The sequence below is a fragment of the Cyprinus carpio genome, chromosome A20 (genome assembly GCF_018340385.1).
Source record: "Cyprinus carpio isolate SPL01 chromosome A20, ASM1834038v1, whole genome shotgun sequence".
Taxonomy (NCBI): Eukaryota; Metazoa; Chordata; class Actinopteri; order Cypriniformes; family Cyprinidae; genus Cyprinus; species Cyprinus carpio.
The window spans coordinates 14,873,840-14,945,928 of NC_056591.1; the positions used below are offsets into that span (position 1 = coordinate 14,873,840).

General features: G+C 37.7%; 2 protein-coding genes across 4 annotated transcripts; one reads left to right on the forward strand and one right to left on the reverse strand.

Annotated features, from left to right (window-relative positions):
• The first annotated feature begins 25,783 nt into the window (after positions 1-25,783).
• Positions 25,784-44,455, forward strand: LOC109112657 (serine/threonine-protein phosphatase 4 regulatory subunit 4-like). Of its 3 annotated transcripts, XM_019125562.2 has the most exons (25): positions 25,784-26,690; positions 27,711-27,784; positions 34,571-34,673; positions 34,787-34,934; positions 35,629-35,702; positions 35,815-35,921; positions 36,095-36,202; positions 36,676-36,797; positions 37,713-37,835; positions 37,924-38,087; positions 39,330-39,449; positions 39,577-39,654; positions 40,580-40,663; positions 40,771-40,953; positions 41,040-41,145; positions 41,236-41,383; positions 41,496-41,637; positions 41,989-42,027; positions 42,360-42,431; positions 42,664-42,727; positions 42,844-42,924; positions 43,538-43,628; positions 43,780-43,841; positions 43,932-44,088; positions 44,242-44,455. In XM_019125562.2, the coding sequence occupies exons 1-25, from the start codon at positions 26,586-26,588 to the stop codon at positions 44,285-44,287; spliced, it is 2,601 nt and encodes an 866-aa protein (XP_018981107.2). In that variant the 5' UTR covers positions 25,784-26,585; the 3' UTR covers positions 44,288-44,455. The 3 variants fall into 3 exon arrangements, with proteins under 3 accessions (XP_018981107.2, XP_042633702.1, XP_042633703.1); XM_042777768.1 differs by lacking the exons at positions 25,784-26,690; positions 27,711-27,784 and adding an exon at positions 34,225-34,370; XM_042777769.1 differs by lacking the exons at positions 25,784-26,690; positions 27,711-27,784 and adding an exon at positions 34,384-34,406.
• A 6,970-nt stretch (positions 44,456-51,425) lies between these two features.
• LOC109112939 (photoreceptor outer segment membrane glycoprotein 2-like) lies at positions 51,426-52,959 on the reverse strand. Its single transcript, XM_042778424.1, has 2 exons — positions 52,713-52,959; positions 51,426-51,847 (listed from the first exon to the last, which is right to left on the reverse strand). The coding sequence occupies exons 1-2, from the start codon at positions 52,899-52,901 to the stop codon at positions 51,593-51,595; spliced, it is 444 nt and encodes a 147-aa protein (XP_042634358.1). The 5' UTR covers positions 52,902-52,959; the 3' UTR covers positions 51,426-51,592.
• Positions 52,960-72,089: the final 19,130 nt, after the last annotated feature.

A 72,089-nucleotide genomic window follows, 5' to 3' on the forward strand; every position in this document is an offset into this window, starting at 1 on the left:
TTTACTGCATTATGGGCAGAATGATGTATTATTTATTGATTCATTTATTTCAGTAATTAATTAATTAATTCAAAATAGTTTTTCACTTATACCATCAGTTTTTTTTTTTTTTTTTACTCAGGCTGAAAGAAATGTTACATTTTAAGCTTCAATACATGAAATGAATTGCACAGACTCCCACTTGTCCCTAATGCATACAGTCAGTACATTGGCACCACCATCTAGTTAAAATATGTCAGACACAAATCTTTCCCTGTAAAATATTTTGATTCACATCATCACTATTGTAATTGTTTCGATTGTCACCTTTGCGAAATTGTCGCGTATTTGTGATTTTTTGAAAAACCTACTTTTGCGAACTAGTCCTAGGTGTTTTGCCTGATCAGAACCAAACCAGTGCAAGAAGATTCTGTGAAAAGTGATTATCAATATTTATCAAAAAAGTTTAACTTTTGTCTCCCCTTCGCAAAGGGATGCCAAAACATTTGAAAGGGGCAAGGCCACTTTTACTAAAATATCTATAACTTTTGAACAGAATCAGATATCATCGCCAAACTCAGAACACTCATATAAGAGCTCAATCTGAGATCACATGAAAAAAAAATCATGTAGCTTGGCCACTTGGTAGCGCTATAAGAAGGAAAAACCATAAAAATGTCTATAACTGTGCAACCATTAGTTCAATCAACATAAAAATTGGTATGCAGTGTCTATGTTTGAATGCCACAAGTGTTTATAAGGACATTTGCGTATCTAAAAAACATGGTCGTTATGTGCCAATGAATTTTTAGCACCTGTTGAGTCCTCTACACATGCATGATTTTAGCAATCCTATAAGATCATTTCAAAACACTCTATGCGACATGGATCTAATAACCTTGGGTACGACATGTATGCAGACTGTACGATGATGACACATAATGACTCATAGGCTACAACGCACGTTACTATAGAAGAACAAAAACGTCATCAGCATGCGCTAGTGGTAAACAAAAAAAGCATTATAAATCACACTTTGGCAGTTGTAGTTTTTATGTGTGCTGAAAAAAGTGGAAGCGGCGAAAGATGAAGGGATAAGAGCTTGGGGTATGCTTTTTTATGTTTAAGCTTATAACGGGCCAAGCACCGAAGGTGCTTAAGCACCTATTGTATCCGTTAGCATTATTTTTTTCTTCCGCCGCAAGTCTATGGCAGCCCATAGAACCGCTTGCAGGAAAGTTGTGAAATTTGGCACACTGATAGAGGACAGTGTCAACATTAACCATAGCAAATTTGGAGTCTCTAACTCCAACTCTTTAGCGCCACCACTTGTCCAAAGTTTCAATATCTTTATGCTAATAACTTTTGAACCATAAGGCACAGAAGGAAAATTCTTTTTCCCTCTGAATCCTTGGCTCATGCCGAGTCGAATGGATCCCAAAATTAAAAAAATCGCAAGGTTTAGTTTTTCCGCTATTTTCAATTGTTCGAAAAACCTACTTGTTCGAAATTGTCCTAGACAGTTAGTCCGATTTTCACGAAAATTGGATCAGATCATCTTCAGACAATTCCGGCCAAAAGTTATGGAATTCAAGTTGATTCGTCCAACCTTTCTCGAATACCACGAGAACAAATTCTATGAAAAGCACGCAAAAATGCTTGTGAGACTATTTCTCCACAACGGTTTGGCCTATTGAGACCAAACTTGGTGTGTGTTATAACAAGCATGACCTGAGACTACCTGCAGTGTTTCAGCACAGTGCCACCTAGTGGTCAGGAGATATGAAAAATGCATATTTTTGCTTATAACTTCTGAATGCTTTGGCCAAAAATCACAAAACTGGTCTCGTTAGATTTGGTGCATCATGCCGAACTGAATGATACCCAATTTTCCAATGTCAGCCATTTTAGTTGTCGGCCATTTTGAATTATGTTCTAAAATGCTGTATTTTATGAACGCATTAGCGTATCGTTACGAAACTAATTAAAAAAATCTTAAGCTCCATACCCTCATGGTAGTCAAAAAGTTTGGGGGCAGCGCCACCGTGTGGTCAAAAGTTATGATTAAATTTAGAAAAATGCTAATAACTTTTGCTTACTTTAGCCTATTGTAATTGGACTGATGTTGATAGATTCCTTGGATCATGACGAGAACACCGATACCAATTTTATCAATAATGGCTAAACTTTGTGTCCACCATTTTGATTCATGTTGACAACCTACTTTTTCTGTCTACTATTTTGATTTTTGTTGGATTTTTACTTTTTTTGGGTGGGATCATCTTCAGACAAAGCTGGCGAAAAGTTTTGGATTTTGTGTTGCTACGGGTAGGGTTTTTTTCTGACAAAGTTGGCGAGTTTGCTGGAAAGATGCCAAACTGCATCTGAGAGCTGTATCTCTGTAAAGGTTTGACATATTTACACCAAACTTTGTATGTGCCATTGTCACCTCACACTGACCACGGCACATAAATTTGGTAACAGCGCCACCTATTGGCAAAGAGTAATAAACCATTCATTAAACTTTAATTATAAAATTTCCAAAACTGCTAATAACTTTTGATTGCTTTAGGCTATTGTAATGAAACTGGTCTCAAAATATTCCTTGGGTCATGCCGACAACAGACATATCACTTTTTTAGTAGGAAATCTGAACTCCCTGTTCGCCATTTTGATTTATGTTAAAATCCTACTTTTTCTAACTCCTCCTCAACTGTTGGTCCGATTTTCACCAAAATTGAGTCAGATCATCTTCAGACTGTGCTGATAAAAAGTTATGCATTTCATGTCGATTGACAAAACCAATTTCGTACAGCATCATTACAAATTTTAGGCATGGTGCCAAAATAGTTCTGAGGCTATATCTCTGCAAAGCTTTGACATATTTGCACCAAACTTTGTATGTGTCATTGTCACCTTACACAGACCATGCCACATCAATTTGTTAACAGCGCCACCTATTGGTCAAGAGTAATAATTACATTTATAAAAATGCTAATAACTTTTTATTGCATTAGCCTATTGCAATGAAACTGGTGTCAAAATATTCCGTGGCTTATGCCAACAACACAGATATCAAATATGCCAGAGTAAGCTGAACTTCCTTTCCGCCATTTTGATTTATGTTGAAAACATACTTTTTCTAACTCCTCATCAATGTTTGGTTCGATTTTCACCAAAATTGAGTCAGATGATCTTCAGACTGTGCTGACAAAAAGTTATGGATTTTGTGTCGATAGACAAAAACGTTTTCGCATACCACAGCAACGAATTTGAGGCATGATGCCAAAATGGCACTTGTAGCTGTATCTCTGCAGTGCTTTGGCATATTGACACTAAACTTTGTGTGTGTCATTGTCAAGTCACACAGAAGACACCACATCGATTTGATAACAGCTCCACCTATTAGTCTAACATGAGAAGCCAATAAATCACGCTACTAGAAGTTGTATTTATGATTTTTCGGCCATTACAATTACAGTCATCCTAAAATTGCTTTTATTGCTCATTGTTGCATTTGGTCTGATGCTCCATGCCATGCTTAGCTCTTCAACTTGCCGCTGGAGTGCTTGGCCCCGTAATTGCTGCTTGCAGCTATATTTTCACATTGATTTCATGTCACATTTTTATTGGCTGGTCAGTAGATGTAGGTCATAGCAGCAAACACACTGTGCGATGAACATGCTGAATTTCTGACACGGTCAGAATTTGATCGTAGGCTATCTTTGGTCGCAAAACCGTGACAGTGTCCATATTTGAACTTCTCTTACTGAACGACAGGGCCACTGTTAAGGAGCCACGATCACAGAAATCACCACGACTGTTTCACAATGTCTCTGGCTTGAGACAAGGTTAACGGAGGTCGATCGGAATTAAACTCAGTGGGCCTGTTTGACTCATGGCCCTAAAGGTCTGTGAGAAATTTGAAAGAAATCAGGCACTGGGGGGAGGCAATAATGCATTTTTCAATGGTGTAAATGATTGTTTATTGCATGGTTTTTCACACATACACACAATGGGCCTCATTCATGAAACACAAGCAGAACGAATTTTTGCGTAAATTGTTCGTAAAGCCATTCTGACATAAACTTTCAAATTCATGAAAATGTTCGTATTTTCAAAATGTTCGTTGAAACAAAATAAATGTACACCTGCTCCGTACCACGTGTAAATGGTGCGTAAAACGTTCTGTGTTCTTTTTGGCAAACTGATGACACTGAATTTTGATGCACTGCCATAATAACTACAAGTTAATTAACCCTTGCCCTCTGTTTATTTTTTTATTTTAATTTTTTAAATTTTTAATTAATTAATAAAAAATGTAGCTGAGTTGATTATTGTAAAACACAGCGCTCGTCACTGTCACTATTTACCCAGCCGTAAATAGAGGAGGGGTGGGACAAATACCTAAACATCCTACTTGTACAACGACTGCCTACAACGATGGAGAAGTCAATATTACTGGTTACTGCTTTATTATATTTAGTAAAATTCTTAAAAAATAGATACTAGTAGGCTAATACGTTGCTGCCATTAATATTCCATACCATAGCAACTAAAGTGTCTTAGCTGGAAAAACGCTGTGCCACCAAAGCGTTCTCAAGCTCCCACCAGCCGGTCGTTTTAAGAAGAGCGCCTGACATTTTTTCAGCTGGCTAAAAACACTTTGGTGGTCACACATTATTGAATATTTATTGATAGGCATATTTTTTTGCATATGCAATATACTGGAGCCAAATCTGAGAAAGTAGATGTGGATATTCCTGTGAGTTGATTGACACTCAATTTGTGTAGCTGTAATTCATAGGTGGGGATTATGCTAATTGTGAATGAGCGTGCATTAGTGCCCTATTTACGAATGATTAGAACTCAGTAACATACATGTTTAACTATCAAATCCATTGTTCATGAAGAGTTTGTGAATCCGGATGAGAGTTTTCGGGAAGGTCTGTTTTACGCGCAAGTTACTCAGAATGTACTCATATATTTACGCAAGTTTCATGAATGAGGCCCAATGTTCATATAATCTGATAGACCTTCTCATTCCGAACAACTTTGCCCCTAGAACTACTGCTGTGAATCAAATCGTTTGTTAAATAATTGAAAATATTGTAAAAAAAAATAATAACTTTTGCCAACTAGTCCTAGGTTTTTTGCTCAATCTCGAAAAAAACCCCCAAAAAACACTGCAGTACAATTCTCTGGAGTCTCTATGTCAATAATTATAAATAAAAAAATGTTGAACTTTACCCTTTGGGTAGAAATAACGGGGTCATTTAGAACAGGGTCCTTGTGTCCAAATATACACAAAACCCTTTAAAGCCTAAACGAAAACTCAAAACCTCACAAAACTTGGTCAGCATAAGCAACAGATGATTCTAAACAAGCATACAAAGTTTTATGGAGATCGGACCAGGGGTGGAGCTACAACAGTTATAACCGTTAAAAATCATCGTATTTCTATGGCAAGTTACCTGAATTTTTCAAAAATGCTTCTTTAAATCGATGATTTAGGTGGTTACAGGCTTGCTAAATAATATGTAATGTCTTTTGTCATATGTGCATAAATGCCTTAAAGTGCTTGAACCCCCGATAATCGCAGCTTGCAGCTATATTTTTTATTTATTATTCGGATCATTAAAAAGAATGAACAAAAATAATTACAGTGCTTCTAATATAATCTAAGAATAAACAAGTTTTCTCATACTTGGCATCACATTAACTGAAAAAAGTAACCTAAATAAATTGGTTTTATTAAATATGTTTAATAAAATATGTTTTAAGAGACTAAATCAGCCTGATAGAATCAACCAACTAAAATAATTCAGGTAGAGATGGCTCCTTAAGGTAACAACACTTTACAGTATAGAATATACAGTAACATAATGTTAGAAATTTTTTTTTTTTCTGTTACAGTAACATTTTATCAATGTTAGATAACTTTGAGCCTGATTATTAGTGAGGACCTACTTAGTTAGATGGAAGAGTAGTTCACACATGTGTGAAGTCATGACCGGACATTAAGTTTGATATATTTAGAGTTGCGTACAGATATTTTCAGATATATGAGACTGCACATGTTGAGATTTGGATATGTACAGTTGACCGTTGTCAGTCTAGCAGTGATATGATGAACTTAGATCAGGAGGCTAAGCTTGGATTCTATGAGATCCCAGTGGTAAGGAGACTAAAGTGTTCCAGCTGGCCTGATATGACCTGTTATCCAAGAGGGTTATAGACAAGGATAGTGAAGGTCTCTGGAGGCCACACTAGCATTTAGTTCCTTCACACAGGCTTGTAGCCACGTGTGCTTATAAATAGGTCTGTTTTATGTAGAAATAATTTAATGATTCCTGCATGACTTCTACAAATCAGAGTTAATGATAATTCAGTAGACAATTTACTGACTCAGTTTTGGCTTCTGAAGACTGAAACTTTTTACCACTTGGCCCTTGTGTCAATTTTTTCGTTTCATAAATTGGAAGAGCCCAACTAGGGGCTGTTTTACAGCAATAAATAAATGATATTGAGTCTAATGAGCCTTGCAACAAACTGTCCATCCTTTACAAAAATGAACTGCAGTATAATTGCAGTATTATTTTAATCTAAACAGGAAAACATGCAGTTTTGTGTAGTAATATGATGTTGTGCTGCACAAATTGTCAATACTTGAAGTTCACTGTAGTGTAACTGCAGTACACCTTTGACTTGCCTATAATTTAACTACATGCATTGCACATATAGTTTATTGTAGTGCAACTGCAGGTAAGGCACTACATTTTATAGTTCAGTGCAAAACAGGTTTAGATAAATATATTAAAACTATAGTACTGGTATAGTTTAGGTATAGTCATGGCTCAAATTGAGGGGGGATACGGGGGGATGGTATCCCCTTCGTTGAAAAAAATGACAAAAAGCATCCTCTTGGTAACACCACCATCCCCCCTTACCACCCCCTTTAGATTAATAATGTGTATTATGTAAAACTTATCATGCAAATGAAATGTTAAAATTCTCTACTTATGATAATTCACAAACTAAATAGCGGCAACTGGCCAATAAGAACTCGGTACGGTAACAAGCTGCTCACAAGCGGAAGCAAGTTTTCATAATTTTTTTGTGCAAAATGGTTCAAGCGCAACTTTTGAAGTTCTTTAAAATAGAAGACAACAGAAAGGTTTAGGTTTTAGGTTGACCTAAATTCACAGCAGTGTCCATTCATGAAGGATGTAGGGTGTCAAACATATACAACTGTTAACAAGGCTGAATCCAGCTTCTTATTCGCAGCTTAAATTCGCATCTGTTCCACCTTAAAAAATGCGATGCTTAGGTGTTTGTAGCTTTTTATTCATGCTCAATTTAGGGGCTGTGTGGTTTTTCTGTTTTTTTTAGTTTTTTTATGGCCTGTGTTGCTTTTGTGGCTGTTTTCAGAATAAAAGAATAATACATTATTTTAAAATGCAAATAACACTGATTGTCACAGCCACACCATCTACACTCCCTGAATCGGACACTTACGCCACGCCCACTCGTTCCCAATCACCAGAATTCTGAACACCTGTGCATCATCACCAGTGCCACATATAAAGCCCTCCGTCACCATCACCCATTGTCTGGTCTTGCACCGATCTCCTCACTTACCTGAACGCCTTTCGTCTAACCTACCTGATCTGCTGAACCCTCTTCATCCTCATCGGTATTCCTGTTCCCATCGTCTTCGTCTGAGTCGCCATCTGTATCACCATCACCCAAAGGAAAGTTGTGTTTTCACTGTGTCATCTGCGTGTCAAGATTCACCTGTGTCTGAAACCTCTGATTCACAATAAACACTATTGCACTGAATCCTCTGTGTCCTCGTCTGTGTCTGACAGAAGACCAGACCTAATGCAGAGCTCTTCAGATACAGGCGAGGACCGCACCGCAGATCCCTTCACTGAACTGGTTCACGCTGTACGGTCCTCACTCATGCAACTTTCCTCACCTGCTGTCAACAGTTCACCGCCATCAAACACCGCTACAACTCCGGTCACTTCTTCAGTTGCCCCTGCGAGTCCCATGGCCACACCAGCGACATACAGCGGCACGGCGGAGGATTGCAGCGGGTTTCTGCTACAGTGTTCACTCTACCTGGAGTCCAACGCTCACTTATTCACCACCAAACGCAGCCGAGTAGCATTTATCATCAATCTGCTCACAGGTAAAGCTCTCCAATGGGCTCAATCTCTCTGGGAGTCGAATTCATCTGCTACTGGATCTGTTACTGATTTCTGTTCTCAGTTAAAATCTGTCTTTGGTCAACAAGCTTCTGAATTATCTGTCCATGATCAGCTGTTTACAATTCGCCAACAGAGAAATGAGTCCGTGAGTTATGAGAATTATGCTGTTCGCTTCCGTACACTCGCTTACATCAGCGGTTGGAATGAAACTGCCTTAATTACAGCATATCGCCACGGTTTATGTGAAAAGATACAAAGTTTGATTGTTGTATATGAAGATTCACTGGGACTTGAGTGTCTTATTCAGAAATCCATCAGAGTCGCCCAGAGACTCACTGCATGTCATCGACTCACTCCCGCTGTACTTCCTCTGCCCGCTCTACCATCTGTCGCTCCTCCAGCACCTGAACCCATGCAAGTAGATTCACACCACCTATCTACATCGGAACGTCAGCGGAAGATTAACACCGGGCTGTGTCTCTACTGTGGGGGAGATGGACACCTCTTACCATCATGTCCAGTACGACCTCCACGCCCAGCGGTGAGTACCATCCATATACCACCTCAAACTGCTCATTTGAGTCAAACCTGGGTTACTCTAAGACATCTCCACTCTTCTGTTTCAGTACAAGCCCTCATCGACTCCGGTTCGGCGGGGAACTTCATCAACCAGCAAACATTAACTCGTCTAAGTGTCAAGCGTCATCGAAGCCCCGTCGAACTCAAAATAACAACTATACAAGGAAAGCCGCTGGGCAGAGGTCATGTCCGCTATTTCTCCCCCACAGTCATCCTCCGCGTGGGTTTCCTGCATGAGGAAGACATCACGTTCATGGTGCTGGAGGAATCCACCGCAGACATCATCCTGGGATGCCCATGGCTTAACCAACATCAACCACACATCCATTGGCCCACAGGTGAGATCCTGAAATGGGGAAAATCCTGTCTTTCTACCTGCATCACTCCACCAGTTAAAGTTTCCAAGGTCATTCCTTCCATCAAGAAGTCATCCCTACCGGTCCAGTCCACATCAGTGGAAAGCCCCGAAACTAAGGTGGAACATACCATCCCTCCAGAATATCGGGCGTTCCAGGATGTGTTCAGCAAGCGTCAAATTCAGTTATCCTCTTCCCCTGGTCCCATCTGCCTTAGAACAACTATGCGGAGCCAAAATCTTCACAAAACTGGACTTGAGGAGCGCCTATAACTTAATCCGCATCCGGAAGGGGGACGAGTGGAAGACTGCTTTCATCACTCCTTCCGGGGCACTATGAATACAGGGTCATGCCGTATGGGTTATCCAACAGTCCTTCCGTCTTTCAAAACTACATAAACGAAGTCTTCAGAGAATACCTTAACCAGTTCGTAATTGTCTACATCTACGATATCCTCATTTACTCCACATCCAAGGAGGAACACATCCAACACGTCATACTCGTACTCCAAAAACTCCGGGAACACCATCTGTACCTCAAGTTGGAAAAATGTGAGTTCCACACGCCCTCAGTCCAGTTCCTGGGATACGTCATTGACCCACGTGGTGTGAAGATGGACCAGGGGAAGGTGGAAGCCATCACACACTGGCCCCAACCTGGTTCCATTAAAGAACTCCAACGCTTCCTGGGCTTTGCCAACTTTTATAGGAGATTCATCAAGAACTACAGTTTACTCAGCTCACCTCTAACCTCACTCCTCCGGAACTGGCCCAAGTCTCTGTCCTGGAACCCCATGGCCACTGAAGCTTTCCACCAGCTAAAACAAGCCTTCAAGACCGCTCCGATCCTAGCTCACCCTGATCCCAACCGACAGTTCATCGTGGAAGTGGACGCCTCATCAACCGGGGTCGGAGCTGTACTCTCCCAGCGGCAGGGGGATCCTCCACGACTCCATCCATGTGCCTTCTTCTCGAAGAAGCTATCCCCGGCGGAGCAGAATTACAACATTGGTAACCGTGAACTACTGGCTATCAAGCTGGCTCTGGAAGAGTGGCGTCATTGGCTGGAGGGAGCCAAGGTCCCTTTCGAGGTAATAACTGACCACCGGAACCTGGAATACCTCCGTGAAGCTAAGAGACTGAATCATCGCCAAGCTAGATGGGCCTTATTCTTCACGAGATTCGACTTTAAAGTCACGTATCGCCCTGGCTCCCAGAACAATAGAGCTGATGCTCTCTCCCGCCTTCATCAGGCAGACCCAGAACCAGAATCTCCTGAACCAATCCTCCCTCCAGCCATGATTGTAAGTCCCATTCAATGGGATATTAATCGTCTGATTGAACAAGAAAACCTTCAACACCCTTCTTCCGCCGGGAGGTCCAGAAGGGAAACTCACCTGTGTCTGAAACCTCTGATTCACAATAAACACTATTGCACTGAATCCTCTGTGTCCTCGTCTGTGTCTGACACTGATATAATTACAGTATTATTTAATTACAGAACGTGCCATCAGCTTAACTTAGTGACCATGCGTTTTTCTCTTATTCATGCTTTTTTAGGCACCCTGTTACTATTGTGTCTGTTTTTAGAATGTTTTTATATGTACTTACATTTACATTTAGACATTTATTAGACACTTTTATCCAAAGCGAATTACAAATGAGGACAATGGAAGCAATCAAAATCAACAAAAGAGCAATGATATGCAAGTGCTACAACAAGTCTCAGTTATCTTAATGCAATACTCATAGCAAGGTATTTTTTAAATCATATACTAAAAAAAACAAAAAAAAAACTGATAGAATAGAAAGTTTAACTGGGCAAATTGCATTATTGGCCAAATTGGAGGTGCTATATCTCAGCTGCCTTTGAGGGTGCATTCAGAGTTCCACTGGGGTCTTATTCCCAAGGCATTTGACTGTCACCGTGAAAATTTTAAGACATTTTTACTCTAGCATTTTGAAGTTATGGACCCATATGTTTTTGCAGATATGAAAATACAATAACAGGAGAACACTGCATTATTAGCCCAATTTGAGGTGCTATAACTCAGTTTTCTTTGAGGGTGTGTCAACAGTTATAGTAGGACCTTATTTCAAAGGCACTTGACTGTCACCTTGCGAAATTTCAGCCATTTTTACTGGAGCATTTTGAAGTAATGGACACATTAATTTGACAGATATGACAATACAGTTACAGGAGAAATTGCGTTATTGGCCGATTGGAGGCGCTATATCTCAGCTGCCTTTGAGGGTGCGTTAAAAGTTATAGAAGGCCTTATTCCCAAGGTACTTATCTGTGAACTTGCAAAATTTCAGACATTTTTACTGTAGCATTTTGAAGTTATGGACGCATGAATTTGACATATGACAATAGTAATAGGAGTTACTGCGTTATTTGCATTATTGGCCCTATTGGAGGCACTATATCTCAGCTGCCTTCAAGGGTGCGTTACAAGTTAGAGTAGAGGCTTGTTCCCAAGGCATTTCACTGTCCCCATGCAAAATTTCAGATATTTTTACTGTAGCATTTTGAAGTTATGGACACATAAATTTTGGAGATATGACAATACCGTAACAGGAGAAATTGCATTATTGGCCCAATTGGAGGCGCTATATCTCAACTGCCTTTGAGGGAGTGTTAAATCTTTTAATGCGTCCTCAAAGTCAGCCAATTGGGCCAAAAATGGAATGTTCTTCTGTTGCTTTATTCGCATCTCTCAAATTTATGGGTCCATATATTAAAAATGCTACAGTAAAAATGTCTGAAAATGTGCATGGTAAGAGTCAAGTGCCCTGGAAATAAGGCTCCAGTGGGACTTTTAATGCACCTTCTAAGGCAACTGAGATATAGCGCCTCCTTGTGGACCAATAATGAAATTTCTCAGTACTGTATTGTCATATCTGTCAAATTTATGAGTCCATAACTTCAAAATGCTACAGTAAAAATGTTTGAAATTTTGCATTGTGACAGTCAAACGACTTGGCAACAAGGCTCTAGTATGATTTTTAATGCAACCTCAAAGGCAGCTGAGATATAGCGCCTCTAATAGGGCCAATAATGCAATTTCTCCTATTACTGTTGTAATATTTATCAAATTCATGGGTCCATAACTTCAAAATGCTACAGTAAAAATATCTGAAAATGTCCATGGTAACAGTGACGTGCCCTAGGGATAAGGCCCCAGAAGAACTTTTAACGCACCCTCAAAGTCAGCTGACATATAGTGCATCCAGTTGGGCAAATAATGCAATTTCTCATTACTGTTATCACATTTGTCAAATTCATGGGTCCATAACTTAATAATGCTTATGTAAAAATGTCTGAAATTTTGCATGGTGACAGCTACATGCCTCGGGAATAAGGTTCCAGTGGAACTTTTAATAATCCCTCAAAGACAGCTGAGATATAGTGCCTCCAATTGGGCCAGTAACGCAATTGTTCCTGTTACTGTATTGTCATATCTGTCAAATTCATGGGTCTATAACTTTAAAATGCTTCAGTAAAAATGTCTGACAGTTTGCACGGTGACAGCCAAATTTCTTGGGAATAAGAACCCAGTGGAACTTTTAATAATCCCTTGTAGATATCTTAGATATTGTGCATTAAATTGGTCTGATTGTTCAATTGTTCCTGTTACTGTATTGTCATATCTGGCAAATTCATGGGTCCATAACTTAAAAATGCTACAGTAAAAATGTCTGAAAATGTTCATGGTAACAATCAAGTGCCCTGGGAATAAGGTGTCAGTGGAACTTTTAACACACCCTTAAAGTTAGCTGAGAGATAGCACCTCCAATTGGGCCATTAGTGTGATTTCACCTGTTATTGTATTGCCATATAAGCCAAATTTATGGGTCCATAACATAAAAATGCTACAGTGAAAATGTCTATAATTTTACATGGTGACAGTCGAGTGCCTTGGGAATAAGGCCCCAGTATGATCTTGAACGCACCCTGAAAGTAGTGCCTCCAGCTGGGCCAATACTGCAATGGCTCTTGACAATGTCAGTTACACACTGACAAAACGGTACAGTAACCAACAATGCAATGGCTCTTTCAGTTCAGTTTAGTTCACATTTATTTATATATTTTTCACAGTACCTTGGTATTTCAAAGCACCTTTACAGAAAATTTATGTTTCTCTGTTACAAAACCACAATAGTCTTTTATGAGATGATATCAGAAAGTATAGCTGAAAGCAGAGATGGGCACTCAAGTTAGTGACTTGGACTCAAGTCGCATTTTTATAGACTTCAGACTTGACTTCAGACTCGACCTGAAATGACTCCAGACTTGACTCAACTCGAGGAAAAGGACTCGTGAATATTTTAAAAGCAACTCGAGTTTTAAAGGGGTCATATGATGCGATTTCAAATTTTCCTTTCTCTTTGGAGTGTTACAAGCTCTTAGTGAATAAATAAGTTCTGTAAAGTTGCAAAGACTAAAGTCTCAAATCCAAAGAGATATTCTTTATAAAAGTTGAGACTCGTCCACACCCCCCTGAAACGGCTCGTTGTAACACGCCCCCACATATCTTTGTCAGTATGTGGGAAGATTTGCATAACGCTGCCCAGGTGTTCCTCGCAAAGAAAGAAGGCGTACCTTTTATTCTTGTTGTAGTATTGTTGTTGCCGCCGCCATGTCGTATAGATGCTAAGTGTTTCACTGTGAAAGCAAAACTACTTTGTTTGGCCTTCCAAAAGAGGATGATATCTGAGGAAATACATCAACTTTGCACTGTGGATCGCAGAATGGGCTTTCACCGTGAATGAAGTGGAGTCCAGCCCGGGGACATCACATGTGGTTGCTGCAAGCACAAGTTACGCTGCTTCGTATAATCCGCCTCAAGCCGCCTGCGGCTCACTCTAGACCGTGGCTCACTCTAGACCTCGGCTCACTCTAGGCCTCCGGCCTCTGCTCACTCAAGGCTGCATTGTGTAACGCTGTTACGTTGAGAAAGTGAAACTACTTTGTTTTTGCCTTCCAAAAGAAGACACGACTAGAAATCATGTTTATATCATGTTTATAATGGGTTTTATGTTTATGTCTCGTCGCTCTTGCTGGACAAGGCATCACAATATGTTAAGAAGTGTAACATTTCCATCACACTTCAATCAGGACCACTTCCGTCAAGTATATTTATGACAATTATATTGCATACAGTTAGTGTTGGCTGTATGGTTATGTTCTGGGCAACACTCCACATGCCTGTCCATGCAGCCATGCTTGGACAGAGCAGGGAGAGCAGCAAGACAAACCCCCCTGGGGTACAGAACAGAACCATTATATGCATACATAATTACAATTCACAATTACATGAGTTGTAAACGAAATGTGATAGAGAATGCTTCTATGAAGTGACTGTAAAGAAAGAAACAAAAGTTAGATCGGATTACAGGTTCAGTTGGTGGAGTTGGGGTTGGAGGAGGGAGTTATTTGCAAGCAGCGATGCGATGGAAGAGACGCTGAAGAATGGGAATTTAAATAGACCGCATGTGATAGGTGTCAACACTGGATTGGTACACGTCAGGAACAGCTGACTGTCGGCTGATGCAAGCTTGACTAACGTGGCCTGACTGAACTAACGCGATGCTGATTGCTTGAGGCATTCGGCCAATCACAACACGCTGGATAGCTGGCCAATCACAGCACACCTCGCTTTTAAGAGCGATGAGCCTTGTAATTGTAATTCTCAAATAACTGCTATGATGGCTTTTGTTCTACCCGCTTAAATGTTAGAAGTACTTGTGCTGTCCAATCTATTAAGACTATTCTGTTCCCCGAATAGTGAGGTCAAAATACAGTATAAATTTAATGTAGGATCAAGAAAAAACTTATCATGATTAAACCAGAAAAACATAAAATAAATGAACAAAAACAATTTCTAAAGTTTGGGCTCATAAACATTAGATCACTCACACCCAAAGCAGTTATTGTAAATGAAATGATCACAGATAATAGTTTTGATGTACTCTGCTTGACTGAAACCTGGCTAAAACCAAATGATTATATTGGTCTAAATGAGTCTACTCCACCAAACTACTGCTATAAACATGAGCCCCGTCAGACTGGTCGTGGGGGAGGTGTTGCAACAATATATAGTGATATTCTCAATGTTACCCAGAAAACAGGATACAGGTTTAAATCATTCAAAATACTTCTGCTTAATTCTACACTGTCAGATATGCAAAAGAAATCTATGATATCTCTTGCTCTGGCTACTGTGTATAGACCACCAGGGCCGTATACAGAATTCCTAAAAGAATTTGGAGATTTCCTCAGACCTGTTGGTTACTGCTGATAAAGCGCTAATTTTTGAAGATTTTAACATTCACGTTGATAATACAAATGATGCATTAGGACTTGCGTTTACTGACTTATTAAACTGTTTCGGAGTAAAGCAAAATGTCACCGGTCTCACTCATTGTTTTAATCATACGCTAGATTTAATTATATTGCATGGAATCGGTCTTACTGATATAGATATCATACCTCAAAGTGATGATGTTACTGACCATTTCCTTGTGTCGTGCATTCTGCGTATTGATGATAATAACTATATGGCTTCGCGTTATCGTCCGGGCAGAACTATTGTTCCAGCCACCAAAGACAGATTTGCAAATAACCTGCCTGATTTATCTCAACTGCTCTGTGTACCCATAAATACACATGAACTAGACAAAATGACTGGCAACATGGGCACTAGATTCTCTAATACATTAGAAGCTGTTGCCCCCATCAAACTGAAAAAGGTTAGAGAAAACATACTGTGCCATGGTACAACAGTAGTACCCACTCTCTCAAGAAAGAAACTCATAGTCTTGACCGCAAATGGAGAAAAACTAACTTGGAAGTTTTTAGAATTGCGTGGAAAAACAGTATGTCCAGCTATTGACAGGCTCTAACTGCCAGGGCCGAGCATATCCACAAACTCATAGAAAACAACCAAAACAATCCAAGGTTTTTATTTAGCACAGTGGCTAGATTAACAAATAACCAGACGCCACCTGATCTAAATATTCCCTCACAGTTAAATAGTAATGACTTATGAATTTCTTCACTGATTAAATGGATAACGTCAGAAATGTTACCTGTTTCTGATGCAGAAAAGCTAGTTCATGCATTCATGACCTCTAGACTGGACTATTGTAATGCACTGCTAGGTGGTTGTCTTGCATCCTCAATTAACAAGCTACAGGTAGTCCAAAATGCAGCGGCTAGAGTCCTTACCAGGTCAAGAAAATATGATCATATTACCCCAATTTTACAGTCTCTGCACTGGCTACCTATTAAGTTCTGTATCAGTTACAAAATATTATTACTTACTTATAAGGCCCTTAATGGTTTAGCTCCTGCGTACCTTACTAGTCTTCTACCACGCTACAATCCATCATGCTCCCTAAGGTCACAAAACGCTGGACTTTTGATAGTACCTAGGATAGCAAAGTCCACTAAAGGAGGTAGAGCTTTTTCGCATTTGGCTCCCAAACTGTGGAATAGCCTTCCTGATAATGTTCAGTGTTCAGACACACTTTCTCTGTTTAAATCTAGATTAAAAACACACCTGTTTGGCCAAGCATTCAAATAATGCATCTCATAATTTTGGACTGCAGTTATATCTGATCAAATGCGCATCATTATTCTTTAGCTTGGGTTAAACTAATTAATTTTACTTGGCTGGAACAGCAGCTACGCCAATCATGTCTCTATTTGTTTCTCTGTTTTGCCACAAGCTCCAGTCTGGATCCAGAACACCTGAGAAGAGATGATGCAAGCCCCTCAGAGGACCTCAGATGATGCTAACCCAGAGACAAAATACAGAACTACCACATTTTGCTATAAGTTTGATTGTATAATTGCTTTTAATAGTGTTAATCGTCTGTTTGTTTACGTCTTTTATTGATTTTTCTGAACATTTCTGCCATATGCACATAAACTGACAGTCACCACTGATGAGCTATTCCTAAATATTGTAGAAACTTAATTTTCTGTTAAGTTGCTTTGCAATGATTTGTATTTATAAAAAGCGCTATACAAATAAACTTGAATTGAAATTAAATTGAATTGAATAGATTTCAGGAGGAAAAGCCTGAACATATTTTTTTTTATCACATGGCCTCGCATGTATCTAAATGTAAAAATACAATTCAGGTAAAAAAAATGTGTATTATTATTATTATTATTATTTTTTTTTTTTTTTGTCCGGTTGTATGATTGGATGGAGGCAGAGGCTTTTGGAGCTTTTTTTGAATTTTTTTGACTTGTATCAAAAATAAATATTTTTTTTGTATGGTTCTGTAATATCTATGTCTCATATTATCTTACGTGTCATGGTCGATAGGACTCTTATTATAGAATTTGATTACAGGTAAACTGTTTTGAACATGGTAATGTATTAAAACATATAATTAACAGAATGAATGTATATTAACCTTACATCTTAACACCTCTTAAAAAAAAAAAATCTATAGCCTATCAAACCGCTTTGTAGGAAGTTCCTCTTCAGGAACTCGAGCTGCGTTGGAGAATGCTTTGGGGAACGCCTTCAGCGAGACTGGCTCTGAATCATGTGTGTAATCAGACCAATGGATGGGCAAGACGTCATAGGTGGGTGACGTCAGACCAGGAAGCTTAAAAGCATGTGCGGTGAAACCGGCATTTAGCCTTCTGTCTTCGGCAAGCGCTCTGTGTGTGTGTCAGTCGCTATCTGTTTGTGAGTCTTATTTAGTGTTGTTTGTCCACTGATAAGCTCCATTTGTCAAAGCTTCAATCAAGAGTCTTGGGCGAGAGCAGGCAGCGTTCAGGCTGTGTGTTTTCCCTGCCTGCAAAAAAAAGAAAGAAAAAGGGGTAGGGACACACGCAGTTTGTGTGTTTTCTGCTTCCCAGACAGCAAGCAGTTTCGGCCCAGATCCGGCCCACATCTGGCCGGCGTGAAATCCATGCGGGCCATATGGGGTGGATCTGGGCCGAAACTGCTTGCTGTTTGGGTTGAAAGTGAAGCGTGCAGAATCAGCTCTCGGGGGAGTTTATGGCTGCGATGCAAGCAAATTGCTTCACTCTCAGAAGGCTTTCTTTGAGGAGGGAGCCTTCACTGGCATTTCTCGTGGTGCCAGCCCCACTTTTGCTAAGGCGGAGCGGTGGTTGCGCTCGCGGGTTTTGCTTTCGGATCCGCTGGAAGGAATGTAGACGGTCAAGTCCCTATCTTCTTCCTTAACCACCAGATCCGGTGCCCGCTCTCTGGGTTTCAGAAGCCCGCGTTTGCAGTACTTTCTCTCCGGTGAGAGGGCGCGACACTCTGCCTGTCTTTCTCTAAGGAGATTGATGTGGAAGGCGTCGATGAGCTCGCCAGTTACACAAGCATCAGTTACATAAGCATATTATGCCTGATATTATAATGAGCAGCTTTAATGAGGAGTGGAGCTCGCGCAGTCGGCTCTTGGGGGGCTGATTGTGCTTTTCTCGCTGTTAAGCGCTCCGCTCTCGCCGGGCACGCTCTGAGGAGTGTGTCTGTGCATGCGATCTCGCGGTTGCCTGCTGCTGCTGAGGCACGGTGGGGACCGAGATCATGGGGATCGCACATGATCTGGCGAATGGGTTGGAGACAGCTTGTCCTATCTCCACACGTGTTCACTAGATCTATAGCTCGTTCTCGAGGCTTGGAAGCCCGCGCTGCGGTTTCTTCCCCCTCTGAGGCGGAGCTCGCTGCAGCATTCATCTTTCTCTGAGGAGACTGATGTTGTTTGTGTGACTGAGTGCCAAAAAAAAAAAAAAAAAAAAAAAAAGCGCGCTGCCGAGGCAACGTGTATATTTCTTTGTTTCGTTTTGATGTGAATCTTTCTACACCAGACCATATTTACTTGTCTGGTTATTGACTACATTTAATCCTGAGAAATAAATTGAAATATTTATCTGACTATGACAGTTAGATGTACAGGGGCTCCTGGGTTGTAATTTCTTGAATGAGAACTCGTGTTTACCTCTCTTCCCATCTGAGGAGGTTGAGGCGGTCAGGGGCTGCTGGGCGGAGCAGTTCCAACCCTACCGTGTTCCAGCCCCTCGCGCCGGGGTGTCACTTCTTGTACTCCGCTGACGCTAGAGTCAGAGTGGCGCTCCCAGGCCGAAGGCTTCTAGTGGAAAGCGGTTCTGCTGACCGTCATTTTCGCTGGAGAGCCTTCGTCATAACGTCCTGACGCATAAGGCCTAGGACTTTTTGAGGGCCAGCTCCCTCTGGGGAAGAGCAGTGCCCTAAGGAGATCGATCTGCCAACCCTGCCGGTGTTCCAGGGCACAGCGGTCTCTGGCGAGTGCTTCTCTCAGTTACCGCCCGGAAACGTAGCGGTGCTAAGAGGCTCGCGACCTCTACGGAGGTCCCTAGAGCAGCTAGTACGGTCGTCCCCTGCTGGTCCGCCGCTTCAGGGCACTGAGCTAGTGGCTCTAGGCGCACCAGAGGCCAGTCTCGCGAGACTGGTTCCCCTACGAGGTCACATAGCGGTATGGGAGTCCCTGCCAAGTTTACTTTATGGGGTCCTGCCCCGAGCAGGATCTGGTCTAGTCTTCCTTGCAGATGACCTGAGTCTGAGGACCGTCGTTTTAGGAGACTTCAGCTATGAGAGTCCTGATGCTGTGGCTCAGGACCTCAGAGGGCAGGCCCCTCTGGGGAAGAGCGGTATACACCTCATTACACGGTGCCCGTCTCTACTCAGTGCCCTCAGGAGATCGATCTGCCAACCCTGCCGGTGTTCCAGGGCGCAGCAGTCTCCAGCGAGCACTTCTCTCAGTTACCGGCCGGAAACGTAGCGGTGCTAAGAGGCTCGTGACCTCCTGGGAGGTTTCCAGAGCAGCTAGTTTGGCCATCTCCTGCCGGTGCGCCGCTTCAGGGAATCGAGCTAACTGCTCTGATGACACAAGAGATTGGTCTCGAGAGGCTGATTCCCTTAGAAGACTATTTAGCGGCATGAAAACTACTGCCAAATGTGTCTCAGTGGGTCCTGCACACTGTAGTGAGAGGCCACAGAATCCAGTTCGGTTCTCTTCCGCCTCAATTCAGCGGGGACTTTTCCACCCTGGTGGGCCCCAAGCAGGCTCTGGTAATGGAACAGAAGTAGACACTCTGTGAGGACGGAGGCCATTGAGGTGGTCCCTTCTCCCGTTGCAGAGTCTGGGTCCTACAGCCGGTACTTCACTGTTCCGAGGAAGGATGAGGTGTTTTAGATCTGCATTTTTGAACCGCTCAGTCAGGGGACTGAATTTCAGCACGCTTGCATAGACCAAGTCCGAGGACTGGTGTGTCATGACCTATTATAAGATGCACTTATCTCCATCCTTTCTCATCGGAAGTTCCTGAGGTTTGCTTATGGGGGCAAAAGCCTACCAACACGGTTCTTCCTCTGGCCTTGCACTCTCACCCCACACTTTCACCACATCGAAGATTGGTTGATATTAGCTCGATCAGAGTGGTTGGCGGTTCGGCATTGAGATGTCATTCTCGCTCAAATGAAAGAGCTGGGGTTAAGACTTAACGCCAAGAAAAGTGTGCTTTCTCCAGTACAGAGAACCACTTATCTGGGCATGGTGTGGGATTCAACCATGATGCAGGCACATGTATGTCACCTGCTCAGATCGAGTCGATCCTCACTGCAGTAGCGAGAGTGAGAGAAGGCCGGTCACTCACAGTCTCGGAGATTGCTGGGTCTGATGGCAGCTGCGTCCAACGTGAATACTATTGGCCTGTTGTACATGAGATCCCTACAGTGGTGGCTCAAGACCAAGGGGTTCTCCCCGAGGGGAAACCTGCTTCGCATGCTAAAGGTCACGCGGCGATGCCTACGTGGTTTGGACATGTGGAGAAAGCCTTGGTTCTTGTCTCAGGGCCGGTGCTGGGAGCTCCTTGTTGCCGCGTGACGCTAGCGACAGACACATCCCTCACCGGCTGGGGTGCGGTCATGAGTGGCCACCCTGCCCGCGGTCTGTGGAGTGGTCGCCATCTGACATGGCATATAAACTGCCTGGAGATGCTGGCCGTGCTTCGAACACTATAATATATTCTCCCAGACCTAAGAGGTCACCATGTGTTGGTCTCTTACATCAACCACCAAGGAGGTCTGCGCTCACGCCGTTTGTACAAACTAGCGTACCAGATCCTTGTGTGGTCCCTGGACGCGCTGAGAGCATTCCGCATTCCTAGGCATCTAATATGGGAACAGACATCCTGTCGAGGCAGGGGCTGAGGCCCGGGGAATGGCGGCTTCACACCAAGGTGATGAAGCAGGGTTGGAGAGGTTGGCCAGATTCAGGTGGATCTGTTTGCGACTCGAGAGACATTGCACTGTCCCCTCTTGCTTCCTCTGACTCATCCAGCTCCACTGGGGCTGGACGCCACGGTACAGACATGGCCGAGGCTTCATCTGTACATTTTTCCCCCGATTGCTCTGCTCCCGGGAGTTCTGGAGAGAGTGCGCCGGGACGGAGTCTGGGTGCTGTTAGTAGCCGCTTTCTGGGCGGGCATGGTTCTTGGGCCTGATTTCTCTTTTTGACGACACTCCATAGGGAGGTTCCTGTCAGGAGAGATCTCCTCTCGCAGGCGGAGGTTGTACCCCCGCATGGAGCTTAGAGGCTGTAGGTGTGGTCTCTGAGGAGGCACAACTCTTAGCTTCCGGTCTCTCAACCGAGGTTGTTGAGACTGTTCTCCAACCCAGAGCTCCCTCAATGAGGAAACTGTATGCCTTGAAGTGGAAGCTTTTCACTTTTTGGTGCGGAGACCGCCAGCTCGTCCCAGTTAACTGCCCGGTTGGTACAGGGCTGGAGTTCCTGCAGGCCCTTCTCTCCACAGGGTTGACCCACTCCACCCTGAAGGTCTATGTGGCGGCCATTGCACCCCTCTCGGTGGCCATTCAGTGGGCAGACACCCTCTGGTTGAATGTTTCCTCCATGGTGTGCTGAGGCTGAGGCCTCTGGCCAGAAGAAGCTTATGCTAAGCGGTGATCAGGTTGCTATCCTAAGCCTCAAGTCCTCAAGACTCACGCCTCTGAAGTTTGGCCATTGGACGGGTTGTCCCCGATTGCTATCAGGCTCCTGTCTCCTTCTCTTGCTTTAGCTGTGCTCTTCCATGCTAGGCAGAGATTTGAAAGTCTGGAGGCGTGGGCATTCTCGTTCCCCAAAGTGTTCTCCGATGCAGCTCGAGTTCCTGAAGAGGAATGTGTCAGGTTACGTATGTGACCATGGTTCCTTGAGGGAACGAGACGCTGGGGCCATATATCCGGCATCCCTGCCGGCGCTTGCTTCATTCCTACAGGCTAAATGCCGGTTTCACCGCACGTGCTTTTAAGCTTCCTGGTCTCTGACGTCACCCGCCTATGACGTCTTGCCCATCCATTGGTCTGATGGTATTGTTTCAGAGCCGGTCTCGCTGAAGGCGTTCCCCAAAGCGTTCTCCGACGCAGCGTCTCGTTCCCTCGAGGAACCATGGTTACATACGTAACCTGAGACGATTTCAATACATGCGGATTCTGAATGGGATTTTTTTAGCGAGCCATTAAATGACTTGAGACTCGACTCAGAATCATGAGCAAAGACTCGAGACTTGACTTAGACTCCAGTGACAAAGACTTCAGACTTGACTTGGACTCCAGGTTAAAGGCTTCAGACTTGACTCCGACTCCAACTTAAAGACTTGTGAACATCTCTGGTTGGAAGATCCTTCAAATTACAGTATTTACAAATATCATATATGCATTTAAGCAAAATGAATGTGCATTTTAAAGCAATAACAAATTGATCATTTTGTATATTTATCCAGAGATGATGTTCTGGAGTCCTTGGAGGGGTAGGTGTCATCTTTTCAAAGGTATTGGGTGATGTGAAGTCTTCATAAGACAGTCCAAGCTGGAGCTGGTATAATCTTTAGTTACCTCGGGATATTGACTTTTGTAACAATTGTTTAAATTATTATTCTTATACCGGATTCAGTTGATTCATTAATGCTGTTGATTCATTACTCAAATGATGACATGCACTAATTAAAGAATGATGTAATTATATTTTATGTGCCTTCTTACCGTCATTTTCACTAATATTTTGGTGTTATTTACATTTCAAATTTTTTTATTATTCCTATCTAAAAATAGAGACAATAGTAACAGGGTGCCTAAAAAAGTAAGAGAGTAAGAGTAAGAGAAAAACGCATGGTCCCTAAGATGAACTGATGACACATTCTGTAATTAAATAATACTGTAATTATATTGTATGTGCCTTTACATCTTTAATGTGAAAAACTGGAAAAAAAAGAAAAGAAAAACCACACCTTCCCTAAGTTAAGCGTGAATAAGAAACTACAAACGCAGAAGCGTCTCATTTTTTAAAGTCACCATGAAATCAAAATTGAAAATTCTTATTTTTTTATGGAATACTGTAGTATTTATTGTAAATAATTTATCCATGCACTTCATTATTTTTTTTTTAATTTATGTGCCCTAGTAATCTTTAATCAAAAAGTTAACCTCCCCTACCCCTCAAAACGACTTATCTTCTCTTCCGGTCATGAGCTATGGCGCAAGGGTGGAGCTAGTGATGTGAGGGGTAAACACTGGGGAAACGACTGAAGCTGATGCTTCACTTTAGAGACCTGCACGTGCCTCGAATTTAGGCCCTAGCCCGGCCTGTGTCCGACAGCTTATCAGAATTACCGGCCCAAGACCAAGACCTATCTTTTTCCCTCTTCTTCCAAAACAGAATAGTTCAGTTTTGTATGTAATAGCAAAGTGATTATATTTTGTTTCATTTTTTTTTATTAGGTTAATTTAGAAAAACATTTGGAGCATTTTTTGTTCGTTAAATATAAGTTTTTATTTTTTAAAGTAATGACCAAGCAGCCAGCGGCAGACAGTAGTGAGCCTGTGTTTGATCAGTTTAGTCTTCTCAAATCATCACAACTTGCCTAAAATAAAATTTATAGATATAAAATGTTTCAATCATAACAATGTTTAAATGCTAAACCTAGATAAATGTGCACCATATCCAATAGCTTGCGTGGAGTGTGGAAGCTTAAGCGCGCTTTGCAGGACATGGAGGTGCCAGTGCGATCACTTGCAATTTTCAGTGGATATGCCGTAATTTTTGCTCATTAAGGTAAGAGTAATACATCATTCGTAACTGTAAAGGGTCTAGTTTTATTTGTGTGCACTCACAATATCAACAAAAGTTGTGCTTTTATAAAAAAAATGAAGAAAACAAACATGATGCGCTTTCTGCCATCTAGTCTTGAACAGGAGTGCTTCACAAAAATGAACTGAAACTCAGCTAATACATGCCTCACAGACATGATAAATATAGAAAGCTTTAAATTACTACTTAATGAAATAAAACAAATAAAAAACAAAATCTCTTTCATTATAATCACAATAATAATCCGTAAAGATGCACTTCTCTCTAAAGGCTCGTCTAATAAAGAGGTGGCGAGTCAGGATCGGCAACTTCATCCTTGCGACACCGACTCCGAAAATACTATTTATTATTAAATAATTCAAATATCTTCTTTCTCTTTCTCCCTGACACATTTACAGTAATGACTTTTGTTGATGCTTTGCGGAAACCTTAAGCCTATTGTGTGCATTTGAATGCAGATCTTCGGATGCGCTGATGGCACGCATGCTGTTGCTGGACACTAAACACAGACAAGCTGCTCTTGACGGTCACGGTAGCACTCGTGTTGTTTCCACCAGCATGTCAATTTCTTCATCACTAATTGATGGATGTCTAAAATATAAAAATAAGGAGAAGCCTAAAACAGGCCAGAGGCTCGGCCCTCGTCTGAACTATGACGTGAAAATTGGCCCGAAGCCTGGCCCGAGGGGGCGTAAAAAAGTCGGGCTGAAATGCAGGGCTCTACTTCACTTTATAGAAATCAATGCATTGACCAGTGATGACACAAGTAGGATTTATAGGATTTATATGACTAAAATTTTAAGGATATTAGGATATTACCACAACATTACTCTTAGGACTTAACCTGATGGAGTACGTGCTCAGTCATTCAGGCATGTGAGCGCTCAGTCTTTAGAACAAAACATAAAAGTATCATCAAGTTATGTTTACCACAAGTTTTTTTTTTTTACTCATTAACTGAAAACCCCCATTTTAAAACCCCATGGGAAAATCTGAAGGAACCCACGGCAAATTACAGTTCCGGATTCTGACATCTCTGTTAGCAAATCATGGCAGTGAGTCTTTACTTCCGAGTCAATCTGCCACCTTATTCAAACTGAGCTGCTGATGAGGTCAAAACAGGACAGAAAATAGCCTATTACTTCTAAATATTGTTTTTTTGATGTACAAATCTTGATGACATTATAAGTGGCCCTCAGAGAACAGTACAAAATAATAACCAAAAAAGGCAGTCCATGACCCCTTTAAGTTCCTTTTATCATTCTGAATTGTGTAAATGTGTTAGCCTGAATTACTGTAGGCATTGGTTTACAAGTTTGCACAACGAGCAAACTGTCGAATGTTTACCGCGGAATTATCCATATTTAGAATATTATGCCGTAAGTAAACGTAATCAATTACAACAGGACAGTCAGAATCATTCAATAGTTCTGTGTTCTGAGTCCATTTCGATGACGAACTTCGACTGAACGCTCTGACGTTCTAGCAGCTCAGAGCTGCCATGGCATGCTGTCTCCATGGAAACCAGTTTAGTTGGTGCAGTGCGTTTGCGTGGTTTGAATATTCCTGCTTGCTAGCACATCCACAATATAAAAGACGTAGCTTTTATTAAGCGATCCTTGTTGCCATTTGAGCTACATTTGCAGAGGATTACTTGAGGTGAGCATTAACTAGACAAAATGCACGGCGTTGTCGAGAGGAGTTTTTTCGACAGGCCATTTTTTTCAACTTTGTTGTCGTATTATTAGCGAGCTAACGTCAACTGAAGCAGGCGAATAGGTATGTGTGACCATGTTAAGCTGCGAATGTAGTTTACGCCAGAAGCGATCTGACATTCAGCACCCATCAGGAATATCACGGATCTTTTTTTCATATGTCAACAGCCATATCTGGATGGTTTTATCTTAAGCGGGGCAAGGATTAAATTTTTGATCACCAGCACGCGCTGACCACAAGCACTCGACATCTCGAGCTGCTCCATTGGGAAAACGCGCACCATATCCATCTTTTTCTCAGAAAGTAAGCAACACATTTTTCGCAGGAATCCCTCACTATGTGCCGTCAGCGCACGCACTTCAGCTGAAAGCGCGTGTAGAAACTGCACAAACAATTGAACACCACGCAAATAATTTAGTGAAAGATCTACCTTTGCAACCAGTGGGACGCGTTTGTCGTAGGAGGACCATCCTCTCTTCATCAAAGACATCCCATCAGTCATTCACTGTCAAGAAGCCACAATAATGACAGGACTTTGACACCCGCGTCTGACACATTGACTAACACACTTAGGACAGATGTTTGTCAGGAAAATGACGCCGAGCCAGTCCAGTTTGTTTGGAGAGATAGATGACCTGCAGGATCTTACTTTCATCGAGAGACCCATACGCAGGTGCCTGAAGGTATGTATAATATAACCCCCCATGCATGTAAAACTGTTTGTTTCGTATAGTATTCGTTAGCTGCTTACCAAACCGTACTGTTATATTGAGACATGTAATGATTCAACACTATATATTTTAAGAGTGGAGGAATATTTTGGACGCTGCAGGTGATTTCTTTAGGGAGAGACTAAAACCCAAACATTCACGCGTTTGGACGCTTCCGCCTATTTTGTTGCGCGCGCCACGACCGTTTATTCTAATACATTATCGCGTTGTTCACCTTAATATCTTTATTTGAAGTAGTAACTGTACTAGCATCCTTAGGGAAGGACGGGGGTTGCCCACTTCAGTCTGCTGAGTGACGCAGTTTCTGTCAGCTGTCCGCATCACCGCTTCGCCTCCTCGTTTTCGCGCCTCACCACTGCGGAATAGAGGATTTCCACTTCAAACCATTACGTTATTCCTATCACTACCACCAATTGCTTCACTTAAATCGGTTGTATTCACTTGTAGTTGTGTGAACGTCGTGTTGGGCGTCTCTATTATCATGTACCTGGCAGCGGTGAAGTTAGGCAGGGGTACTCTCTCATCTCTCAGCATCGCGTATGCGGGAATAATGCAACTCCTACAGAGGGGGCGGGTGTTTTCTGTCCCTTATCGTTTTGTTTTTAATGGGGAGGTTCCACAGAAAAGCATCGTGGCTCTCAGAGCCCTAAGGTAATAGTCTAGGCACCCACACATGGCTCACGTCCCCCACACTATCTCTTCCCACGCATTCCCTCTTGCCTCGCATCCTGCCTCCCTGCAGCCTCCTCACATATTTGGCTGAGTCATCTGTAATGGAATCTTGCCCAATTACTGGCCATTCTTGATTTAAGATGCTCTACTTTTGCAGATTGTCGTGTTTGCTATGGAGACGCTCAACATTTTATGATAATGACTTTTGCTTCCTTCTTTATTTAAGCACTGAGTGTTTTGTATAGTGCCGATACCAAGGCCAGGCTTCAGAGCTGTTCATCTTGTTTCCACCATTTGCAGACTGCAGAAGAGATTGACAAGCTCACTGTGGATGAAGATCTGAATGACATAGAGCGAGCAGTCTACCTTCTGAGGTAAAATTGGACCCATCTGTTGTGCTGCCACTATAACTGATCTTTTCTATAATGTTTTTAGGGCTAGGATTGTTAGTTTTGAAATTGTTAGGGCCAAGTTTGCTAGATTAAAGACCGGTCCACATCAAGAGACAAACTATTAAGATAACTAATAGTAACTATATTAGCATCCATATCAGCGAACAACTGTTTATTATAAGCGCACGCTGCTGCTTTGTCTTCTGTCTTTTTAAATGCTCGAGTTCTTTAAAGTTGAGTGCATTCTTATTGCCTGGCAATATTTTTATCGTACATCAGCTTGAAAAAAAAAAGATTCATATTGAGACATACATCAGAGTTAAAAGATCATCATCATTGCAAAAAAAAAAAAAAAATATATATATATATATATATATATATATATATATATATATATACATATGCATGGCAGGGCCTTGGTTCCATCTATCGTTTGTTGATTGGATGGAAACGGTATTTGTTGCATAGATGTAAAAAAAATATATATATAATTTAACTATTATTACAAATATACATTTAGGTGCCATTTTTATTTATATTAAAAAGGTTATAATTTGAGCAAGATTTGAACATAAACCTCTCAAGCCACATCATCTCATTCTCAGGTAGGAGGCTGAGGCCTTTAGGGTTGACAGTTTTGTTTCTATTTAAAACTATGCCATGTTTTGCATCATTCTATGGGTTCCAGATTGTTGAAATCAGTAATGCTCATTGCTCTTTCTTTCCACTTGACACTCTGGAAACTGTTTACCCATGCCAGCATTGTTGGCTGCAGCTGTTCAGCCAAATGTGTATCCGGAGTAAGCTGACCGCACAACAACTTCTCAATGCTTGCTAACTGGCACAGAACATCCAGCTCAGTGGGTCAGGGCAGGTGGTGTCATCGCTGCTGTACTAGTCTTATGAATAATGGATCTCTTGAATGGTCTCTCATTGATAGCTAGGTAGAGCTAGCTGACTGCATGCTCATCTCGAAGGACTTCAGGGAGTCACCACTCTTAAGTTTCAATGTTACTGTCACTCAGATGCAGGTTTAGTAGTGATATAGTGTTATCTGATCATTAAACTTGAATGGATAGGGTGCTGATTACTGAGGAGACAGAGTTAAAATTTGATCAAATTTCTCTAGAATCTGCACATCTGGCATTTGTCTAATCTTAAAATATCATGAATTTATAGTTAGCAAATGCACATATTCTTGGTTAAACTTTGTTTTAGTCATGTTTTAGACAAGATTAAGAACATTCCAAACTGTTTAGAAATGTTATATTAAAGGGGACATTTTAATGATTGAATTTGATTTATATAGTTTGTGTTGCTCTTACAGGGTTAAGAGAACATAAACCAATACAAAAGGGTACTTCAGGCACATCTTATCTTTAAAAAGTTAAATATCATGTTTAGAGATCCAATATTTTGGGTTAATTTAATATTTATGCATGATTACCATCCTTTTGTTTATGCTGTTTTAACATTAACAAACTAAAAAACTTAATGTGATGAATATTTGTCAGTCATATATAAATAAAACAGGTACAATTTTTGCATTTAAAAAAAAGCATACTATAGTTTGAAACAAGAGAAAGATTGAAACAAATTGGATTTATTTATGAAAAATATATTTACCTGGTTATTGTGCATTTAAAACACATTCAGTTTAATAGTACTATTACTTACCTGTTTCTTATGAATGACAAGTGTGCATCAGATTAAGTGTATTAGTTTGTTTATATTAAAACTGTGCAATCCAAATGAATGGAAATTTAAAATGCTGTTAAAATACATAAATTATACATTTATGCCTAAACTTTTTGAGTGTATATTTTAATCTTGATATTGATATTTTTTTTTTCAATTTTCAATTATGCATTTGCAGACATTTTTATCCAAAGGGACTGTTCTATCATTCCTTGCATTCTCTAAGAATCAAACCCACAACCTTGCCGTTGTTACCGTGATACTCCACATATTTTCCCCTTAACAGTCTAGTTGGAGCCCCATTTTTTTAAACGTAGATTTATGGAGTCAGCTGCCTATATTCAGTTCTTGTTCCCCAGTCCGTGATATATAGACACTGGTTTTTTGGTTCTAGAAAAACATAGCAGCGGTTGACCTGTTATCTGGTTACATGCTGTATGCTTCCATGCTATGCAGAGATGAAAATGCTTGGACCAAATATCCAAAACTATTTTTGACCCAAAACTCGTTTTTTTGAAGGTCTGATTTTGTCCATTTTTAACCTATGAAACACTATATATCCTTGCTTGTGCTAATTAAGTGCCAGAGTCGGTCCACAGCCCGACTCCCTCGGGTTGCAAACTAGTTCTGAGAACAATTTAATTGCCCCTGTTCACTGTCATTTGGCATGTAAAAGCAAGCTGCCAGAGCATCTGTAAAATGACAGGAAAGAGACTGCTTGTTAAGAAATGGATGAATGGTTAAAAAAGAGGAGGGGTTTCTGAAGTGCAGACAGCTCATAGATTATGGTTACGCAAAGGTGGTCCCATCTTACTGAGACATTTTTAGCATTTTGCACACCTATTCATTTTGTATTGTATAAACCAATAGCATATTTCAGTGTATCTAGTTGTTTGTCGTCTGTGACAACTTTGTAATTGTTCTCAATTATTAAGCTTGAATGAATAATCCACATTGATATCAAGTAACCCCTAAGAATGCCCAATTTTCAGACTTACATGAGGTTGCATGAGGCCTAATGTCATGATTTTGTTATCTCTGTCGTATATAATGATTTTTACATTTCAAATGCTTTGCATGTCTTGCATTTATGTGTGGCAACATTAGTGATATTGCAGCAAAACTCCTGAACATGCAGATTCCTATTGAAATGTTCAGATTTTTAATCATGTCTGCACATTTAGGCTGATTAATTCCAAAAAGGTAATTAAATATTGAGGTAATTTTCATTTACAAGAGACGTGTGCAAAAATGGTATTTTGGTCCCTTTATTAGTGATTACCCTGAGATTCTATGTAGTTGAAGCTTGCATGTATCATGGGCTTAATTCGTATGCTACACTATGCTTCATAAATATTAGAGACTATATAACTCTGGAACTGTACGTTTCAGTTACATTTTGAGTAGCAGGTAAACCCCAACTGCCTCTGATAAAGTAAGACTTGGCCAGAGAAGTTGCTGCTGACTAGCTTTTAGGTACTGCGAGTTTAGATGCGGCTCAGTGAGAGATTTCTCCATTCTGGTGTGCTGATGTCAGGAACAGCACTGAATGCATCACTGCTCTTGCTGAGAGTCATACTGATGAGGCTGCAGGATTTTAAGACATGCTTTTTGTTGTTTGTGTCAGGACTTGTTTGTTGGAATGACTGTTAGGGTATTGTACACTACAGGTGTTTGGTTAGCATGGCCTCAGTAGCCCTGCTGGTAGATGTCTGTAACTACATGATCTGGTTCTAAAAAAGCATTGTCTACATTAACTTCATTAAAACATAGCCATATATTATTTGGATGTTTTTTTTGGCAAACAACACTTTTCAGATACCATTTACATTAATCTTCAAAACACTGGTCTTCCTTTAAGAGCATTATGGAATGAAGGATGTGCACAATTTAGAAGAAAGTGTCATTTGTTGGGATGTGAAATGTAGGGTATGAAATGTTTGTTCACAGACAGACTGCAAACAGCCTGTGCACTTCACTTTCTTCCCAGCATCATCATTGGCCCTGCTGGGGTTGGAAGCATTAGAGACGCTGCCAAATGTAAACTAATTACTAAGTGGGCATTGTTTAGGTTTCATTACAGTTCTGCTGGCTCAACAATCAATTGCTGACTCATTTCTTTTGGAGGGGGAGAATTCAAACAGTGTGTCACTTTTTGCCACTGCATGTTGCCTTCTTCCACTCTTTCTCTTCTAATTTTGTGTTGAGATCTTGAGCTCAGCTAGGGTTTGATGTGAATTGTTTTACTGGTCCCTTTTCAAAGATTCTTTCAAAGATTCCAAACACAAGGTAAAATCCTTCCAAAATGGGCCTTTCTGAACATCTAAACATTTGTCATATAACCTTCCATAGGAAAGGAAGCTAATGTTTTTCCTACAGCAATGAGATAAATGGAGAGCAAATGGGAGACTTTTGCTTTCCATTTCATTTTCAGATTATTTCTGAGAAATAGACAAATGAAGTCTAACATTAGTTTGCTCTAGAGATTCAGATTTGACAAAGTCTGCAATCAGAAGTCAGAGATTTCAATAAGAATTCAAACATTCTTCATCAAATTCTTCCTAAATTAAATGATATAAGCCAGTGTAACCTACTTTCATATTTTTGCTCTATTCATTTAATTTTATAGCTCCATTTAGTATGTTAACTATTATCTCATTTGTTTCTTTTTTTTCTCTTCATTTTACAAGAAACATATCTGAGATGAAGAGATGATCTCCATGAAGTCTCTTGAGCTACTGTATGAAAAAGCAACTTCTAAATGGAATAAAATGTTCTTCTAGACTGAGGCCATTGTGTATCATTCACTCACCAGGGAAATCTAATTACAAATGCGAGTGTAGCTCTTTTTACTTTCTGACCGCTTTCCAACCAGGACCTGGCCGGAGCAAACAAGAGACTCAAGGCTCACGGCAGTGGGATTGTGTTTCCAAACCTTTCAGCACCTGGTCTTTAGCTGATTATGTCTTTCATCTTCGTATAGATGTCAGCTGCTCTTCTCTCTGCATGGTACCTCTGTCATTTAGTGTATAAACAAAGGCTTTGCTGAGGTGCTGCACATTATTGACCATATTCAAGAAGTGCACAAAGCATGACCGCATTACTCTCTTCTTAGACAAACTTGGCTGCAGGTCAGGCTGTTTCTTGGTTATTAAATAACTGTCTGCCAACAAAGGACTTTTTATGTTTGAAAGAACAACCTATCCCTGAAAAAGTAATGAATAACTGTTTATAGTTCATTATTTAGAACAACAGCACACATGAGAGAGGATGATAGGATTGAGATTGTTGTGTTAGGAGGGATAGACTAGGTTTGTTTGTATTTAGTTTGATAGGGTTCTGGTTGAATGGTAAAAACAACTACAGCACAATGGTTCTATAAATAATCTGAGCATGTAGGCGTTTCCTTCACTTTTATGGCTATTTGCACATTTCATCCAAAATAAAATGGCTAAAATGTTTAAAAAGAAAATTAAATGGAGTAATTAAAGGTCACAGTTGAGTTGTGCTCTCTTTTCTTTTTAGTCAACCAAATGTTCTTGGACTTGGACTTCAGACTGACATGTGTGGGCACAAAAGTTTTGTTTATTAGTGCAATTTGAATTTTTAAAATCTGCTGGTCATGTGGTCTCAAGTTGATCTCGAGGGTGTGATCTGCCTTTTGTAGAATAAAATTAGCTTGCATGCTTATTTATTTATTGTTTTTTTTTTTTTAAGGCTATTGATATAGTTAGAGTGTTCATCTCTTGTGACTGTACATCATTTTTGTCAAATGTTCTATTCATTTCTGTGTCTAAAACTTTTAAGTGGGCAAAAAAGACTTTTGCATTTTTAAAGTTCAAGGAGATTTTTGTCATCTCTGTTAAAGAACTTTCAGAGAAGCCCTTTGTAGTGGCTGGTTGTTTGTGAATGTAGACATATAGACATAGAGTTGTTCATATATAAGTTGAGGTGTTGAAACTGTCTGTCTCCTAGAGACAAGATAATGCATCTACGGTATAAACCAAAATTCAATGCTGGGCACAGCAGTAGTTCACTGTAATTTTAAACAATTTACATGGAAGACATTTATCTGATTCTCCTATGCAGAGAGCATCTTACAAAAAGTGCTTTGGCTTCACATAAGAGACCATTGTGATCAACAGATGGCTAGCATGCAACTTAGCAACTTGCTAGCAAGCATCATCTACTTCTGTAGGAAAGCAGTGCTTCCTGAACCATAGTTACCTGTTGTTCTAATGGGGAAATATATCTTATAGATTTGACTATTTTTTGTGTATAAGGAAATTTACATATCCAAATAATGCAAAAAATGTAATATGTATTTGTGACGAGTGGGGCGGGGCCGAGAGCCGTGGGAACGGAGCGAGGCCGGTGGAGTGATTGGGAAATGAGCGACACCTGCTCCACTCACCGGTCTCGAGTCCCACGGAGGAGATCGGTGAGTGGAGCAGGTGTCGCTCATTTCCCAATCACTCCACCGGCCTCGCTCCGTTCCCACGGCTCTCGGCCCCGCCCCACTCGTCACAGTATTAAAAAAAAAAAAGTTTAGGTATTCAAAATTATGCATGACTTGACTTTTTGCTGAGTTAGAAATTCAGTAACAGCTCCACAAAAGTCAAATGGGGACCCCATTTTGAAATTTTAAAATGACAATACTATTTTCAGCATCATTCAGCGTATATCCTTTTTTTTCTTTCAAGAATTGCACTTAGAAATATTCTTACAAATTTTCTTATGAATATTTATCCTAAGAAATTTCTTAACCTATTTCTTAAGAACATTTTTGTGAATCTGGGTTTTTTTTTTTTTTTTTTTTAAAATTGAATAAAAGAAGCCAAAACAAGATCAATACAAGTCAATACAAGCAGTTGAGCATTGAGACTGGAATCTTACATCTGAACAAGTGCATGTCTGCAGCAGACTTTACTTTGCATATTTTAAATAAATGTGGTACATCAATGTACTGTAGCACATAAAATAAAATAAATGTCAGACAGTAACTTCTGAAATACAGCAGAACTACAGCCATGTTATTTATATCACCAGCCACATTTCTATGTTGTTTAGTTCTGGTGAGGATGTCCAAAGGGCCAGCGTGATCATCAACCTGCCAAACCTGGTGCGTCAGAACCCAGCAGAGACCTTTCGCAGGGTGGTGCCAAAAGTCAGGGTAGGCCAAACAGTATTTCATTTATTGCTTTTTGTTGTTAAGATCCTTCTGTGACGTCTTGGTGTGAGCTGTTTGTGAATGATCATACAGAGTACCTTCTTCTACCCCAACAGGAAGTGCTCCATGTAGCTGGGGCAGATATGCAGCTTGCCGCAGCAGGATCGTTCCTGACCGTCCTCCAAGATGACATTGTCCTCATCCAGACACACACCCACTCAATCTTGCAAATAGTTCTCCTGAATCTCGACCACAGGGACACAGGTTGCCTTTTATTTGAAAAAGCTTGAAAAGTACCTTTACTGTATAAAGTACATACAATAAATGTGAGGAATTTTGGTCTTGATTTTTTTTTTTTTTTTTTTACATCCTCTTTGAAATGACTGCTTGAATGCATGAGTTCTTATTATTTTGCAGTCTTTTGAGTGGAATGCAATTTAACAAGCACTACCATTCAAAAATATGGGGTCAGTATGGTCCTCTTTTTCATTTACTTTTATTCAGCAAGGATGCATAAAATTTATTAAGTGTGACAGTAAAAACATGAATAATGTTACATAAGATTTTTATTTTAAATAAATGTTATTATTTTATTTCTGTTTATCAGAGAATCCTTAAAAATATATTGTGTTTCGCAAAAAGCAACACAACTATTTTGATATTAATATGAAATGTTTCTTGGGCATTTAATCAGCATATTAGAATGATTTCTGAAGGATCATGTGACACTGAAGACTAGAGTTATGGCTGCTGAAAATTCAGCTTTGCTTTCACGGGAAGGAAAAGGGTTATTTTAAATTTTAATAATATTTCACAATACTACCGTTTTACTTTTGATCAAATACATTTTTTTTTTTTAACAGACCCCAAGCTTTTGAACTGTAGTGTATGCCAGAATGAAATATGCATTTCTGCATGTCAAGGACACAATCAGCTACTATATCTTTATTTTTAATAGTGGTCAGCAATGCTTGGTTGGAGACATTGCTGTCAGCAATTGATGCTTTACCAAAGGAAACTATCAGGCAAGAGGTAATGACAGCTGCAGTATTTGTCTTGTCTGTCATTTCTATACCCATGAGATATGCAATAGAAATCAACTATCAGTGTGAATTCAATTTGCTTTGATTGATTGATTGCACAGATTCTGAGTCCTCTATTATCGAAACATCAGCTCTCCCAGTCTGTTCCGGCACGTCTGGCCAGCTGTCGCATCTTAGGAAAGGTTGTTGGCAAATTTGAGTCATCAATGTGAGTTCTACAGTGGAAACGCCACTTGACCAATCAAATAAGAGGACAGGAACAACTTATATATATTATAGAGTCATTTTCTTTTTAATGATGTTTAAGTTGAAAAGCTTAAAATACACCTTTTGTCTTTTTTTTGCTGACTTAAAATTGTCTACCATGGCTTCTCTCTGCAGAGTGAAGAAAGACCTTTTGCCACTGATCAGGTCGTTATGCCAGGATGTAGAATACGAGGTGCGCGCCTGCATGTGCCGCCAGCTGGAGAACATCACCAGGGGAATTGGGTAAAAAGATATGAAGCAGAGAGACGTCACAAAGAACATTTTGTTATTTGAATATCTAATGCTGCCAAATCTAAATGACTTATAAAAATAGTAATTTGATAGAAAAACACAGTGTATTGTATAATTTAAATAGTAAATAACAGGTATAGTGTTTATAATTTATATATATATATATATATATATATATATATATATATATATATATATATATATATATATATATATAATATATATATATATATATACATTTTTCAGTTTATGAGTATTTGTTTTTGCCACTTCTTTTGAATGTGTGACATTTTCTCTCACATATTTAAACCAAGGGATGCAAGTTTTTCACAATGTGACAGACTGATGCTTAAACTTAAGCACTTTAGGATATTCTGTTAGAAATAATATCTCTGGTGAACATTTATGTGTTCAGTATCAGTATGGATCATAAGACTAGTTTGTCTATATTTGCTCTGTCCCAGGCTGGACCACACTAAGGTTGAAGTGCTCCCTGAACTGGTTGAGCTGGCCCAAGATGAAGCCAGTACTGTGAGACTGGCAGCTTTCGACACCATCATCAACCTCTTGGAAATGTTTGACAGTAGTAAGCCACTCACAGAGTTTTTATTTTTATTTTTATTAATTTGATTCTCATGTTAGTTGTTTTATTAAAACCGAAAAGACATCCATTAATTGTTAATGTAATAAAAATACTCTTCATATGTGGATAAATATGTAGTTTATATTTTTTCTTTGAGTATTTGAGTTTTTTTTAATGCACTGGTAAATTTTGGAATTTTAGGCAATTTTGCTTTTCTTCTTTAAGACTAATGGAAAGAAAACATCCAAAAAACACATTTAAGTGTTTATTTTATTTAACTTTATCTATCTTTATGTCAGTAGATTTCAATTACAATACATATATTTTAAAGGTAGGCTATTGACAGTATTTCCTGATTTTCTGATATATAGTGTGATTAAAAAGAAAAATCTCCTGAATGACAAAATGAAACATGAATTTTAAACCTGGCTTTATCCCATGTTCATATTTCTGTTCTGGAATTGTATACAAGTTTGTATTTCATTAGATAATGACTTATTTGCATATTTCAACATAACATTTCAGAAAACAACTGGGGACGTATGTTATCTATTACAATTTTTAGTTAAAAAGTTAGTTAAAATTTTTACCCTGTCTTGCTTTAAGGGATATTACCAATGTTAACATCAGCTTTTCTGCTGTAGAAATCAGACAATCTGAAATTTAGTCAAATTACAGAGAAACAGAGAGGTGTAATAACATTTGCACTTCCAATTATTTCACAGTGTACTGTTTGAAACATGCTGCGTACCTGCTCATATCATCACAGCTTTTTTTAATTTATTTTTTTTGCATTCTGGGACATCAGATTCGGATACTGGCATGTGGCTCCTTTGTGAAAAGATGTTGAAACTCGTCTCACACTCTTTCTCTGTCATCCTCTCACCCTCCCTTCTTTTCTGTCACCATTTTTCATAGATGACAGGACTTGTGTCATATTTCCCTTGGTGAAGGCATTCTGTGAAAAATGCTTCAAAGGGGATGAGGCAGTGCTGGCCTCCTTGTCCTTCCAGTATGGAAGGCTTTGTCACGGGCTCTCAGGTGAATGTCCGCTTCCTTTTTTATGGCTTTCTGAAATATTTTAGGATTACAGTCATGACATGGATTTTTGTATCTTTTATTTGAGCAGAGTCTTTTACTGACGATCAGCACCTCTGGTTTCTGGAGTTTTATAAGAAGTTGTGCTGTCTGGGTTTGCAGCATGAAAATGGGCATTGCGAGAGCCAGCCCTACCCACTAGAGCTGGAGAATAAATATGCCCTAGTGCGCAGGAACTGTGCCTACAACTTTCCTGTGAGTTTTCTTGCCTCACATCCATAACTGTTCCGTTCTTTTGTCTTTAAAGTTGAAATGTGTATTGTGCAGTGTTAAGGTACTTTGTTCTATCCCAGTTTAATATACAGAGCCATTTCAAAAGTGTAAACACTGTTGCTCAGTGGGGCTTTTTAAAACATTACACTACATGCCAAAAGTTACATTTCAGTCAGATTAAAGCAATAGTTGGTCTTTTTAAAATGTACAGTAGGTGCTCCAATTATACCAGTCTGATTTTCACAAAGACAGACTAGTAGACCTACTATAGATAATACAGCCATAGCTTGGTCTTCAGTCAGCATGTAAACACATTAATCAGAATACAGTTGGATTTGCTGTTTTGCACTTGCTCCGAAAGACCAAGGAGACATGCAATGTGTATTTAATTCTTCAAATATTCAATCCAGGAGATGTCCTGCAGTTTATTGTAAGTCTTGTTGCAGTTTATTGTAAGTCTTTGTTGTTAGTGCGGATATATATACAGTAGCTGCTGCCACTCAGAATAAGTCACTCAGAGATGTAGGTGGCTGAACGTTATGTCTAAGAAACCAGTCGGGACACAAAAACATGATGAAAGTATTATAAAAGTAGTCTTCATGACTTGTAGCTGATATATAAGTTGTTATTCACTGATAATGTGTCCTTCCAGTGGTCTTCTCTTAGTAACTTTTCATGAATGTGGTAATATCAAGATTTTTTTTGAATGACAAATTAAATTTTATTGTTTCTTTTGCAAACTACCATAGTTTGCAAGATTTTTAAAATTCTTAAAGAATGTTATTCTTATCAAGGCTGTATTAATTTAATAAAAATACAGTAAAAACAGTAGTACTGTAAAATATTATTACAGTTTAAACTGTTTTCTATTTGAATATATTTTAAAATGTATTTTATTCCTGTGATGACAAAGCAGCCATTATTCCAGGCTTCAGGGTCACATGATCCTTCAGAAATCATTCTAATATACTGATTTTGATTTAGAAACATTTCTTATTATTATCAGTGTTGAAAACCATTGTGCTGCCTAATATTCTTTTGGAAACGGTGATATTTTTTTCAGGATTCTTTGATGAATAGAAAGTTCAAAAGCACAGCTTTTATTTGAAATATCCAGTAGTATATACAGTATTTTGTAAAGTTACTTTCCTGAATTATTTATAAGCATATTGCTGTGTGTCTGAAATCTTGTCTGTAGATTTTCTTCTCTTTATTAATTTGCAGGCCATAGTGTTATTTGCCGATCCAAACCACTTTCTGTCTGAATTATATCGTACCTTCTCAAGTCTTTGTCATGATCCTGAGATTTCAGTACGGAGGACAGCAGCTGGTGGTTTCCATGAGGTACAAACTCAGAAACTCATTTAAACATATTTTTTGTCATAGTACACAATGTGACTCATATTTTGACAGGTAGCAGTGCCTCAGTTCAGAATGTACAATACCATCTTTTCTAATCCTTCTGCATTAGGTGGTCAAATTGCTGGGCCCAAATGTGCATTACATACACAAAGAGCTAATCACTTTGCTGCAGGATGACTCATTGGAGGTGAGACCTGCATAAAGGTTTGCGTGTGTATGTTTATTAAAAGAGCTTTCAGCTGTCTGTGACAACTTCAGTCAGCACAGTCATTTCCTTGGCACACTGTGCTGTGTGAGACACAGCAACTTTCTTCACAGAAAGATTCAGTCTTTCTCAAAACCTCTACTGACCGCTGAGATTACATGAACAAATAGCTGTCTGACCATTCAAAACCCCATCCTCGCAAGGCCAACTGAGCTTATGTAACTTCTTTATTTGGATGCCCATTAGTTAGGCAAGAAGTTCCCTTCTGGAGTGTGTGTGAAGTTCTGTCTTTGCAATGTATTAACAAAAATGAGACCTTAAAGGTAAAGTGTGTAATTTCTGCACCACTTGAATGGAATTGGAAAAAAAATGGCAGGTTTTCCAAACACTCCCCCATTTGCAATTCATCGCAATTATATTTGATATTTGAAAACTCTTTTAGCATTGAAAAGGTTACACACATCACCTTTAACTCCAAACTACCAAAAATTCTTTATAGGCATCAGACATACCATGTCAGCGTGTGTGTATGAAGCTGTGTGCACAAGTGTGTGAGCCTTTGCGGAGGTTGCATGCAACTGTGTAGGATGAATGAATGCATTGCACCTCCCTAGCTAAGGCTAGAGTGTGGTATTGTTTATTCTGTCATAATCCCCTGAGCAGTGTTAGTCACACACTGCATTAGCATCCACTATAGTGCAAAGCTCCCTGAGCCATCAGACATAGTGATTTTCATGATTAATGATGATGGAAAACGAACATTATAGACTATATATTTTAATCAGTGATCTCACCCCAGCTTATCTTCAATTTTGAATCCCTTCCTGGGGTTGGTAGAAATGACGAGAAGGCATTGTTGATTTGAAGGGCTTATATTAGCATTAGCTCAATGCTTTTAAATCTGCAGGTATTGGATGCTCTGTTGAACAATCTTCAAGAGACTTTAGAGCTGGCCACTTCCAGAGGGGAGGGAGCAGGTCCTGAGAGCAAGGTATCGGCTTTACTTTTTGCTGCTTTTAGTTAGCATTTTCTTTTGTGACTTCTTTTGATGTGTCCTTTGCTGAATAAAAGTATCTGACATCACTCTCAACCTTACAGCAGGTGAATATTCCAGACTTGGTGCCTGCTTTGGTAGCAGCAGAACAGAAAGCGGCATCCTCGCTTCACTGGCGGGTTCACGAGAAACTTCTGCAGTGCTACTCCTGTCTGCCCCGTGTCATCTCTGGAGACCAGATCTACTTCCGCTTCTTTCAGAGAATGTTGAGCATCATCACTACCAATGTAAACTTCTTACATGCACACACTCCTGTACATTATCTCAATTTTAAGTGGCTATTTCATCTGTCCTTCTGTTTACTCTGTTCTAGAATGTTCTACCAGTCCAGCGGGAAGCTGTCAGGACGTTATGTGTGTTCTTGCGCTATAACCGCAAGCAGGAACAGCGGCAAGAGATAATCAGCAAAATAAAGCAAGGTAAAAAAGCAGAATCTGCTTATTTCACATTTTTGTGTATGGGATTCTGTGATTCAGTTTGTCAGGACTCTATTCTTTTCTGAATTCAAGAACTTGCTCAAGGTAGAAGCTACTGGAACAGGCTTCGGTATCTGGACCTGTGTGAAATCACAATAGACCTCTTCTCCAAGTCGTATTTTTGTAAACATTTCCTCATTCCAGCGCTTGAGTTGGTCAGTGACCCCGTAGCCAATGTCAGGTGAACAGCTCACATTTTTTTTAACATCTGTTATTGCATCCTTGTTTACTGTGCTTTGACTAATTACTGCTTATTGTTTGTTTTATTCAACCAAAAATAAACTTTCTGGCAGGTATAAGCTCTGTTATATGTTACCCAAACTGAGATCCACCATCAAGCCAACAGACAAACATCTACTTCAGCAGCTGGAGTTCTGTGTGCGGAAATTGTTGTGCCGTGAGAAGGACAAAGATGTAGTGGCAACGTTGCGTAAGGTGAGGCTCTTATTATTAAAGTTTGGTCACATTAGCAAAGTTTTGGTAAAAATTTTTGGGCAAAAAATGGTCCATGTATGAAGTAATGCTCAAGAAGTTACTTTCAAACCAAACAGCTTTCTGTTGATCAACACAGTAAATCTGCATGATCAACTTAAACCCATTGCAAAATCTGCATGGGGAAATCTCTTACCCTCACTCGGATTCCACTTGAAATGGCAGGATTTTGCCTATTAAAAACAGTAAATGTGATTGCACCTTAAGTCTTTTGTGAAGATTTTTAATAGATCGAAAATCAGTTCATTAATAGATGAAATTAAATCTTCAAATGGTTTTATTATGTTTTCTTAGACAGTTCTGGAGCTGGACAAAATGGACATAACAGAGCCGGTATGAAAGATCGTTACTTTGACCCTTTCAATTTAGTTGTTTTGACAGTTTTTATACACCAGAGATCTCCAACCCTGCTCCTGGAGAGCTACCGTCCTACAGACTTCAGTTCCAACCGTGCTCCAACACACCTGTCTGTAATTATGAAGTAGCCCTAAACACCCTGATTAGCTGGTTCAGATGTGTTTGATTGGGGTTGGAGCGGAAATTTGTAGGACGGTAGCTCTCCAGGAGCAGGGTTGGAGACCACTGCTATACACCATCTTTTTTATGAACATTGTAAGCTAATTTTGTTTCACTGTTAGTTTTGAAATAACTTTTCATATGTATAGTATCATAAAAGGCATGAAAGAGAGCTTTTGGATCAGAAAAAGGAGAAGGAGGAGACTCTTTTACTTGAAATGGTGAGTGATTTACCCTTTTTAATTATTTTATGAAGGCAGCAAGTTCACTTATAATGGCTTATAATTTTTATTTAATCTTTTTAATACCAAAACTCCAATTTATCTGTTGGCTGATTGGGCCTAAAAAAGACAAATAGGTTTTTCATTATGTGTAAATGTGACTTTTTGATGTCTGAACAAAGAAGACAAAAATACAATTTTAAACATTACTGCTTTGTGGTTTAACACATAGGAACTGTTAGAACGACAGCAGAGTGAGGCAAAACTAGCTGGAGATAAACAGTCGGAGAAGAAACGTGAGTGACGTTCATTCATGCACCCTCTTTCTCAAACTTTGGATGGTTAACTAGCTTACACATGTACATTTCCCAAATGTATGTGAGCGTTTACTTATAATGCTTTTGAAATGCAGAAAGAGACAGCAAGTCAAGCCTCTCTGGTAGTAAAGGAATGTCAGGATCTACATCAGGAGCAACATCATCCTCTTCTGCTGGTTAGCATCCTTCCTGATGTACATTAATCTTAACTGAATAACAAAAACATTGCATTTGTTTTACTATATACAGTACAATTCAAAAGTTTGTAGTCTGTAATTTCTTTTTTAAACCAATTAATAAAGCCATGAAGCATTAAATTGATCATAAGTGACAGAACTTTTTTTTCCCCCAAATAAATGCTGTTCTTTTGAACTTTTTATTTATTAAAGAATAAATGGGAAGTTCAGCAAATGCTTGAACAGCAAATCAGCATATCAGAATGATTTCTGAAGAATCATGTGACACTGAATCCTGGAGTAGTGATGCTGAAAATTCAGCTTTGCCGTCACAGGAATAAATTATATTTTAAAATATATTAAAATAGAAAACAGTTGAGAAAACAGTTACTGTATTTTTAATCAAATGCAGCCTTGGTGAACATAAGAGACTCATTTCAAAAACATAAAAAAAATTTTTAACAACAATAAACTTTTAACAATAATGTACATGAACATTTATTATTGTTATTATTATTTTTACATTTTTGCAAATGACATAAAAATGTAAACAATTTCTAAAGGTTTCAGAATTGGAAGGTGCTTATTTTCCCAACACTGATCATGTTTGCAGGTAAGGAGATGCGGAGGGCCAAACTAGCTCGCAGTCGTTCCCTCAGCGGTCATCCTACGACAACAAAGATGTCAAACCCAGACAAATCCTTGTACGTAACAATCATCTCATCACTCTTGTATTGCTATTGCAGTAGATTGCACCAGCTGAGTTTTGTCTGGATTTTGAATTTTGTCATGAATTTGCCATGACCCATCACCAGTAGTTACATAGCATGTTTATACTCACTATTTTCTCTTTAGAAAAGTGAAGGATTCAGGAAGTTGCCCTGGATCAGGAAAGAGCGCTATGTTACCATTAAATGGTATTTAATACAATTTCATTACGAATTAGAATGACTTGTGCTCTTTGCCGTAAACTTTCTGTCATTTACCTGTACTTGTTTCTTTTCCAGATGATAACCTGCGACCCCACCACTTTAATGTTGCTTCATCAATCTCCCCCACCCCATCATCTTCCTCCATGCCCGTCCTGATCCGCAGCAACACGAGCAGCTCTTTGGATCACCGGAGTAACGGGAATAAAGACACACAGTCTAGGAAGCTCTCTGTGTACGTAGTGTGATCCTGTACTTTTTGAACTTCATCTTATAATCTTTTATTAATCGTGACATTTTGGGTGTAATAATTTTATGATTATAAGCTGGAATGATTCAGCCAGACTGAACTTGACCTCTGTGATGTTTTTCTATTCGTGTCCGACAGACAGCGGAAGTCAAATTCATTTGGAATGCAGTCTGGGAGAGAGTGATTACCACTTTGCCTTTTGACTTAAAGCCCCTTTCTACAAGACTTTTCATTCTGCAGCAGCAGTATCCCTCCATTTTGATGTGTCCATTCTCTTCTATACCAGAACGGCTTAAGATATGCTGGGGCATCAATTAAGGTGTGCATTGATCCATCTCTGCCTTATTTCACACAAAAAATTCACAAAAATTCACATAATACATAATATGATAGAGAAGTTGTTGAGTAGTTGTTTGTATTTAATTTACTGCCTCATTTTTTTGTTTCTTGTATTATAGCATGCTTTGCAAATTCTGTTTTATATTTTTGAAGTGGCTAAGAGAAAAAGAAGCACTATGTATTTTTATGATTGAAGAGTTTTGGAACTCTCCATCCCATCCCACCAATGAGACTGTGCCTGGTGCTGCCCAGCACCTGATTGATTAACGCCAACATCTTATTACCCAATGAATAAAATTCATGTTGAATATGATTTGCTTTAATGAGTTGCATTTGAACAGCCTGCTAAAGTGCTGATATGAATACTATGCTGGTAATGACAAATCTCTAGAAGAACAAAAAACAAGATACTTTTCACTGTGTGGTAACACTCCATCACAGCATCAATAAATCTCTTAAATCAACCATTTCAGAAAAAACTATACATTTACATTTGTTTACTGTTATTATATTATACTGATATTTTTGTTTTAAAACATTGTTACATTACTGTGGTAAATGTTTGATATTAATTTTTTCTTCAAGCAAAATTACAGGTTTATATGTTATTTGTTCAAGGAATGTGAATGGTTAATCTATGATTAGGACCAGGAATGTGAATTGGTAGTTTATCTATACATATGTAAAGGATGCATTTTGTGGCCTCATGGTAGATGACAAAGATTAAGGGTTGATTGAAAGTGAGCCTGGGAGGAAGAGGGGTCATAAAGAGATTGCTGGAGGCATCGGCCACTGAGCCTCCGGTCTTATCCACCTCCACGTTGACCTTCTGTACCACCTGGAATCAAGAGGCATTGGTCAATGCATGCTGGTATATCTCATCTTTTACTATACATATATTGTATGATATATTAATGTTAAAGTGTGTGTGTGTATATATATATATATATATATATATATATATACTTTGTTAGGTAAAACTTGCTAGTACCGATTTGGACCCCCTTTTGCCTTCAGAACTGTCTTAATTCTTCATGGCATAGATTCAACAAGGTGTTGGAAACATTCCTCAGAGATTTTGGTCCATATTGATATGATAACATCACGCAGTTGCTACAGATTTGTCGGCTGCACATCCATGATGCGAATCTCCTGTTCCACCACATCTCAAAGCTGCTCTATTGGATTGAGATCTGATGACTGTGGAGGCCATTTGAGTAAAGTGAACTCATTGTCATGCTGGAAGTAGCCATCAGAAGATGGGTACACTGTAGTCATAAAGGGGTGGACATGGTCAGCAACAATACTCAGGTAGGTTGTGGCATTTAAACTATGCTCAATTGGTACTAAGGGGCCCAAAGTGTGCAAAGAAAATATCCCCCACACCATTACACCACCAGCAGCAGCCTAAACGATGAGACAAGGCAGGATGGATCCATGCTTTCATGTTTCCACAATTATTAAGTATACCCAACTAAGCAAGTAAGTAAGGTTTTTTACACCAAATTCTGACCATACCATCTGAATGTCACAACAGACAATTATTAAGTATACTTGGTGAGCCTGTGTAAATGGTAGCCTTCATTTCCTGTTCTTAGCTGACAGGAGCGGCACCCGGTGTGGTCTTCTGCTGCTGTAGCCCATCTGCTTCAGGGTTCGATGTGTTGTGCGTTCAGACATGGTATTATGCATACCTTGGTTGTAACGAGTGGTTATTTGAGTTACTGTTGAATTTCTATCATCTCTAACCAGCCTGCCCATTCTCCTCTGACATCAACAAGGCATTTTCGTCCACCCAACTGCCGCTACACATATATAGTTTGTGGTCAATAAGAGTCCAATGTCAGTAGAGGACATTTATAATGTTAGATTTTTTTTTTTTTCAAATAAATGTTCTTTTGAATGTTTTATTCATGAGCACCAAATTAGCATATTAGAATGATTTCTGATCATGTGGATCATTTGACAAAGAATACTGTAGAGATGGCTTCTGAAATTGAGCTTTGCCAGGAATAAATTACATTTTAAAATATTATAATCTGTTATTATGAACTGTAATGAATTTTATTTTGCAATATTAATTAATGAAGCCTTGGTGAGCATAAGGGGCTTCCTTAAAAAAAATAAAAAAAAAAATAAAAAAAAATATATATATATATATATTATATATATATATATATATAATATATATATATATATATATATATATATATATATATATTTGTTTGGAAAACAAAGTTTGGAAACATTACTATTTTTAATGTTTTTGAAAGAAGTTTCTTCTGCTCATCAAGCCTCCATTTATTTGATCAAAAATACAGAAAAAAACAGTAATATTGTAAAATATTATTACAACTTAAAATAATAGTTTTCTATGTGAATATACTTTAAAAAAATAATTTATTCCTGTGATGCAAAGCTGAATTTTCAGCATCATTACTCCAGCCTTCAGTGTCACATGTAACATCCAGTCTATCACATGATCATTTAGAAATCATTCTAATATTCTGATTTATTATGAGTGTTGGAAACAGTTCTGCTGTCTAATATATTTGATGAATAAAAGGTTAAAAAAAACTGCATTTATTCAAAATAAAAAAAATTATAATAATATATATTCTAATAATATATTTTCTTTACTATCACTTTTTATCAATTTAACACATCCTTGCTGAATAAAAGTATTGATTTTATTTAAAAAAAAGAAATTACTGACCCCAAATTACTGACCAGTAGTGTATATTGTTATTACAAAATATTTATATTTTACATTCTTGTCTCTTTTTTTTTTTTTTTTTTTTTTTTGTTTTGATTAAATTATTAGAATATGGTATAATTATCTCGAACTCTGATTATTTTTCAGCAGAACTGTTTCCAACTTTGATAATGAATCATCATATTAGAATGATTTCTAAAGGATCATGTGATAATGATCCTAAAAATTCAGCTGTGCATCACAGAAATAAATGATAATTTAAAGTATAATAAATTTAAAAACAATTATTTTTAGATTGTAATAATATATCACAATATTACATTTTTTTTTCAGTATTTTTGATCAAATAAATGCAGGCTTGATGAGCAGAAGAAACTTCCTTGAAAAACATTAAAAATAGTAATTTTTCCAAACTTTTGGTCTGTACTATATATATATATATATATATATATATATATATATATATATATATATATATATATATATATATATATATTATATATATATATATATATATTGGATATATATATATATATGGATATATATATATAATATATATATAATATATATCCTGTATATATATATATATATATTTTGGAGTTGGGACAACGAACAAATTGTGAGTAAAAAAGGAATGGAATAATTTACAAATCTCATAAACTTATATTTTATTCAGAATAGAATATACTGTAGATAACATATCAAATGTTGAAAGTTAAACATTTTGAAATGTCATGCCAAATATTGGCTCATTTTGGATTTCATGATGCCGGAAAACCATACTGGATGCCCGTTATCTTCGGGCCCTTAGACGGCACTGCATCACATACAGGAATGCTACTGTAATGGAAATCACAACATGGGCTCAGGAATACTTCCAGAAAACATTGTCGTGAACACAATCCACCGTGCAATTCACCGTTGCCAGCTAAAACTCTATGGGTCAAAAAAGAACCTATATCTAAATATGATCCAGAAGCGCAGGCGTTTTCTCTGAGCCAAAGCTCATTTAAAATGGACTGTGGCAAAGTGGAAAAATGTTCTGTGGTCAGACGAATCAAAATTTGAAGTTATTTTTGGAAAACTGGGATGCCATGTCATCCGGACTAAAGAGGACAAGGACAACCCAAGTTGTTATCAGCGCTCAGTTTCAGAAGCCTGCATCTCTGATGGTATGGGGTTGCATGAGTGCGTGTGGCATGGGCAGCTTACACATCTGGAAAGGCCCATCAATGCTGAAAGGTATATCCAAGTTCTAGAACAACATATGCTCCCATCCAGATGTCGTCTCTTTCAGGGAAGACCTTGCATTTTTCCAACATGACAATGCAAGACCACATACTGCATCAATTACAACATCATGGCTGCGTAGAAGAAGGGTCCGGGTACTGAAATGGCCAGCCTGCAGTCCAGATCTTTCACCCATAGAAAACATTTGGCGCATCACAAAGAGGAAGATGTGACAAAGAAGACCTAAGACAATTGAGCAACTAGAAGCCTGTATTAGACAAGAATGGGACAACATTCTTATTCCTAAACTTGAGCAACTTGTCTCCTCAGTCCCCAGACGTTTGCAGACTGTTTATAAAAAGAAGAGGGGATGCCACACATTGGCCTTGTCCCAACTTTTTTGAGATGTGTTGATGCCATGAAATTTAAAATTAACTTATTTTTCCCTTAAAATGATACATTTTCTCAGTTTAATGATTTGGTGGAAGATGTGTATTGTATTATGTATAAAATTTTGGATTTTGAAACTTCCACATCATTGCATTCTGTTTTTATTCACAATTTGTACAGTGTCCCAGCTTTTTTGGAATCGGGTTTGTATATATATATATATGTATATATGTATAAAGTGTATATATATATATATATATATATATATATATATATATATATATGAACAGTAACATAATATATACTGTATACAAACACATCAATGTTATGTCAATACTAGTTAAAATCATGGTGCATGTAACTGGTAGACATGAGAAATGCATTGACATGAAAATCTTCCTTGTATTGTTGGAAAGATTTCACACCTCTGACAGTTTCAGGACTTCATCGCTGCTGATCTCAGAGAGATCTGCAGTACTCCCGAAGATCTCTTTAATGCCCAGGCTGGGCAGACTCATACTTGAATTGGACTGTTTCAGTGAAAATCTGGGCAACTGAATCTCCAACTTCCTGAGGACAGAAATAAAACTGATCTTTAGAGATCAACAGAAATGTGTCTTGAAAATGGCATGTTTCTACGGGGTAACTAAACTGTTTCAAGTATGTCATATGAGTGTTCACTTTGGCTGCTCAGCATGAGTTTGATGGAGATTTGAGTCATTTAAAAAACACACTGATTTGTGAAAATGTGAGAGACTGATTACGTGACACATCTATTTCAGCTTTGATTGGTTTCCCATTGGTGAAACACTTCACCAGTCATGGATTCATCATAGTAAGTGTAGTCCACATCTTCATCTGGAAGAAGGACAAGCATGGCAATGCCCTCCTCACAGGGCAGTTTCAGAATGCCAACCTTTAATGTGGGGTCATAGGCCAGGTAGTATTTGCCCGAACGGCGAATCATGGGCACTTGCACAATGTTATACTTGTTCACATAGAAACGCTCCTCTTGGGTGAAGGTAACATTAAAGGGATGCAGCCATTGACCTGTTAAGGATCAAGAGATTACCTTTTCACATTCACTTTTTTGAAACGTATTATCCGCCTCTCTGGAATACCTGATTCTGATTGTTTAGTCGTGGCATTCAGTGGTCAAGTTCATCTTGTTGGTTTTGTACATTGTAATGGACTGTTTTTCTTAGCGGTCAGGTAAAATTTCAACTCAGATTAATATTTTATATCTTTATATTCATATATTCAGTAAATAGCCATGCAACAAGCAGAATAATGTACACTATCCCTTACATATCTGATATTGGCATTTATTAGAATACAAAATAAGATATAAGAGTAATAGTAACTACTACCTGAAATATTAAGATAAAATGTTAATTATGACATAATTCACTTGTTTTCTCCTCACCTGTGAAGAAAGCTTGAGCAAGGCACTGAGCTCCCCGGGTGCTGGAGCAAAATAGCTGCCCACTGCTCCGAGTGTATGTTCACGGTGTGTGTGTTTGTGTTCCCTACTCAGTGCTGTGTGTGCACTTGGATGGGTTAAATGCAGAGCACCAATTCCAAATATGAGTTTCCATACTTGGCAAATGTCATGACTTTCACTTTCGACTTTCACTTTATGCATGTCCTAATAGCACATTTGGTATAATAAACAAACATTGATGCTTGTACTGCTATTTTGTATAATTATTTCCATAATATTTATTTTTGCTTTGTGTTATTTCTTGACGACTGAGTGGTTACGAAAAAGTAAAATAATAATAATAACAATAACATTTTATATAGTGATATTAACCCTTACCAAAAACAGTATAACAGTAGTAAACTTTGAGTACACTACTAGTTTACATCTATGTTTTTAGTTTGTACTGCAACTATACTAAAAGTAAACTTATAGGTGTACTGATAGTTTACTAATTAAATACTTGTAAAATTTTAGTACGCTTTGAAGTATAGTCTCAGTAAACTACTATTTTACTAGTTTTATACTGCAAGTATACTTGTAAGTTGTTCTTTAAGTGAACTTTACATCATACTTTAAGTATAATACTATGTCCCTATTTAGGTATTAATTTGTATATATTTTGTTATATGAATATCTGAACATACAAAACTTCCAAAGAAAGAACAGGGTATCTGCTTGTAAACAAAAACATTTTTTTCTAGCTTCATGCATTCTTTTTTATAAACACTTGAATATGAGTAAGTTCCATAAATAAAATAAATAAATAAACAACATTTTGAACAAGAAGCTGAAAAAAGACTATGAATTGGATTCAGAATGAAGTTTCAAAACGTAGATGGAGTCGATCAACGCCAACAACAGCATCTGTTGTTTCGGTTTCCTCTTTGCTTGTGTTTTGGAAATTCTGTACAGAAGGTGTGTAATAGCGCTCCCTACCATATAACAAAGAAAACATTGATTCCCGGAGCACAAGTAGCTATAGTGCAAATATATTTAGGCTTTTTGTAAGTGTAAGGCAAGTATACTTAAATGTCATTTTAAGTATATTTCTGAGAAGTACATAAAGCACATTTCTGAGAAGTACATAAAAAGTAGACTGAAAGTATACTTTCATATTTTTTAGTTTAAAAGAAGTATACTAATTGCATACTTCAATAAACTTCTTTTTCGTAAGGGAACGAACATGTTCCAGTATGTAATTAATATGATTCTTTGTGAATATCCTTAGAAAGTGGTGCACAAGATTACAATTAAAAGAATAAGCAGGTTTAATATATTGCAAAACAATTTAGGCTTATATAAAACAGTAGTGTCCAATGTCTCTTGTGCTATCGGGCGACAGGGATTTGCTTTACAGGCACATTCTCTTGTGCTTGCTGGCTGGTGCTTGGCACGTCTATGTTGGGATCGTCATCCATCTGGTAGCACTTGCCTAGGTTCTCGATGATGTTGAAGTTATAACGTGCAGTGTCCGCAAAGTTGTTCTCCAGAAGCCAGCTGTCAGACTCAGAGTCAGGGTCTCCTAACCTCATCACATTCTCCATTGCTGTCTGAATATAACGCACTCCTGTCAGCTCTGACACCTAGAGGAAGAAAAAAAGATTGAAGAAAATGAGGAAGCTACGGGGGTTTCTTGTTTTAAGAATGAGAGGTTGCAGGTTCAAATCTCACCCAACAGATGATTTTTTGGGGCAGTTGTGGCCTAATAGTTAGAAAGTCGGACTTGTAACCCAAAGTGTGAGGGTATCGGCAGGGATTGTAGGTGGGGGAAGTGAATGACCAGTGCTCTCTTTCACCCTCAGTACCACGACTGAGGTGAGACCCTTGAGCAAGTCAACAAACCCCCAACTGCTCCCCGGGGCAACACAGCACATGGCTGCCCACTGCTCCGGGTGTGTGTTCACGGTGTGTGTGTGTGTGTGTGTGTGTGTGTGTGTTCACTACTCACTGCTGTGTGTGTGCACTTGGATGGGTTAAATGCAGAGCACAAATTCCAAATTTATTATTGGTTTAAAATTCTAAATAATAGTTCTTATTATTATCAATGCTGAAATTTTTGGCTGCTTAATATTTTTGTGTAATTGATTATAAAGTTGTTGTTTTTTCCAGGATTCTTTTATTTATATGAAGTTCAGAACAACAGCATTGTACTCTATTGTAACATTATAAAAGTCACTTTTGATCTATTTATTGCATCCTTGCTGAATAAAAGTATTAATTTAAAAAAAGAAAGAAAAACTTTTGAATGGTAGTGTAACCATTTCTACAAATATATTAAGCTGCACAACTGTTTTCAACATTGATAATAATAAGAAATTATTAGAATTATTTCTGAAGGATCATGTGACACTGAAGAATGGACTAATGGCTGTTGAAAATTCAGCCTTGCCATCACAGGAATAAATTAAATTTTAAAATATATTAACATAAAAAAAGTCAATATCATACCTCAAAAAGCCAGATGATGAGAACAATTAAGCCAATGGACTGCATTATCTGTGTGTAGTGCCCCAGCAGGGCCTGTCTGCAGCCCCTCTGGTTCAGGTTCAGCTCCTCCTTCTGGTAGTCATAATTATAATATACTTTAATGCCATTCTCAGTTGTATTCCCACAACCCCCAGCCCCTTGAAACCACATAACCTACCTGCCCAGATCTCACACAGTCACGTATGGGCTTGTTATCTATGGACCTTGATTGTAGATGCTGTCGTATTTCCTTTTTTTTTAATTAATCAATTAATTATTATTATTATTATTATTATTATTGCATATTTCAAGTATGGGTCCAGAGAAGAGGTGAGGAGTGTGTTTAGAGTGAATTCTGTCAAGACTCACTGACCTCCACCTAATCCATTTATCCTTAGGATTTAACAGAACAATTCCAAGCCATCTGGGCCAATCCCAAACGAATAACATCAGTGCTTCCACAACCACATGCTTTCAATAATAAAAAATATAATATTTATTTATTATCTGTGAAATAAACCCCACCAACCCAAAACATGCACTTGGACAATTCATACATAGGTTAGTTCAAGGACAATAATATGTTAATATATGTAAAGTTTTTTCCCCCTCACAGTTTGGCTTGTGGTCGACCTGGTTATGCTAGTTGGGTCTAACAGTATAGCCCTCCTGAAGGTTTAGCATAACCATCGGCAGCAGGAGCTACTAGACAGTCTTGTTCAAGAGAAGGAGCTTCTGCTAGCCCTTACGAAAAAGAAGTTTATTCAAGTGTGCTATTAGTATACTTCTTTTAAACTAAAAATAGGAAAGTAGGCTTTTAGTTTACTTTTTATGTACTTCTCAGAAATGGCCTTTATGTACTCATCAGAAATATACTTAAAATTACATTTAAGTATACTTGACTTATACTTACAAAAAGTCTAAATATATTTGAGCTATACTTGTGCTCCTAGAATCCATGTTTTCATTGTTATACGGTAGAGGGCGCTAGTAAACATCTTCTTTACAGAATTTAAAATTTAAAAAAAAAAAAAAAAAAAAAAAAGTAAAGAAGAAAAAGAAACAACAGACTAACACATGTATTTTAACAAGATCATCTGAAATGTGTAATGTTATGGAATGTAATGTTTTGGGATGAAGAAGTAATAATTTACAGTCAAGCTTTGGGGTGTTGATTGACTACGTTTTGATTATCATTCTGAATCCAATTCATAGTCTTTTTTCAGCTTTTTGTTCAAAATTTTATTTTTTTTATTTTATTTATGAAACTTATGTTTATTAAAGTGTTTTAATGAAGATTTAATGAAGTTTTTTTGTTTTGTTTTTGTTTACATGTTGTTTCTTTGTTTGTTTTGGATGTTCAGATATTCATGTAACAAAATATATACAAATTAAAACCTAAATAGGGACATAGTAGTATAATAAAAAAAGTATGATGTAAAGTTCACTTAAAGAAAACTTACGAGTATACTTGCAGTATAAAACTACTAAACTAGTAGTTTACTGAGACTATACTTCAAAGTGTACAAAGTATTTAATTAGTAAACTATCAGTATACCTATAAGTTTACTTTTAGTCTAATTGCAGTACAAACTACAAACATTGAGTACACAACTAGTTTACCTCTATATTTGCTACTGTTATACTTAAAGTATACTTTTATATGCTAGAAAGTGGGCCAATTTAGTCCCAAGGAGTATTGAAACAGTACACTTACAAGTATACTACTAGAACACTGGTATTTGTATACATGCTACATAAAAATATACTTGAAATATACTTAAGTATACTTAATAAAATAAACTTGAAGTATACTACTTTTTGGTAAGGGAGGTCATCCTTTACAGAGGAATTCTTACAACAGGAACGCCATGATTTAAACAAACATCTCTCATGTTCTGTAGTCCATTTACACTGCATGAAGCAGTTTGAGCAGAATAAACATTTTTATAAAAAATATATTAAACATTAGATTTGAGTCTTAGTAATTAGATTCATTACAAGCTATGTTCATGTTTAAATAAATTACCATGGAAAACTTTATATTCAAAGCTGATTACAGAGTTAAATAGTTTCAGTTGTTCTTTAGACAGTGTTTAACTCTCATCAAACTGTACATGTTATTATCTGTACCTAGTTCTCTTGAGAAGGCAGCTGTGCATTTAGAAGACTCAGTAAAGTGTAAATGAGGATGTTCTCTTTGAGCAGATGTCACAGCTCCACAGTTCACTCAGACGTGAAATATGAAATCTGCTTCACATAGAAACTAATGGCTTTATTGTACATATAAGCAGAAATAAGTTTATCCCAACTTATACACAATCTTTTGCTTTTAGCCAACAGACACTTGATTGAAATATTTGATTGCTTTTTCCTTGTTATTGCTAGTCTTTTATATTATATTTTATTTATTAAAAAAAAATTAAAAGTGGTCGGAACTCAGATTTATTGTACTTTTTTTTAATGCAAGTGTAATTTTATTTTTGCTGGTTATTGGGTTCCTATGCTATAGCACCTCATACATCCTAACTAATAATAAGCAGTACAATTTCTCTTTGTTTTCATATTTGTTATTAAGTAAAGTTTTACTGGCTTTAAGACATGCCTGTGCAACCCACCGTTCGTCACACCAGCTATATGGATTTGCAGTTACAATGTCTTGATCACCACCAAGTGGCTGAAAAAAGAAATTGCTACACATACAGCTGAAGGTACTTTACGTGAAGCTTCTTGTTTTTGATAGTCTCAATCAAGCTGAGCAAACGTTTTCGGCTGCACAGGCCTGTTAGTTTAAAACAGGGCCTTTTACACTGAATGCAGTGATAGCTTGGCTAGGCTTATGCTAAGATAAAAATGATGGTGAATTCAATTAAATTTGGCCACGCTTTCGCAAATAATTTGGAGCAGCATTAAAATACTTCTATATATTTTCCAGATGGCAATTTGTTTATTAAAAGTAACATTTCCTCTTGAATTTTATGTTGAAATTATCATAAACACTAGTGATACAAATGGCTATGGTACCATATAGTTTTCAACCCACTAGGGGGAATCAACAAACTTCATGGGATCCCGAGGATGACTTAAATTATTTAAATTAATAAATGACTATATAAAAATATATGTTAATATTATTAATAATATATTAAAGTGATCTAACTTAAATGCTGAAAAAGATACAATCTGTTATGTTTTTAGTTATATCAAAATTCAGTTTATTTTAATAACACAGCTGTAAAACAAGCAGCTTTGTCATAATTATAGCAGAAATACTAAAGGAAATGTCTGAAGGAAATGGCTTACCTCGGAATATTGTGTTGAAAGAATTTTTACATTTATATTACTTTAGATTATTATATTACCTTTCCCCTCATCGAACCCTCACTTAAAGTTAATATTCAAAATCAGTATTAACTTAAATGTAATCTTTAGCAAATATCAAAATGTTGTGATGTCTATATAAATATTTAGCATTTATAACAATCCAGTCTAGTTTTTAGTGTGAGGTTATGCAGACAAAATGGAATTTTAATTTTAATATTCACTATGTATTGATTATACAGGATTCTAACATTTGATGTCACATTAAAATCTCACATTGAAACTCTGCTTGCTGAGCATAACATAAATGACTTTTTTTTCATAGAATGCTAAAAACCTGATAGACCATTTCAACCATTTCCTTATATGGAGTTATATTCGTAAATCATCCTGATGACTCAGCAAAATTATACAGAATGGTAATACATTATGAACTTGTGCAGTTGTCTGGTTCTGTGGTGAACTAAACAGGTTGAATGAGTCCAGGTCATTCTCATAGGGAGGGGAAAACTCCAGGCTCTCCTTTCTGGACCTCATCAACAACCTCTCTTCTATCTAATCGAATACCACTGAGAAAATATTTCAATACTTTTGCAATACTTAATTGATTTATACAATATTTGATGTGAGATTCTCACAGCACGGTGGAAATATAGTCTTCTAAGTGAATACCTTGATATAAATTAAAGTTCACAATGATCAACGGAACAAAATAATGTCCAACATTTTATTTCTTGAACCAGACCTACTAGTCCTACATGACCATCTACTATCAGTCACCTAGGAGGGATTTTATTAGATCTGTAAGCGTTCAATTAAAATAAAGGCAGAGATATAACTAAACCAGATCAATGTGATTATAAGGAGCAACACTGCATGATGTTTATAGTCTGTGTTTGGGTTCTAAAGCTCAATAATGGCTCTCTAACATGGGTTTGTCATCTGTTATTAGCTTGTCACATTGAGTTATGGGTTAGTCAGTGAGTTGTTTCTCCTCTGCAGTGAAAACAGTTAATGTGGATGACACTGATTGTTATGCAGGTCACTACGTCAATTCACATGAAGTCAGTGAATACATACATTGTGAACCTTCACATATTTTTTGTCATTATTATGATTGATTGTTACATTATTAATTTCGTAATACTTTTATATTTGTATTTACAGTATATGCATTTTTTCCTCAAATAAAATCAGTCATAATACAATAAAACGCTGAAAACGTTATAAACATATACAATTACAAATATAACTTTTCTTTGCACATCCTCAGTCTACGAGCTCTCATAACAAATTTGCAGCAACTTGTATCCACAAAAATGTGAAACTGACAGTTTGCAAGGACAATCCGGACATAAAAGTGCTGTTTTATTACAGATCTGTCACAGAGGCTAAAAATGTCACAGAGCTTCTCACAGAAGAAGAATGCGGAGGAGCTATTGATGAGTTCAGTACAGACAGCATTCCATTCATCTCCCTCCCATTTCTCTATTGGCCTAATGATGATTTCATAGATATAGCATTTGTGTCATTTGTGATCCATTTTTCTCCGTTTGCTGTTTTCTAATATTATGTGGTTGCTTAGCAGCACAAGAAAACTATACATACCCTAATATTTTAAGAAATAAAAATGTAGACTGTTATTCCAGTTTCTATTCTATTAGCAGGTCAACCTGGGTCTGTTAGGACACTCGGATGGGCTAGAGGAGATATGCTTCACTGAATTATTTGTATTATGTGGGTTGATCTCATAAAAGATTGAAGTGGCAGCACACATTACACACGACATTGTAAGTAAATACTTGGCCTGCAAACACTTCTCTCTTTCTCTGTGTATCTAAAACAAAACAAAACAAAACAAAAAAAAAAACAAAGAAGTGTGATCTGATGCTACCACCGGAACTAGCTCTACCGCACAAGCAAGTTTAGCCAAAACATGGACATCACAGTGAGCTTCTGTCACATGCAAGTGTACACACACACACACACACACACATACACACATTGGATTTTTATGTTTCATGAGGACATTTCACAGATGTAATGTTTTTATATTGTACAAACTGTATTTTCTATCCTCTCACCCTAACCCTACACCTAAACCTATCCCTTACACAAAACTTTCTGCTTTTTTAGATTTTCAAAAAAGAGAATTCTGTATGATTTATAAGCTTGTTTTCTCATGGGGAGAAAATAAATAAATAAATAAGTAAATTAAAATCTCCCACAAGGTCAAAATGTATTGATATTACTATCTTTGTGGGGACATTTGGTTGCAGGGAAAATCAGGACCACACACACACACACACACACACACACACACACACACACACACACACACACACACACACACACACACACACACACACACACACACACACACACACACACACACACACACACACACACACACACACACACACACAGTTTTTAAGTATAGACTTTATAGATCTTTTATTTTAATCAATTTCTTCCAATACGTTGGTTTGTATTTAAGATGTCAGTGTAGTTTTGCACTTAGCTTCATAGAACAGATTTCAGATTGTGAATCAGTAAATTATAAATTGCATTACTTATTTATATTGGTGAAACATTTCAACAAGTCTAGGTATGGTTTTGAGCTATTTCTTAAAAATGTCCTCCTATGCTATGGACCTCCATCAAAAGTATTCTTCTGAAAGCAGAGGAATGCTTGCAGTTATTTTAGTTTCACTGTGACCTCAAAGAACAGGTCTGCTGTGTAGACAACAGCCTCTGATTAGGCTTTGGATGGATCTTTACAAGTATAGCCTGTAGAATGGCATTCATATGTCATTTTGAATCCAGAGTGAATCTTTTTCTAATGAATACAGTGACATCAGGTTTAAACTCTTAAAGATGAATGTTAAGGGGGTTATTTTAAGCCTATTCATGTGTCTCAATAGTATTGTTATGCTCTCATTGATTTTTTTCTGTCTTATTCATAATATGATGAAACACATTTGTCAAACAAATCGCAATGTGGGCTTTCAAGTAAGGAATAATGCTATGTGTTAAATGTATTATTTTATGTAAATTTAAAAGAATATTATATTTGTCTCTACTAAATAATATTCTTAAAATTAATATTGTAGTCTATACTGTATGTGTTATTTTATGTTGATATACACTACCAGTCAAAGGTTTTTGAACAGTGAGATTTTAATTAATTTTTTTTAAGTATTCTCTTCTGCTCACCAAGCCTGCATTTATGAAATATGAAACATTATGAAATGCATATATACATATTTTTACTGTTTAAAATAGCTGCTTCCTATTTGGATATATTTTAAAATGTAATTGATTCCCGGATTTCAAAGCTGATTTTTTTTAGCATCATTACACCAGTCTTCAGTGTTACATGATCCTTTAGAAATCATTCAAATATTCTGATTTGCTGCTCAAAAAACATGTATTATTATTATTATGTTGGAAACATAATAATATCTTTGATCTTTATATTCATCAAAGAATTCTGAGAAAAATTTACTCAACTGTTTTAAATATTGATAATAATAATAATAACAAATATTACTGTTTTTGCTGTATTTTGGATCAAATAAATGGATCAAATAAATCTTACTGTTCAAAAACTTTTGACTAGTAGTGTGTGTGTGTGTGTGTGTGTGTGTGTGTGTGTGTGTGTGTGTGTGTATATATATATATAAAATTCATATAAACTGACTTATTTTTACAGTGTGTATATATTTTATTATTTATTTATACTTTTAGTTCTCTTGGGAACAAAAATGGCTTTTCTATGGCATCAAAAACCCCTTTTTGGAAACTTTATTTTTGAGAGTATACATGAATTGTGTTGTTTATGAATTTTTTTATGAGTTGTGTAAACTGTGCTGAAAATATAATGCCAAACTTTGTAATTTGTAATATATATAAAATGTGTGTGTGTGTGTGTGTGTGTGTGTAGATCTTATATATCTTCTCCAGTGACTCCTGGTTAAAAACCCTGGACGAAAACAACCTAAACTCATCTGAAATGCATGTATTACTTACTATTACTACTCCTCACTAACTACTAATAACTACTCATTACATTAAATTCATATAGGATATTTGTGAGTAAACAGATAAGACGGAGACACTCAGATCAGCAAATTGGTCATTTCAATCGCTTGAGGAAACTCGAAAAGTGTGCAAAAAGTGGGGTTTTCTCATAAGGAAAGGTGTGCTCGCTCACTCACTCATAACCGGTCTAGCAGGCAGGTTTAGGGTGAACTAACCCACGCATTGGCAAGAACCTCTCTGACGAGTCCAACCGGCGTGATCATCATTCCACTCCGTGCTGAGTGAAACCCCATCCGATTGCTCTCTATAAAAGCACCGCGCTTTTGGAAAGAGATGTGCAGTTCCTCTGTATGGAAAGATGTTCTTAAAAAAGCGAATCATCTCGCTTTCAAATGTTTCTTTTTTAATGCAGGTTTCGAAAGAGGATCCCGGATCTATGGCGTTCACTCTACACTGATTTTTTTCAACCTGTGGCTTCCTCTTTGGCCGAGTGGTTCTTAACAGTTCAACAGTTCTTTTGAAAATTGTGAAATGTTCAGGACCACTTGATCAGACGATGGAAAATTTCTCCGTGGAGTCGGGCTTGTTACTTTGTTAAAATCAGGTTTGTTGAATTCACTGCATGATGACTTCAATAGGTTGTTGGCCTATTTGCGCTCTCTCTGTCATTGCTGTTTGTTAAATATGTGATTGTATGGCTTTACATTTGATGTAGCCTATTTGATTTTCGTATTTTGTTTGAAAATAATAAACCTAATTCAAAATGAAACCTATAACCATTCTTTTTTATTTTGTTACAAAACAGTAATTTGAGTTTTTGTCTTTGGTAACACATTGTAGCTTCTTTTTACCAAATTCAATTAGGCCTAATCCATGTATTTAAGACAGGTTTAATATTCTTCAGCTAACCTTGTTTTGTAATGTATGATGTGTAGCCTATATGCGTAGTTTGGTTTGGTTTACGCTTTAACTATATTTTTTTAAATAACTTTTTTAGAAGTTATTATATAAGCTTCATAGCTACATTTTGGAGGAGAATATTGGGTGGTTAAAAAAAGTACTTTTGAAAATGTTTTTGTAGAGTTTATATCAATATCACGATTGAGACATTCAGAACGACTTGAAGATATTCAAGATATTCAACAGAGGTGGAGATGTTTCCATTAATGCTGGCATGAAAGCAGCTGAGGTGTTCCCCAGGGACGCTGTGTTTAGGTTGCAGGGCATGTCTGTGTGACTCTCCAGGGACCACCGGACATGATACACAGGCACGTGCACAGGTAGGGCTCAACCTGTAGCGCACATGCCCTTTTCCCCCTTACACTCCAAAGTGCCCTTTTTTTGGTGGCGGTGTTTTTTTGTCATTCAATAAATCAATGCTTTTGGTCACCCTTTACGTTTATCTGACTGTTTTACAAATATTTAGCCAGTGAGAGGTATGAAAAATAGCTTATGACTTAATCTTGTTGGATCCGCGCTCAAACTGTCAGTAAAATAACTCCACCCCCTCCATCTTGACGGAGTGAACTGAAGTTCCACAGCAGTTGAACGAAGTCTTGCAAGGGTAAATAAAGATCTTGTTGTTTGAATGAGTACAGCGTTTTCTTTACGTAAGAGACACTAATCTGCTCATATTTTATGTAGCTTCGAAGTCTGAGACATGTGGGACCGAGAGAGAAGGCTAGCGTTTGCCAAATGTAGCCTATTTTACAACTGGAAAAACTGAGCACCCATATAGCCACAACAAACTTTGAAACCTGTTGATGGAAACATAATGCAATGCCGCAGTTTTACTGACGGACAAAATACGCATTTGCAAACATTCGCTGGTCAAAAACCACGTAACTGCATTTGAGTTTGACACAAAGCGACTGAGCGATCCTCGTCATCTAGGTAAAATATATTTCTAAAATGTTTTTTTTTTTTACTTTGATTTATTATTGCTGATACACTTAATTCATTAACATTTAATCATATTATATGGTTGCATGTTTATGCTGTTAAATATGCTCGTAGCTAGCTAATTTCTTCTCTCGTCTTCACATGTATAAACGTGGTAAAACATGGTTTTAAGTAATGTTTTAGTAACAACAACAACAACAAAAACATTACAGAATCAGATCACTGTGAAATCTTTATATTTTATCATGCAGAATGTAATATTCTGTATATTCTGTATTTTATTGTTTTTTTTTTTATAGTATTTTATATAAATTAAACATATGTATGTGCATTATTGCTTCCTTTGTAAAAGTATTTAAAAGAAATAAAATATATATATATATATATATACAGGGGCGTGTCTACGTGGTTTGTTGTTTTTGTATAAAGTTTTGCAATAAAAGCGTATCAACCAGGTTTCAGAAATAATCACTGAGGGTGCTTCTGAAATTAGTGAGGGTGCTCTAGTCTTAAAGCACATTTTCACATATTTTGCCCCTTGTATTGCTATGGTTATCACTACGTCAATCACTGCTGCCTCGAGAGCAAATCCCGCATAAATATGCAGACGTCATTCCCGAAACTTTGAAAAGTGTGTGTGGCCGAAAAACAAAGTATACAGTTTAAATGGATTATAGACTAGAAAGCTTGCAAGAGTGCTCATAACCACTAAAAGCTGTCACTCTTTGTTAAGTGAGTGTAACTAAACAAGTTATATATCTGGTACAATTCAAACTTTTCACTGCAACTGTACTTTTCACAATATTTTATAAATTTTTCATTGCTGGCTTATTTTAGACCCTCACGACACTAACATCCCTAGTCCTTCACAGTATCAATTTGTCAGGTATGCGGAGACATGTTGGATATGCTATAGGCCAAGTGACGGTATGGTTATAGTTTCTTATAATCTCCTATTTTGCCTGGAATTGAGTTGGACATAATTATTTAAATTATATTTCAAAATAGTTTGGCAAAAATGCTTGACTCATTGCTTTACCTTCCCCTTTCTCAATGACCTACATAAACATGTTAAACAAATAATAGGCTACAAATTAGCTTATAAAACCTTCAAACTATATTATTATTATGGTTAATAATAGTGAATAAATCTAAAGCTTTTGAGACTATTATTTTGTGTTATTTAATTTGTCATTAAGATGTGACCCCAAATAAATAAATAAATAATAATTTTAACATGGATGAAATGATCGGACACCAGTAATTCCATAAAATATGAATTTCACCCCCATTAGACTCGTGTGACTTTTTAGCAAGTCGCAGGGAGGCATTGATGAGATAAAGGCCTGCAAAGGTCAGACATTATTTACGCAAATAGTAAACAATTACTCAGCGTGTTAACCTGCCAATGAAATATTTATTTTACACTAATGTAAGATATGATATGTGAGACCGTTGCAATGCGCTAAGACAGAACGAAATGGCAGCATATAGGCTACTACACTGCATTACGATAGAAATTAAATAACAGGTGAAGTTGATATGTGTTGTGAGATGTGACATAATTCATACAAATCTTTTGAGAATGAAATACAAATTTCTTTTGAGAGAGAGAGAGAGAGAGAGAGAGAGAGAGAGAGAGGCGGAGACACAGTCGATCCACGTGGAGTACCAGGTGTGCTCGCTCATCTCCACGCGCAAAGGATAGAGATGGTTAAACACGCTCAGCTCCTCAAGAACAACGTTGTCTTTTAAAAAGTCACGAATCTTTGGTCTTATTCTGATGCCCTTTCACATGGTTTCTTAAGCGGCGTGTTTTGGTTTAGTAATTGGATGTAACACGATGACAACACAGCTCAAACAAGAAGTTTCACATGGCTTTACATGATTCACCACAAGATTCGAGGGATAAACAGCAGAGGGAAACACCTGTGGAACTTGACACTCTTATTTTGGATTCCGAAATACTATTTGGATTGACCAGTCATTATCTGAAGAGAAAAAAAAAGGTAATAGCTCATTTTACGTTTGCATGCTTTTTTAAACTTCATATAGCTGTTAAATATAGCAAAGTTAAGCCAATTCTTAGCCTATTTATTAAAAAAAATAAAATCAAGATTATTTCAGCACCACGAACAGTTCCTTCGAAAAGACCCGAAAAGTGTTTCATGTCGTTTTTGATCTCACGCGTCTAACAACTGTAAAGTGTTTTGACCACAGCGAAACGCAAATCACAACAGTGTAGTCTAAAATACGTCGCTTAACATTTCTAAATCAATTCACGCATTTTTGAAGAGTAAAATATTTTTATACAAGCTCCCCCAACAAACACTAAACTTCATAATGGTTTGTTTTATGCAAATGCGATTGCAGACTGTGGCCATGTAGTGGCGCTATAGGAATTGTATAAATGGCTGACTGCGCCACTGAAAATACGCTCCCTTTCTGTCTTTCACAATCACAGTATTTTATTATCATGCTTACTTTACATTAAGTGTTCCTATAATACTATAAAGGTACAAAAATAAATTGTTGAAAAAAAAATACATAAATAATAAAATAAGCCTGGATATAGTGCCAGTAATGTGAATAAAATAATAAGTGTAATCTATATAGAATATCAAATAAAAAGTCTGAGCCTTTTTGCATGTTGTCCTGTGTTGGCGCAGCATTCCTCCTTTGCCCCGGGTGCTCCGGTTTCACCACAATTCAAAGCAGCATGTGAGATTTGGACACAATAAACTGCCCGAAAGTGTGTGAGAGAGTCTATGTGAACCATGTACAGTATATTAATAGTTATTAAGACATCTTTGTTGTGGCTGTGACAGATGTATGAGTTTTAAACATTTCTGACAGGAAAATGATGAATGGGATTCAGATAGGAATGGGATTCAGCTATGGAATCTATGACAGTAAATGAAAAAGTTGTGTCTCGATACCTCTGCATATGTCTATTCTGCCTACACCACTGTTGTAAAATTATAGTATTACTGTTTTTACTTTATTTTTTATCAAATAAATGCAGCATTGGTGAGTATAATAGACTTCTTATTGACCTCAATAAGTCCACATATTAATTCACAAACATCTCAAATTTACAAAACACATATGAATTTGATGCAGTGCGATTCCAAAACATCATTTGACATGAACACCTTTGGACACATCACTGTCATTAAGGATACCTACAGTACTCTATGAAGTTGAAATTGCAGTGTACACAGTATTTTGACTCATCTGCCTCTTCAGTCCTCCATGCATCTAAAATACCCTTAGACAATGCTCAAAATATGAGGTGTGCTGCTTCTCTTTGACATAGCCACCAGCGTCTACACTGTCCACCATGATTATTATAGATGATATGGAGATGTATTACAGGTAAAAAACATTTCAGTGACCAGCAGAACGGTCTAACTCATCAGGTTTTTATGGTCTAATAGTATGTTTATGGTAGAAGCATAACTTTTAATGAAAATCTCCGGTCCCTTTAAACTTGTAAAGCTTATATATATAATTATATACGCTTATAAATATTTAAAAATGATCTTTTCATTTTAATTTGACAATTTAGCCTCTGACTTATTAAGAATTGTCATTGACTTACAGTTATTTGGAGCTGATTCACTTTTCGTTTGTTATTGCTTGTATTTATTATGCAGTGATATCATTATTTATGAGTGTTAATATTGTCTTGTTTCCATGCTTGTATACAGCAGCACCTGGTAGATATTGTTTTTAGCAACAATGCATGTAAAGGGAAGTGTAGAAGGTATACCATCTGAAAAGGAAGTTAAAGCCACCTAACTTTTACCACTCAATGAAAGTGTGATCCTGTTGGCTTGGTAATGCATTTCCTCAAATGGCCAGAGGCTGTGCATTCCTTCACATTGGCTATAGGCTTATAAAGTGTTGGACCTGTCTGTAACCTCCTGTTTTGAAGGTTTGTCTTTCAAACTGACCCAGCCACAGGAGTTATTGCAGGCCAGCACATTTTCAGAAACTTTATACCACATTCTTAAAAATAATGGTTCCAAAAAGGGGTTTTCACAATGATACCACAGAATAACTATTTTGGGCTCCCCAAAGAACATTTCAACAAAAAAAAAAAAATGTTTTTTTATTTTTTTTTATTTTTTTAGATAATCTAAAGAACAGTGTTCCACTGTAAGGTTCCATGGATGTTAAAGGTTGTTCATGGAACCAGATGCCAACAATGAACCTTTATTTTTTTTAGCATTTTGGTAATCATATTCTCTCTGGAAATAATATGTGTTGCTTCTTTAATCATTTCATTAAAACACACACACACACACACATATATATATATATATTAAAGACCATGTTTAATGAACACTTTAAGGCAGTTAGTTGTTCCAGATCTTTTGTTTCAATACTTTGAAAGTCAATGGCTACCATCAACTGTTTGTGCTCAACAAAGAAAAAAAAGTCATACAGTCTAATTTTGCTTTTTTTTATAAAATGTTTTAGGAAGACTAGCATAGCTTATTTTCTTACAGAATAAAAAGTTGCTTTCGTAGACTCTAATTACAAGCCTGGAGATAAGATGAAGTAACGCTTTAAATGTGCAAGGACATTTTCTTCTCGGCTGTCTCTGACAGAGTTAAATTATTTGTCTGCTCAGACAATGAAGTCTGGGTCCAGACAGTCAGATTAAGCTGTAAGATACCCCTGCAGTGGCTGAGTGTTCAACAAAAGCAAGATGAAAGAATCTCAGGCCACTTTTAGCACACAGTGAAGCTGTCAATACCAGACTCCATAAGTTTGCCTCATGGACTCGTATCTCACAGAAAGAGTTTAAATTAAAAAGTGTAATGGAAGTCTAAATCCATTCTGACTTGTCAATGGAAAACAAATTGGATTGTAGAATGGAGAGATTTATCTCAATTTCAGATCATTATGATCACACAACACTGGGTCACCCCATGAATTAAAAACAAATCCTTATGTAGCAGATCTGCAGAAGGAAGATTCTCATATGGCATTTTTCCCCACAGGCAAAATATATTAAAAAAATATGAGGAAATATTAGTTAATACAATTTATTTATTTAAAATCAATATTTGCAATTTTGGCCTTTTTTGTATATTTTGAAAACACATAATATATGTTTTTTCCTGTATTGGCATTGGGGCAGATTAAGCTATTGAGACTTGATATCTGGGTTTAAAATATAAAGACCAAAATGACATAAATGTAATTACAATTTTCAATGATCAGTGAAATTCTCATAAAACCTAGCAAAAGCATATCAAGGGTCTGAATTACCCCAGGCCATCACATTCTATAGTATTTTGAGGTCACATGGCTTAGTGTCATTTTGTTATCTGTGTGTGGGGTATGGGAAAGAGTGTGTTATTTTATATTTTTTTTTATGTGTATAAAAAGGGTTTTTTTTTGTGCTGTGTTGTGTTTTTTTTTTTTTTTCATTTTGTCACAACTCTTGACTTTTGAGTATATGTAGGTGTTTTATCACTACAGACTTGTATTTCTGAAAATCTGGAAAAACACATGATTTGTGATTTATGTAAAACTAATGACTTGTTTTCATCCTTTAACCTTTTTTCCCCAGCTTTCTGCAAAGGTATTCTTCTATCTGTCTGCTTATTTCTGCTATTCCAAGTTTTTCTCAATTTACTGTCATCATCCACTTCAGTGATTTTCTTTAATTCTAGGTAAAAGGGATGATTACTACAATCAGCCAACCATCCTTACAAAGAATCACCTCACCGTAAATTCATGGGAAAGTCTCAAAAGAGGCCAGCTGTGGTCTCACTGGAGAGGGCAAGCAATCTCAAAGAAATAAACTGGGCTGGAATGACGTGCTGGTCCATGTGATGAAAATTTAAACCTGTACATATCCCTGCTGTCTTAGCAGTCATCCTGCCAGGCATGACCACAGTTTATAGGGAAAAACAAGTGGGGTACTTTCCCAAGAGGATTATGGCTTCCTTTATTTATTTATTTTTCCACAGGTCTATACCTATTGCAAGCGTCTCTACCTCTCTATGAGATTATTCTTCCAGTCATCTTGTCCTTGGCTTGCTAACAGGTGACCTTGTGGTGCTGCAAGCACTCTTTTTAGTTTTCCAACTGCGAGACATTGTGGAGGGCAAAAGGCTAAGGCTGAGGCAGTTCCTGAGGATCACACTCTGGCCTCCTGTGTATCCTTTTGCTCAAAATTAATGAGCGGCAGCTTCAAAAATCATCTGTGAGCTTGATGTAAAGCCAGGCAGTCAAAGCCTCATTTATCTGCATCACTGAAGAGGTTCATTATTTAGGTCCATTTTCTTCCTTTTATTTCTCCTTTCAAAATCTGGACGTGGAAAAATTGCACTGCACTCTCCCCCTTCTGTCCTGTGCTGATTATGTCATGCCTTTGGGGGTCACAACTTGTCCATCACAGATCAATCCATCACACTGATGGGACCTGGTTGCCATAGCAACTTGTTTGAAAGATGGAATAAGAATCACAAGGTTTCTTGCATATCCTAATGAGTAGTCATTCACCTATCTTTGTATGTCTGTATGTGCGACCACTTATTGAATGAACCAAAATATTTTACTTTTTTATTTATAGTATATTTAGAGTTGTCAGTTAATTAAAATGGTTGACAATGTATATGTGTGTGTGTGTGTGTAAAGTCACCTGTGCTCAACAATGCTGCAGTTATCAGAAATACGGAAATAAAATATTGTCAATAATATTGTCACATATTATTACAATTTAAAATAGCTGTTTTTTAATTTATATATTTAATATGTGAAATGTAATTATTCCAGTCTTCAGTGTCACATGATCCTTCAGAAACCATTCTAATATTGCTGATTTCTGCTCAATAAATTTTTCTCATTTTTATCAGTGTTGATAACAGTTGTGCTGCTTAGTATTTTTGTGGAATGCAAATTTGCAAAAAATAAATAATCTATTGAAAAAAGACTAACAATATTATGCTACTGGCTTGAGGTTCTATGATAATTTTATATCTTTTTTAGAAATCATACAGAACAGAATTAATCAAATAAATGTATTTATTGTGTTAACAAAAATATATAGCAATGAAAGCCCTAATATTTACTGATACTATAATACAGTCTCAAATTTTTTTACACTTAAAAATAAAGGTGTTTCACAATGCCATAGACAAACCTTTTTGCCTAAATGGTTCCATAAAGAAGCTTTAATATCTGAAGAACCTCTCTGTTTCACAAAAGGTTCTTCAGATTATAAAAAGGTAAGAAAGTGATGGTTCTTCAAAGAACCTTTGACTGAATGGTTCTTTGTGGAACCAAAAATGGTTCTTCTATGGCATCGCTTGAAGAACCTTTTGAAGCACCTTTATTTTTAAGACTGTACATTTTAACACTGCATGTCCATTAATCACATTAATTGAATGCTAGCATATCTGGCCACCATGGTGCTTTTGTATGCTTATCTGGACACTGTGGAGTTTTGTCTCCAGTGAGACCAAACTAATGAGAGTGACCATTGATTCTCTCTGGAGTCTCAGAGGCCGGGTGAGTCGTTCTACAGGTAAAGAGCAGCTGCCATCCTGTAGCTGAGCGCAGAGCTCAGATCAATGCTGCATTTACATTAATCACTCCAGAGTATCATTCACGGCTAACACATGATGACTGATGAATGTGTGAGTGGGAACGTGTGAGAAGTGGGTTATAGTGGAACAGAGCCAGGAGCTAATCAGGGTATTACACTACATACGGAAACCCTACAAATCAGCACCTGTGTGGGAGAAACACCCTCATGGAATACTCCATAGTATTCCACCAACTGTTGCTGTTTTAGTACCCCACAGGGGAAAAAAATATCACATACCCAGCACATCTTGCATGAAGAGGCAAAGTGATCATGAGCAGGACCAGATTTATTGTACAGACTTCTTTCAGAGTTTCTGAACTGATTTTTTCAGAAAGGTTTGCAGAAGCAATTAAACATAAAATATGTTGGTTAGCAGCCATATCACCCTGCAGCCCAAGACTGGTTGCCCACTGAAGCTAAGCAGGGCTGAGCCTGGTCAGGACCTGGATGGGAGACCTCCTGGGAAAACTAGGTTGCTGCTGGAAGAGGTGTTAGTGAGGCCAGCAGGGGGGCTCACCCTGTGGTCTGTGTGGGTCCTAACACCCCAGTGTAGTGATGGGGACACTATACTGACAAAAAGCACCGTCTTTCAGATGTGTGGTCATTAAAAATCCCAGGATGTCCTTCGAAAAAGACTAGGGGTGTAACCCCAGCATCCTGGCCAAATTTGCCCATTTCCCTCTGACCATCATGGCCTCCTAACCATCCCCATACACTGATTGGTTTCATCACTCTGTCTCCTCTCCACCAATAAGCTGGTGTGCAGTGGGCGTTCTAGCGCAATATGGCTGCCGTCGTATCATCCAGGTGGATGCTGCACACAGGTGGTGAGTGCCCAGAAAAGCGCTATAAAAAATGTAAGGAATTATTATTATTATTATTATTATTATTATTATACGCTAGACATACTACAGTAACATTAATGCACTCTTATTGGTAACTAAAAGCATAATCACATTAGTCAAAATAGTAAATAAAACACAACAAATTTTAATGATATGCGTTCAGATTTCTAGATAATATATTTTTTTTTTTATTATTATTATTCTGCGGGTGCAGATTCAGTGTGGGCCTGATCATTACTGTATATAGAAATACAAATTTTAAAATATTAGAATAGTGAAGATGCAGTCACACTAAGCTTTGAAAAAAGAAGGTAAAAAAAACCCCTGAAAATCTTCCTAACCCTCCTAACTTCATGGGAGTTATTTTTATTATAAACATATATTTTCCTGATCATGCCAAGATTAAAAATACTTAAAAGTATGTAAAAAAAAAAAGTTGAGTAAATCACAAAACAACTGTAAAAGTGATGAGGCTTTTGAATATTGTTGTGGGCACTGGGAGGGCCTGGTTGAGAACCACCACTCTAGGGATTGTGTTGTTAATAAACAATACATCACAAACGATAAATTGATCATTTCAAATGTTAAAATATAACATATTCCTATCAGTCCTGCGGGACTGCGATCCATTCCAACTTTGAAGTTTGTATTCTTTGTTTTATGCCATTCAGAAGGTCAATCTGTAATGTTTAGAATCCATATTGCTCAAACATTTACAGTATATGAATTTGCAGGTCAGACTACTTATCTCTTTGATTTGTATGCATATACTGGAACTGAATTGACCACAAAGTCAAGTGTGACCACACCTTGAGAAAAATAGAAAGTCCAATGGTTAGAAAAGACCAGAAAGAATCAGTGGTGAGAAGAGGATAGGAAAATGGTGACAAGTCCATCTTAACCTGAGCCAATGGGGTTCTGACAGTCCGACGGGCCGGATCAGCTTGAGTATATGGGATTGGTAAGCTAATAGAAGTACACTGGAACAAACTGAATAACAGGCTAGGTGAGCTGTGAAACAGATCAGTGTAGTGGTTTGGTAGCTGTAATTCAGTTCTGTCCTTGAACCTGCACCTCAATCAACTTTCATCATCTGGCACTGAGATAAGTGAATCATATGAATCATATAAAAAAGGAAAAAAGGCTTCTCTTCATTGACAAATATCCTAAAATCTTAGCACAGTGCAAGTGTAGCTCAGACACTTTATCCTTTCACAGTGCTGCAAAGTTAAAGCATGCTCAAGAGAATGCTTCGGTACAGCACCGCCACAGTTTTATGTACTATTTTGCCCAAAGAGACCCCATACGCCTTGTCAAAGCTGGAATATTTAAACTGTCCTCCTGACATTCTGTTGTCATGAATTCCCCATATCATTAAGGTGCAGACTACATATGCAGCTGTTGCATGCAGTAGGCAGAGGTTCCTCACTAAAGCTAAGTGGGCCTGAGCCAGGTCGGTGCACTAGTGGAAGATCACTTGTTAAAATGTAGCTTGCTGCTGCAGTTAGTTTTAGTCCAGCCAGCAGGGGGTGATCATTCCTTGGCATGAATGGGTGCAAAAGACCTAGTATAATGACAAACTTTAAACTGTGAAAAGGAGCACCCTTCAGATGAGGCATTAAAGTGGCATCC

What these genes read in the sequence shown, in the direction of transcription:
- LOC109112657 (XM_019125562.2), top strand. Translation starts at nt 26,586, where the DNA reads ATGTTTGTCAGGAAAATGACGCCGAGCCAGTCCAGTTTGTTTGGAGAG. An exon ending in AACATCACCAGGGGAATTGG is followed by an intron (nt 36,203 to 36,675) that starts GTAAAAAGATAT and finishes GCTCTGTCCCAG; the next exon opens with GCTGGACCACACTAAGGTTG. An exon ending in TGAGCATCATCACTACCAAT is followed by an intron (nt 40,954 to 41,039) that starts GTAAACTTCTTA and finishes ACTCTGTTCTAG; the next exon opens with AATGTTCTACCAGTCCAGCG.
- LOC109112939 (XM_042778424.1), bottom strand. Translation starts at nt 52,901, where the DNA reads ATGTGGTTTCAAGGGGCTGGGGGTTGTGGGAATACAACTGAGAATGGC. An exon ending in TCATCATCTGGCTTTTTGAG is followed by an intron (nt 51,848 to 52,712) that starts GTATGATATTGA and finishes TTCTTCCTCTAG; the next exon opens with GTGTCAGAGCTGACAGGAGT.